General features: G+C 56.6%; 1 protein-coding gene across 4 annotated transcripts; it reads left to right on the forward strand.

The window, feature by feature from the left end:
• The first annotated feature begins 26,426 nt into the window (after nt 1-26,426).
• Nucleotides 26,427-58,215, forward strand: MGAT3 (beta-1,4-mannosyl-glycoprotein 4-beta-N-acetylglucosaminyltransferase). 4 transcript variants are annotated; one of them, XM_042993308.1, is made up of 2 exons: nt 26,427-26,446; nt 56,566-58,215. In XM_042993308.1, exons 1-2 carry the CDS (start codon nt 26,433-26,435, stop codon nt 58,166-58,168), a joined length of 1,617 nt encoding a protein of 538 aa, XP_042849242.1. In that variant the 5' UTR covers nt 26,427-26,432; the 3' UTR covers nt 58,169-58,215. The 4 variants fall into 4 exon arrangements, with proteins under 4 accessions (XP_042849242.1, XP_042849241.1, XP_042849243.1 ...); XM_042993307.1 differs by lacking the exon at nt 26,427-26,446 and adding an exon at nt 27,401-27,497; XM_042993309.1 differs by lacking the exon at nt 26,427-26,446 and adding an exon at nt 28,607-28,725.
• The last annotated feature ends 3,519 nt before the right edge of the window (nt 58,216-61,734 follow it).

Genomic DNA, 61,734 nt, shown 5'->3' on the forward strand with positions numbered 1-61,734 from the left:
GCCACCGCCTGTGTCCACCTGTCCCTTGAAGACATCTGGTCCCCTCACAGGACAGACTGAGGCTTGTTTGGGGCTCTGGCCTGGATCAGACCAGAAGAGCTAGGCCTTCGCGAGCTGCCGTTCATCCCGGGACCCGAGGCAGGTGAGCAGGCAGTGGGGACACCCGGCAACACCAGGAGCTCCGTGGACTGTCTCGGGCCATCCTCACTGGGATTTGTTCTCCTGTTTCCAGCCTTCATCTGGTCCCTCGAGTTCTCACCGACTGGCCCTGCAGCTGGACCGCAGAGCCGACTCCACGATGCACCTGTTGGCAGGGGATCCCACCGCTGCTGACGCTGGTAGTGAGACCCGTCGGGGGCCACTCGGGCTGCCGGAACGTCCTAGGGAAACGCACCTGATCGGGCTCTTTACACGGCTGGCTCCTTCCTGTCATTCAGACCTCAGCTCAAATGCTGCCTCCTGACAGAGGCCTGCCCTGGTCCCACGCCAGCCACATCCTGCCACATCTCCCTGTTTAATCCGCTTCACAGAAACTCTTGACGTTCTGGCTTGTTTACCTGTGTTGTCTCTCTCACCCACGAAGATGTCCACGCTGTGAGAGGGGGAGCTTTGTCTACCTTATTCCGTTGGGTCCGAGCCCCAAGGTCAGTGCCAGCCACATAGGAGCCCCTCACATGTATGTTAAATGAGTTTGGGATGACCTGCGTGACCTTGGACAAGTTGCTTGCTCATGCTGAGCCTCTGTTTCCTCGTCTGTAATATGAGGATCCAACCGACTTCTTCATAAGATCGCCTGACATGCTGAGTCGCCAAAGCTATGAGAAGTGAGAATGGCCCTTCCCGGCAAATGTGGAAATGGACTGCGCTGTGTTACAAGAGCGTTAGCCGAGATTGCTGCCCCTTTCCCCCCCACTCCCCGCCCCCCACGATAAAGTCGTATAATGAGGGCTCTACCTGGGCTTCCCAGGTAGCAGGGGGGCCTCCAGCCTCCCCTAGGAACCCAGACGTTGGGGACTGGGTGTGTGACTCTTGCCTCTTCTCAGCCAAAGCCCAGAGGGAGGCCATCAGCTGGGCTCCTGAACATTTCTTCCAACAAGGGCATCTTTCATGGTTTTGCCTTCTGGGCCCCCTATTTTGAAACCAAACAAGAACACAGATCACTGCCAAACCAGACAGGCTCGGCATGAGCACGCGCTTTGTTCCCACACAGAGGTGATGTCAGCCCAGAGCAAAGACAGGCACTTGACATTTCCATGAGCCTGGGCGGCCTCCTCCAGGACAGACACAGTGTCTGGCAGCCGGCTTTGAAGAATAGTGACACGAGTTCACAGACTCCATTCCTGCCTTTGAGACCCTCAGGGAGGTCAGAGGACAGACACCAGGCCGTGTGGGTCAGTTGTGCAGTCTGGCACCTTGCCTTTGTTCCTCCCAGGTCACATAGTGGGCCAGGGCACGGACAGGGTGGGCCTCAGAGCCCCAGACTGTTTCCACACCTTCCGTGATCAAGCTCCCATGCTTGTCACCTCAGCAAAGCCATCCTGTGGTCCAGACAGGGCTGAGCTCAAGAACCTTCCATAGCTCCCGCCTTCTGCCTCCTGGCACCTGCCGGGAGTGTGTGGAGCGTAGGCTTCGTTCCTTCCTCTCTCTCCCCCAGCCCTGAGACCCCCCTCGGCCCCCTCCACCCTAGACTCTCCCTCAGTCACCTCACAGGCAGTGTCTAAGAAGTGTCAGATGAACGTGGAAGCATAGATGAATTGCCTAGGGAAGAGCTTCTGGAATTTTTCTACAGGAAACACCGTTACCTTATAGAAAACTGCTCCCACCCCAGTACCCCCCAAGCTTGGGGGTTTCTAACAAATTAGATGTCTCGATTTATTTTGAATAGGTGAATTCTGCAGTCAAATTCATAATATCAAAAATTTTTTTTTACTACAAAAGCAACTTTTTTTTTTTTTCTTTTCAAAAACAGCATTTAAAATTATTTATTGGAGCGCCTGGGTGGCTCCGTCGGTTGAGCATCCGACTTCAGCTCAGGTCATGAGCTCGCTGTTTGTGAGTTCGAGCTCTGCATCGGGCTCTGTGCTGACAGCTCAGAGCCTGGAGCCTGTTTCAGATTCTGTGTCTCCCTCTCTCTCTGCCCCTCCCCCGCTTGCGCTCTGTCTCTCTCAACAATACATAAATAAACATTAAAAAAAAAAATTGGAAAGGGATCTTCTTGATCTCCCATTTAAAAAAGTAATACTAATAAAAATAAATAAAAAGACAAGAAGCAGCAGCCGTTAGCATGTGACTCAGCAATCCCAGGAAATGAAAACAATACAAGCACGCAGAAAGGATACACAAACGTCCGCTGCAGCGTTACTCAAGTAGCTACGGCAGAAACGACCCAGTCATCCGTCAGCAGCTGATGGCACCCACGTGGTGGCATACCCACACGACAGGGTGGTGGTCAACCATAAAAAGGACTGAGGTTCTGACCCCTGCTCCGACATGGATGAGCCCGGAGGACAGTGAGAGAAGGCGATCCTAAAAGGTCACCTACTGTATTATTCCTTTTAAATGAGGTGTCTAGAGTAGGCAAATCCAGAGACAGGAAGCAGGTTAGTGGTTGTCAGGGGCTGAGGGAGGAGAGAATGGTGAGTGATGATTTAACGGGCGTGTTTTTCTAGGGGATGAGAAAGTCGAAATCTGGACAGAGGTGGGGGTGGTCCAACACCGTGACTGTGCTAAGTGCCACTTGCAACTGTATACTTTAAAATGGCTTGGGGCGCCTGGATGGCTCAGGCAGTTAAGCAACTGACTTCGGCTCAGGTCATGATCTCACGGTTCGTGGGTTCGAGCCCCACGTCGGGCTCTGTGCTGACAGCTCAGAGCCTGGAGCTTGCTTCAGATTCTGGGTCTCCCTCCCTCTCTGCTCCTTTCTCTCTCTCTCTCTCTCTCTCCCAAAAATAAACATTAAAAAAATGAAATAAAATAAAATAAAATAAAATAAAATAAAATGGTTAATTGTATATTATGTGAACTTCACCTCAATTAAAAATAAGTAAGAGGACCAGCCAAGTCTTCTGAGCTCTAGGCGGCTCCTCTAGGCTGGGAAAGCACCTGGATTAATCTGGTAGGTTAAGCATCCAGCAGGAAGACAATGCAAGTCAGACATGCCATGTTGGATTCTCCAGGGGCTCACATTTTAAAAAGTAAAACGAGGGGCGCCTGGGTGGCTCAGTCGGTTGAGCATCCGACTTCAGCTCAGGTCACGATCTCACAGTTCGTGAGTTCGAGCCCTGCGTCGGGCTCTGGGCTGACGGCTCAGAGCCTGGAGCCTGCTTCCGATTCTGTGTCTCCCTCTCTCTCTGCCCCTCCCCCATTCATGCTCTGTCTCTCTCTGTCTCAAAAATAAATAAACATTAAAAAAAATTTTTTTTAAATAAACAAAAATAAAAAAAAGTGAAACGAAACAAATGTTGTTTTAATGCTATAGTTTCTTGAACCCAGGACAGCCCAAACATTATCATTTTGACGTGTATTCAACATAAATGTTACTAATAAGATCTCTCCTCCGTATTAAGTCTTTGAAATACAGGTGTATTTTGTGGCGCCTGGGTGACTCAGTCGGTTAAGCGTCCGACTCCTGATCTTGGCTCAGGTCGTGATCTCGGTTCGTGAGTTTGAGCCCCACATTGGACTCCACACTGTCAGTGCGGAGTCTGCTTGGATTCGCTCTCTCCTCCCCTGCTCACATGCTCTTTTTCTCTCACAAAATAAATTTAAAAAAGAAAGAAAAAGAGAGAAAGAAAGAAGAAAGAAATACAGGTGTATTTCAGCACACAGAACATCTAAATGCAGTCAGCCACGTTGCAGAAAGAAAGAAAAAGAAAGAAAGAAAGAAAGAAAGAAAGAAAGAAAGAAAGAAAGAAAGAAAAAGAAAGAAAAGGAAAGAAAGAAGAAAGAAATACAGGTGTATTTCAGCACACAGAACATCTAAGTGCAGTCAGCCACGTTCCAGAACTCCATAGCCACTCGTGGCTCAAGCTCAGCCCCACTGGATGGTGCAGCTGTTGGGTGTGTCACTGGAGTCTCAGGACATAATCTTGCAAAGTATGAGCGGTTCAAATTTAGTGGGTGTTGAATCTATGAATTAAAAAATAAATCGGCTCTAATCTTATTTAGGATGCATCTGAACAATCGCCTTAGAAATAAGCCCCAAGTTAAACATACAATTACAGCAATTCCGTACCTGGGTACACACCCAACACAAGCGAGAACGAGAACTGGAACAGATACTCGTGCACGAAGCAGCGTTATTCACAATAGCAAAAAGGTGAAAACAGCCTCTGAGGCCCGTGGATGAATGAATGGATGGATGGAAAAGCAAAATGTGGTGTGTACGTACAATAGGGTACTATTCAGCCTTAAAAAGGAAGGGAATTCTGGGCGCCTGACTGTCTCAGTCAGGGGAGCGTGCGACTCTTGATCTTGGAGTCAGAGTCGTGGGTTTGAGCCCCATGTTGGGGGTAGAGTTTACTTGGGGGATAAAAAAAAAAAAAAGCAAGGAAATTCTGACTCCTGCTACAACGCGCACGAACCTTGAGGACATTATAGCAAGTGATATAAGCCCATCACCAAAGGACAAATGCAGTAGGGTTCACTCATAGGCAGCACCTGGAGCCGGAGTAGCCAAGTTCATAGCGACGGAAAGTCGAATGAGGGCTCTCTCTCTGCCCCTCCCCCACCCATGCTCTGTCTCTCTCGGTCTCGAAAATAAATAAAAACATTAAAAAACAAAAAGAAACACTGTAATAAAAGTGATGGAGGACCACTCCAGGATCCACGAGAAATACTTTCTTTAAAAGAGCATTCATGCATTGCCTGGGTTTGAAGTCAGGCTGCGATTTGCTTTCTAGGTTTGTGTCCCTTGAGCCACGGTCATCTCTGCACCCCCATGGCGCCAGCACCCAGGGCCAGTCTCAGAACAGTTTCCTGAGTGAGTGAGTGGTGCAGGCGTAGAGGAAGAAGGAATTCGTGGGCAGGAGGAGGTGAGGAGCAGGAGAATCAGGGAAGGCTTCCAGGAGGAGGGGGTCGAGGGTATGGAGTTTGAAGAGTGGAAGATGGGGTGCGGATGGGCGTACCTCAGGGCTAAGCACCAAACCCTCGCCCAGAGGATGTTGAGGGGGATGAGACAAGGCGCCAGCTCTGCCCAGCGGTGATGTCACGCCTGGGACCCAGCCTGACCCCAGCTGCCGGGGGTGGTCTGTCAAGGGGCCAGCCTTCCCCATCAAACACCCCACTGAGCAGTCTGCCCCGTCACCCTCCTCCTCCCCGACACCCACCCACCCACCCACCCGGGGCCGTATCAGTTCCTCCTCCAGCCCCACCTCCCCTGGCCGGGCCACCATCACCTCTCCCGGCATCACCACACCTCTGACTGGCCTCAGGCTGCCCTCCCCCACAGCCACTTATTCACTTAGTAAATAGCATTGCGTGCCTGATTAGGATCCCACAGATGAGGAACAAAGCTTTGGCCCTGCCCAGTGGGGAGAAAGACAATAAACAAGGAAATGGTGAGTGTATCATATGATGGCAAGCAGCAAGGGCCAGGAGGAAAACAAAAGAAATCGCCAGGAGGGGTCCTTATGACACCTCTGGGCCCTCAGGTAAGTCCAGGATCCAGGCCCTCTGGGGAAGGCTGCCTGGCTGGTCAGGCCTGCTGTGAGCTTCGTACCCTGGCCACCCCGCAGCCCCAGTGAAAGGAAAGCCATGTTCAGTGTGGCCTCAGGAAAAGGGAGCGCCCCAGGTCGGGCAGCTTGCCCAAGGCCCGGCAGCTTGCCCAAGGCCACAAAGCTTGGGGATGTGCTCCTGAGGCACGTGCCCAGGCCTCTGTCCCTACTTGGCCATTATACGACAAGGTGTGGCTGTGAGATCTCAGGCAGGACATGGTCCAGTTCTGAGCTTCCGCTTCTCTTCCTGTAGGACGGGCTCCAAGTGATGGGAGAGAACACTGCAGAGATCGGCGAGGCCCAGAATCCCTCTGGGCGGCTGGAACGGGGCAGCCCAGGGCGGGAGAAGTCAATGTCATCCTGGCCCCATTTAGAAGCAGCCCTTATGCTGGTTCCAGAGCGGGAGACCCAGAATCTCATAGTTGTTTACAAACACAAAGGTAAGAGGCCTGGCCTGTGCCCTGCTCTGGCCAGGAGACCAGGTGACAGACCCCTTTGGGGTCTGCTATGTTGACGAAGTTTTGGGGTGATGGCGGGGTGGTCCGGAGCCGCCGGCCAAGAAAGAATTCTTGAAGACGCCTTTGGTGCACAAAGGTCATTTTATTAAAGCACGAGGACAGGACCCGTGGGCTGGAAGAGCGGCCCTGGGGTCGTGATGGGAACTCATTACACACCCTCGGGTTGGGAGGGGCTCAGAGATAGAGTGTCTCTAAGGTATTTTGGAAGCAAGGTTTGCAGGACCTTGACGGGTTAGCTGTTAACTTTTTAATAAAACCTCAGTCGTGAGAGCCTTCAGATGCATATCAGGGGCCATAGGCTTGGAGTAGGATTGCCAGCATAGGTCCTGGGGCAGTTGACTTAAAGGAAGTAGATTTACAGGATCCTGGAGGTTGGGACAATGTTAAGTCAAGGTTCTCTTTTGCCCCCTAGCAAAGTGTCATCACGGAGGCAGCTGAGCCCCTAGAGGGTGGTCACTCTGCCGGTTTCAAGGATTTGGCAATGGGCTGGAGGCAGTAAGGGAATTTCATTTTATTTGCCTCAGTTTCCCACATCACCGTGGCAAGCACTTTAACCCCTTTCCTTTGTTCTTGAGTGTCCGAGGAATTTCACACACATCCCACCTGGGGAAGGGGGGGGTGGTGCTGTCAGCTGCACTTTGCCCTCAGCTTGCCCCATGCTCCCTCATCATATCCCCCCTGAACAGTTTTGACCCTTAAATCTTTAAGGTGGCTGAAGGTGGAGGGCCTCAGAGACGTCCCTACCTATAAGTCAATATTGGTCAGTCGGGGAACATACCGAGGAGTGACAAAAACATAGAGGCAGCTGAATCCAACATGGGCAACGTGTATGCACCTCCTTGAGTAGAAAGGATCATCTGTCGGCTTGAAGTCATTGCAGAGATGGGGTCTTGGGACCAGGCAGAGAGACACGGGAGAAAACAGCAAAACAGAATTAGAATAACTAGAAAGATTAGCCCAAAGGAAAGTCCTTCGGTAGCTGACATAAGTCCTCCAATCTAGATGTTTAACCAATCATTCAAGGAGAAAGAGGGATTGTTTAATGCGCCAATTTGAGTATTTATGTCAATTAGAAATCCAGAAATATTTTTGCGGTAGTCTGGAATGTATATACAGCGTTTGGGGAGGGGGGTTTGTTTGTTTTGTTTTTAAATTTTTTAAGTTTATTTATTCATTTTGAGAGGGACAGGGACAGCATGAGTAGGGGAGGGGCAGAGAGAGAGAGAGAGAATCCCAAGCGGGTTCTGCACCGTCAGCACAGAGCTGGATGTAGTACTGGAACTCACGAAACCCTGAGGTCATGGTCATGACCTGAGCCGAAACCGAGAGTCGGATACTTAACTGACTGAGCCACCCCGGCGCCCCAGCATTTTGTTTTTAGGAGAATATAAGTTCCGCCTCGTGCAGCAGCTAAAATGTATAATGCCATTCTATTTTGTAGAACTGTTTCCCGCATTCGAGTTACTTCTCGTATTTGATAACATAATGCTATTTTGAGAGTCGTTTGAGGCCTTAACCATGTGACAAGTGGTGTTTAGCCATCCTATAGAGTCTGTTTTGTTCAGCAATCAGGTAATGAATAAGAGGTACTTTTACAGAAACAAGAAACATATGGGTTAATGGTTACAGCAAACTACAAACCCCGTGTCTCCCAGGGCTGCCAGTGAGATTTTTAGATGTCAGGCTTGAAGCATCCTCGGATGAGAGTGGGAACAGGCAGCAGGAATCAGATTGGTCTTTCTGGCCTGTAACTCAAAGGTCTGCTGTGACCCTGTGGGATGGCCCATCGTAAGAAGGAATTATCAGTAGAAATTGGGAAAGGAGAATGAAAAAGAAAGGTACAACCATCCTAAGAGAAGTTTGAGGGCTTGCACAGATTCCCGGGAAAAAGAAGGCACGTAAGGTTGCTAATTGATTTCCTGGAAAGGGGCTGCAGGTTTTATTTTAGATACAAGAGCCCACGAAGAATGCCCCTCTCACTTTACTGCCTAATTCGGCCCAGTAGGGCCCCTTTTATTTTGGAGTTAAGTCCCCTGTTGTCTTAGACTTTCCATCTTTTGAATAAACCAGATCTCCTGGGTTTATATGGGGTGGGTTTCTAGTAACTGTCAGATCAGGTTTAGGGAGGGTACGGTTTGCATGGTTAGAGATTTATGAGTTAACCAGGCCTCAAGTGAGTAATAAAGACGATAGTCTTTACCTATCGAAAGGTCTACAGTGAGAAAAGTCTTTGGTTACAAGTATTGGGGGAATCCGTCCCATTTTCTGGTTGTTTAAATAATCATATGCCCATGGGGTCATATTATTATCCCCACAGAACAACAAGCACAGAAGATGGTCTATACGTGACCTATTGTGACAATTTTTCTGAAGTTTACCTCAAGCTGTCTAGTTTAGGCAAACAACAAACATTTCAAGATGATCAGAACTAGAATTTAACATCCATAACGGTGCGTTGGTGAAACGTAGTTTTTCTCTCTAAAAACCCCCCCTTCCCAGAGATAGCCGAGTCGACACCCATGCATTTGTAGAACAAGTCCAGTCTTAACAAACCTGGCCTAAGTATTTACATAAATTCAGCAAGAATAACGATTGCTCATGAGGATCTTTTAAAGTTTGCTTTGCTGGAACCCTTTATAAGGAATCTCCAGACTGAACTTTTGTAGCCTCTCCAGGCCAGAAGCCAAGCCAAGCACTTGCCATCAGACAAGGCCTGCAGTACCCGTGGAATTGGACGAATTCCTCTTCACGAGGTCTCCAAGATACCCTGAGGTTCCTGCACCTGCCAGGAAGTGACCTTCTTTGCTCACCTGGGAAGGGTGCTGGGAACTCTGTAAGCAAGGTATCCGGCCAACATTTCCAAGGGACTTTATGGCTCCGTGTTTCATGAAGCCAACTTTAGTTCCTTAAAGCTGTCTGGTCGTATCTGAGTCTATATGCATGTTAATCTCAAATAGAACATTCCAGTCAAAGCCTTGGTAAAATAACCAGTATTTCCAACGGTGACCTGTGACAAGATGAACAGATTATTATTGAACTTATGCAAACAATTGTAATTGCCGTGAAGGAAAGGATATTCACTGGAGAGCTTTTGCATTTCAGAGGGTTTGGAGAGAGAGAAACGATAAATGCTTCAGTTTACAACTGAGTATTTGATGACATTTCTGTATATCACAGATATCGTAAGAGAAAGTTTCCTTAATCTGGAAGAGGAAACAGAACCAGCCATATTTCCAACAAGAGTCACAAGACTATAATCTTCCTCAGTTCATTCAGTCCCATGTTCCGAATTCTTGTTCGGTGTGAATGCAGCTTTTTAGTTCTGGAAATTCTTACCCATTTTGGTATTAATCTTAAAGATGTCAAATACCTGTATTTGTCCCAAAAGTTCTTTTTATAAATCTCCTTGAAGGAGAAACGTTTTGTGAGAGAATAAGAACAATTATAAATGACCAAATCTCAGAAACGGACATTGTTAAAGATCTGATGAGAGTTCATTATGATGCAATTGACAAAAGAAATTCAATTATTTGTGACACATAACACTTCAAGTAATCAGAATATGAAGTGATGACCTTATACCGAAACATTAAAACTTTAGGAATTGCATATATATTTGGGCAGTTACAACATTTACTTGTGCAATACAACCTAAGGTTTACCATTGTATGACAGTGGCTTCCAAGTAACTTGGCATCCCAAATAAAAGGGCCTAATTGGTCAAAAGACTTAATTTACCGTTTAAATCCTGGGAAGTTTGTTAAAACTTAAAAAACCCATAAAGCACGTCCAAAATAGGATTACGGATCATTACAAATCTTAAAACTTTGTTTATTCAACCAAAGTGGATCCTGAAGGCGAATGGGTAGCATTATATCGTTGTTCGCAAAACCTAGCTCCTTTAACATTGAGAAGTTTTAACTAAGTAATCAAAGACCTGATAAAGAAGAAACCTAAAGCTTTGGTATCTCCGGCTGACCAAAGAGGAAAAAAAAGCCTTTATTTACATTTTATTATCAAGAGCAGATCAACAGTCCAAGAAAACTTTGTCTTCTGAACAGAGAGAAAAGCAGAATTTCAACCTTATACCAGTGTACTTTTAAAATTCCATTCATCTCAACCTTAGTCTATCCTGAGCACAATTCCTTTCCAAAGATTTCCCTTCACGAACCTTCTACAACTTTCCTTTGCCTTCAAACTTTGTCCCAAAGCCATTTCTCTCCCACAACCAGTCTCGTTTAGGACAGAACTACTTTCTTTTACCCTCAACAAAAAATGTATTTCCATTCCTTATATCTTTCTTACATATCTCCCACTTTCCTACATACAGGGTTGCTTTCCTTATTTCCATCAGTCTTAAGTACGCTTAGCAGAATTTTAACTCTTAGGAAACCTTAGTCTGCAATTGAGGACTCAGTAACCAATTGAGAGGTGTTTACGCCAGAATTTTTTAGATGGTAAATTCATGAGCCAATTAAGCACAAAGCATGTTTTCCAATAGACCCAAATAGCCTTAGTTTCTCTGCAATAAGCACAAACCTACGTTCAGTAATCAAAGCTTTAGCACTCCATCCTATCTGGAAAAGACCTAGATGTCCAATGAATTTAATCTGACTTGTCATGCAACCAAAACTTTAAAGTTTCAAGGTTACCAAAGCCTTTGAAAGCTATCTTAACAATTACCCATGAAAACTTTGAGACAGACAAAATTAACTATCATTTTAAGTCATCTTTTTGCTAACAAATTGCAACAGAGATAGCATGAGCTTATCTGACCTTTAGTCAACCTTGGTAGAATGAAAGTTTCATAGTTAATGCTGATAACCTTAAAGACCAGTTCCAACTGAAATTAGTTTAAATTTTTTTTTTAATGTTTATTTATTTTTGAGACAGAGAGAGACAGAGCGTGAATAGGGGAGGGGCAGAGAGAGAGGGAGACACAGAATCCGAAACAGGCTCCAGGCTGAGCTGTCAGCACAGAGCCCGACGCAGGGCTCGAACTCATGGACCGCGAGATCATGACCTAAGCCAAAGTCGGACGCTTAACCGACTGAGCCACCCAGGTGCCCCAAACTGAAGTTAGTTTAAACACTGAATATGTTTCCCCTGCGTCCACTTAAAAGTCAATCAATTTATCCCCATTGTCAGTTTTCACCTGGGACACCAGTGGGGGTATCTGAAGTGGGTGGTCCAAGGGGGTGCTCTTTGCTCCTTGACCTCGAGGGTGGGAGGGGGAGCCAATGGTGCCTGAGGCATTGAGGATGGTATAGATCGGAACCAGTTATGTAGACCACACCCAAGTTGGTGCAGAAACTGGAGGGGGACAGGAGGGCAGAAAAGGCAAGGTGCCAGCAGAAGCAGAGAAGGAAAACCCCGATTCAAAACCTGAGCTCCGACAGAGGAGCAGACGCCATGTTTATTCCACCAAAGTGGAAATATGGAGTCCACATCAGGCCAGAAAAGACCAGGAATTTCCCCAAAACAAATGGAGCTTCAGCAGCTGCTTGGGAATACTCCTTAAAGTCCCCATCCCAAGGTGGACTAACCACAGTTGGCTCCAATTATAGCCGGTAACCCGGGAACTGAATGAGGGAGAAGCCCTCACATCTATTAGGCAGAGGAACAGAGAGAGAGAGTCAGCGTCCCCTTTGTCAGGGATGGTTGGTGTTTCCTCCAGTGACCTGGGTTCTATTAAGAGGAGGCCTGTTTAGACAATTACCATCCAATATATCAGGAGGGAGTTTACTGGCCTGGTTACTGACCAAACACGTTCTGCAAGAGGCCATTGGAGCCAGGTAGCCATGAAGGCCTGGCCCTAGGGTACCTCCATACATTTTCCGTTTACTAAGGCCACTCAGGGTTACAGGAAATCAATCCTTTCTACATATCGCAAGCCAGATTGTTTCCAGTGGGTTAAAAAGGCATCTCTCGGGGACCGGAGAGAAGCTCCCATGCTCCTAGAGAGAAAAGGAGAGAGAGAGAGAAAGTCCATTACCCCCAAGAATCCCCTCCGACGTGGGTGGTGTCCTATGAGCAGGATATGTCAGAGGCTCCTGGTGTCAAAGCGACCCAGGTGTCCCTAGAAAGAAATTGCTATGACCACCAACCAGCCGACTAAGGGCTCCTGAATGAGGGATGTTAGTGTCCCCCGACTTCCCCATTGCATTCTGGACTACAGATGGGTGCCTGGCGTATGGACCAAAATACCTTGAAAGCCGTGCCCTAAAAGGCTGTGCCTTGAAGAACATTCCCTGATGGTCATGCCCTGATTACCTAGTCTTCGAAGAGCATGCCGCAGAGGCCATGCCTTAGTTTCTTGAATAACCTGTCATTTTTAACCCATGGAAAACACTAGAAAAGTTTTACAAGGGGGAATTACCCAATTTTAAGTAGTAGTGAGCAGAGGACATTGACAGAAAATGGTAAAGACAGAAATCCATCATAATCTAAGTGACATTCCAACACATATGGATATGTGGGATATTCCTCGGACTCTCCCGGCTACCCAAGAACAGAGGAAAAGGGTTTAAGTGCTTGCCATGGTGTTATGGGAAAGTCAGGCAAATGAAAAATTAAATTCCCTTACTGCCAAGTCCTTGAAACCAAGAGTGACCTCCGTCTAGGAGCTCAGCTGCCTCCATGATGACGCTTTAATTTTTTTTTTTATAACGTTTATTTATTTTTGAGACAGAGACAGAGCATGAACAGGGGAGGGGCAGAGAGAGAGGGAGACACAGAATCTGAAACAGGCTCCAGGCTCTGAGCTGTCAGCACAGAGCCTGACGCGGGGCTCGAACTCACGGACCGTGAGATCATGACCTGAGCCGAAGTCGGACGCTTAACCGGCCAAGCCACCCAGGCGCCCCCATGATGACGCTTTATAGACAACTTCCCTAGGAAATGATCCCCGGTTGGGTCTTAATTCAATCGGATGCTGGTTTCCACCAGCTCTCAGTGGAGGTCTCCCTGCCAGAAGCGGCTAGACCAGAGATGAGGGGATCACGTTAGATCAGTGAGGAGGAAACCTCACGCGGGAGTCTTAAGATTGGCAGACGTCCTGGTGGCTTAGGTGGCTGTCCCGTGCCCAAGACAGACCACTTTGAAGACGGACAGGAATAAAGAGAGGGCATCAGGTTTCTGGGTCTTATTACCATCCCGGCCAGGGTACTAACTTGCAGCCAAAAGGCAGGATTTCTCCTCCCAGAAGAGTTGCCACGGGCTAGAGGATTGCAGCCTGAGCAATCGACATGAAAGTGACCCAATAGGACCACCCTCCTCAAAAGGCCCCTGAAATGAGAGGAAAGGAAGAAAAGAGAAGGTATACTCACCAAATGTGCACCGAAGCTCAGAGTCCAGATGGAAAGACTCTAGTCCCACAAACTGGGCGGCATATGATGAAGGTTTGGAGTGATGGCGGGGTGGTCTGGAGCCGCCGGCCAAGAAAGAATTCTTGAAGACGCCTTTGGTGCACAAAGGTCATTTTATTAAAGCACGAGGACAGGACCCGTGGGCTGGAAGAGCGGCCCTGGGGTCGTGATGGGAACTCATTACACACCCTCGGGTTGGGAGGGGCTCAGGGATAGAGTGTCTCTAAGGTATTTTGGAAGCAAGGTTTCCAGGACCTTGACGGGTTAGCTGTTAACTTTTTAATAAAACCTCAGTCGTGAGAGCCTTCAGATGCATATCAGGGGCCATAGGCTTGAAGTAGGATTGCCAGCATAGGTCCTGGGGCAGTTGACATAAAGGAAGTAGATTTACAGGATCCTGGAGGCTGGGACAATGTTAAGCCAAGGTTCTCTTTTGCCCCCTAGCAAAGTGTCATCACGGAGGCAGCTGAGCCCCTAGAGGGAGGTCACTGCCGGTTTAAGGGCTTGGCAATGGGCTGTGGGAAAGTAAGGGAATTTCATTTTTCACTTGCCTCAGTTTCCCACATCACCAGGGCAAGCAGTTTAACCCCTTTCTTTTGTTCTTGGGTAGCCAGGAGTGTCTGAGGAATATCACACAGATCCCACCCTGGGGGTGGGGTGGGGGGGGGTGTCGCTGGTGTTAGCTCTACTTTGCCCTCAGCTTTCCTCACACTCCTCATCAATGTGACCTTCCGGCTGGAGGCGGAGGTGACAGACGAGGCTGGCTTCGTGGCTCGTGGCTCGCAGACACTCCCTGCTCTGAGTTGGGTGCCAGAGGAAACGGCAGGAAAGCAGGAGACCTGAAGTTCAGGGCTGGCTCCATATTTGCCAGCTCTGGGTGTTCTAAACCTCTCTGTGCCTCAGTTTCCACACTACAGTAGAGGTGGTCCCTCCGAAGGGGGTAGAAAGAGCAGATCACGGTGGGTAAACCGTCCTCTACTGGGCACGAGTATTTTCCAGTTGGTGATAGTCTTGGAGGCCGAGGAGCCGTGGCCACTGGAAACAGGGGGTGGGTGGTGGGGGTCACCTCACATGCCTCGTTAAGCTCCAGAGGAGACATTTGCTGTGAGTTGCTGAGAATGTGGTCCGGAAGCAGCTTTGGGGGGCGGGGTGCAGCTGGACGGGATTCTGGGCTCAGCTCCATCCCCCTCACTGTGTGGCATGAACCCGTCACTCCCATCCCCCTCACTGTGTGGCATGAACCCGTCACTCCCGTCTCTGGGTCTCTGCTTCCTCTTTGGGGTCTGGTTGCAAAGATAGCTTGGGGACCGGGCCCCCCGGGGGCTAGCCTGAGGACCCAGTTGCTTTGAACCACCCACCGCCCTGGGGTGAGTGACATAATCTACTTAGGCAGCCCTGGCACCCACCCAGGCTCCTTCCTGTGCAGAGATGACCAACAAGATAAAGGCACGGCCAGCATTTGGGGACAAGGCTTCCAGGAGACGTCAAGCAGTGAGCAATGCGTGTGTCCAGGCCAACAGGAAGGAGGGAGGGGTGGGGGAGACGGAGGGCAAAGCCGAGGCCAGGTCAATGGGGACCCCCCACTGTGGACAGGCATCTGTGGACAGCAGTCTTAATGGCACCAGGGTGGTCTTCAGGGGGTCTGGGTAACCCCCGTCTCCATCAGCCCCAAGAGACTTGCTTGCTATGAGGGCAGCTTAAGATGCATTTCTTCCTGGGGCGCCTGGCTGGCTTAGTCAGGAGAGCATGTGGCTCTTGATCACGGGGTCATGAGTTCGAGCCCCATGCTGGGCATAGAGCTTACTTCAAAACCAAACAAAACATCCCTTCCTTAAGATCACCCCACCCTGCACAAGCCCTTCCTGTGTAGAAATTTGGCCCCACGGTCCCTTGGGAGTAGCTGCACACTGCCCCCCCCCCCCCACTTTCTGGCAGTTTCTCCAACAGGAGAGCCAAAAATGGGCCATGGGGGAAGGGGAGGTGCCCCGTGAGAAGGGGAGAGCTGGGGGCTGGATGCCACTCTGCTCTGGGCTGGTGGGCTCCCACTGCCCCTGGGTTCTATGGACTTCCTGAGCCTGTCCACACCTGACCCAGTGAGCCCAGTGGGGGACAGGTGGGCAGCGGGGGTCTGGTGGCACTGGCAGAGGTATGACAGTGGATGGCCTGTGTGACCCCTGCAGTTGGCCTCTTAGCCTTGGCTGGTGGCCACTCGCTCATCGGTGGCTGTCCCAGAGCAGGAAAGGACCGAGGTGGAGGGGGGTGGGGAGGAGGACATATGTGCAGCCACCAGGTCCAGGGTGAGTCACAAGCTCCGTGATCGTGGGGACGTCACTTTGTCTCTGGGCCTCAACTTTCTCTTCTGTCATTTGGGGCCACAAGCATCTGCCTCACCAAACGGCTGGAAGTTCAGCAGTGATATCGTTCACGTGTAGACACAGTGCTTGTGAAGTTCTTGCAGCAAGAGCCCTTGAAAGAATCCTGGTGTCTCCATTCCCTCGAAATTTGGGCCAGTTGGGGAGGGGTCTGCTTGATTCGGTCCTGGAGCGCTTTTCAACTCAAAAACCCCAAACTCCGGGAGTCTGATGACTTCCCTGAGATGGGGGAGAAAAATGACCCACTTTGCCGTCCCCCCCCCCCGCCCCCCCCCCCCCCCCCCCCCCCCCCCCCCCGCTCCATCCACCTCAGCAGGTGGCGTGGAAAGCAGTCGGACCAGCCACGGTTCCAGTCAGGAAGAGGCCATCATTCTGTGGGGCAGGGCTGCTGGCCCAGGGAGCCAGAGAGGCCGGGCCTCCATACCGGGCTCTCGCTTCTCAAGCACAACCTCCAGGCCGGTCGGCGCTCCCTTCGCCACATGTACTCGCTCTGCGCCCTCACCCCAAGCCAGGCGGTGCCTGTCGGTATCGCTGTTTGGGGGGTAACCAAGCCCCAGAGAGGTGATGTGACTTGCCCAGATCGGCAGTGGAAGTGAGACTTGAACTCGGTCTTGTAAGGGTTACATTGTAGTGTAGGGCTAACCTATAGGCTTGAGAAATAACAGCTTTGTTTTAACACTAGATTAAGAGATAACAGCCTTGTCCTATCAATCAAGGGAACAAAAGTTCAAGGAAAATCAACTGGATTAGTGTTTGATTGGACTGGGGCAAGGGCAAGTCAGAACTGTCCACCCCCATCTGGGAACTATTTCTCTGTTCTGTTCCCAGGTGATGATAAGACGATGTGGTCAGCTCTGAAAACTCGGCTGTTCGAGACAGCACTCTGGTCAAGAGTGTCGGTCCCGATCGGTTGGCCTTGCCTCTCATGGCAATAAACTTTGTTGTGACTGTCACAATGCCCGCAGCATTGTTTCAGGAGTCGGGTGGATGCAACAGTCTGTCATGTTGCTGTGATCCTAACACTTGAGAAACAAGACTTCATGACTGGAAGTGTATCCGTTATCTAATGCCGTGTAACAAACACACCCCAGGCATCGTGGCCCCGAGGGACCCCTCATCCCTACTGCATGCGTCGTCATATGGGGTGCCCGACCAGCCTCCCTCACGTGTCTGGGGCTGCAGTGGGGGTGGCTCAGCGACCAGGGACGGGCTGGGCCTCTCTCCTCCCTTCATGGTTTCTAGGACCCCTCCCTCCATGCAAGCCTTTCTCTAGGTCACCCTATTTCCTTACACAGCCTCTGGCTTCAAAGTTGGAGAAAATGGATGCTGTAAAGCCTCTTAAGGCCTAGGCCTGAAACCTCTCAGTCACTTCCAAGTATCCTAGTGATCAGAGTTGCGCACAGGCCACCCAGACCCTGGGGAGGCGAGATTGTGGACTGTGCGGCCGAGCCACAGCGACGGGAGGAGTTGTTGGCAGTCGTTCGGGCAGCCATTTTTCCACCCAAGGATCCTGCCCTCAGAGCGGGCCACTGCCTGCCGACAGACTCCTGTGTCACAAGAGCGGGAGAGTGTTGATGGTGACCCATGGGAATGCGGAGGAGGGAGGGCCCAGGACGTTCTGCAGTGGGACAGGAAGGCCTCTCTCCTCAGACTTCTGGGTCTTTCCCTCCCTGGGCCCAGCTGCCCTGCTCCCAGCCCCCAAGGGGTAAGGAGGCTGAGCCCTGGTGAGGAATGAGGCCCGGCCTGCTCATCCTGTTGGTGACAATCCTCTAAGGACCCTGCCTCTGCTTTCCAGGGAACAAATGCTGTGGCCCTTGCCCTCCACCTGCCCTGCCCTGCCCTGCCCTGCCCTGCCCTGGTCCTCCCACCCCAGCCTCACAAGTTCTGAAAAAATGTTGGTGGGGAGGAGACCATGCAAATCCTTCCCCACCCTCCGCCCTCCGAAGACCTCAGGAACTTCCCAGTGGCCACCCAGCCCAGGCTCTGGAGTTCAACCCTTGTCCTGCCACTCTTCAGCTGTGTGATCTTGGAAAGGTTTACTTACCTCTCTGTGCCTCAGTTTCCTCATCTGAAAAAAAGGAGAAAAGAGAAGGGCAACTGTGACCACTCTGTGCAGGCGCGTTCTAAGCACTTTGCAGCTAGCAGCTCCTATAATCCTGCCAACAACAAGGGCCAGGGTGTGTGTGTGTGTGTGTGTGTGTGTGCGTGTGCGCGTGTGTGCATGTGTCTGTTGTTCATTTCACTTTTACAGCTAAGGACATGAAGGCACAGAAAGGTCAAGTAACTTGCCTGAGGTCACACAGTTCATCATCACTCCAGAGCCCATGCTCTATCCAACCCCCGGCGCCTGCTCCCCACCTCCTAATTCCTTTTTTTTTTTTTTTAATCATTACGGTAAAATATGCCTACCAGAAACTTGACCGTGTACGGTGCAACTTTCACCGCCATCCCTCTCCCGGACCGTTCGTCTTCCCCAACTGGAACCACGCCCGTTCAACAATCATCTCCCATCTCCCGGCAATCACCACTCTTTGTGTCTCTATGAACTTGACTCTGCCAGAGACCTCGTGTAAGTGGGATGAATCATACCGCATTTGGTCCTTTCGTGACTGGCTTATTTCACTCTGTATAACGTCTTCAAGGTTCACCCATGTAGGAGCACATGTCAGTATTTCCTTTCTTTTTAAGGCTGAATGGTATTCCGAAGTATGTACGGACCGTTCATCCATCAGTGGACCCTTGGGCTGCTTCTGCCTTTTGGGTATTGTGGATACTGACGCTATGAACACGGGGGCATAAATATTTGTTCCAAAACCCTGCTTTCAGGGGCACCTGGGTGGCCCCGTCGGTTAAGTGACGGACTCTTGGTTTCGGCTCAGGTCGTGATGTCACAGTTCGTGGGATCGAAGCCCCGCATCGGGCTCAGCGCTGGCCGCAAGGAGCCTGCTTGGGATTCTCTCTCTCTCTCTCTCTCTCTCTCTCTCTCCCCCCCTCTCTCTCTCTGCCCTTCCCGGGCTCATGTGCGCTGTCTCTCAAAATAAATGAATAAACCTTAAAAAAAAAAAAAAAAGACCCAGCTTTCAATTTGGGGGTGTATTGTACCCAGAAGTGGGATTGCTGAACCATGTGGAAATTCCATGTTTAAAGTTTTGAGGAGCTGCCTTACTGTTTTCCACACTGGCTGCAATATTTTGCCTTCCCACCGGCAGTGCACAAGGGTTCTTGACTCTGGTGTGACCGCAAGCCCTGGGTGAATGCTGGCAGCCCGGGTGGGCGCCTGGAGGGCCCGGTAAAGAGCTGGCAGAGGTGGTCCAGTGGCTCCCGAGGGGCGTGCCGGGAATCCTGGCGGGCACCCAGACAGCCTGGCCTGCGGTGTTCCCTCCCATGGACACTGAGCCTTGGACTCAGTCCCTGGGCTCTGACCTTCCCCAACCCCACTCTGCCAGGACAGGCCACCCTGGGGCAGAAGGGATGAGGGGGCCAGGGTGGGGCACACGTCTGCACCTGCAGGCTTACAGCCATAGATAGCATGGTTAGACCCTTGGGCAGGAGGCTCCCTGCTCAGCCAGGCCTCACCTTGACCTGCTGCATGGCCTCCCCTATCCTCCACCTTCCCCAGCCTCAGTTACTTCCTCCTCTCCCCAGGTGACATGCCTTGTGGGGGACAAATTCTAGATACTGGCTTTGTGACCTGGGAGGTGCCAGTCTCCTTTGAGGAATTCCCAGGGCCGAGCCCCTCATTGTGCCAGTGACTCTTAATGAGTCAAGGGGTGTGGACTCTTCTAGAACTCTGGCTCCTGACTCCTTCCCCAGCTTTCTCCATAGCTCACCCATGCCACCAGCTTCCCCGCCAGAAGGCGTAGGGCCAGTAGGCCCCAGAAAGTCTGGATTCATTGAAGTTCCTGGTCCCGGGCTGAGGGTGGGTGCTCTGCTCTCCAGAGAAGGTACCAGAAGTAGGATGTCTCTTCTGCATAAGCTCCAGCCCTGGCAGGGCCTCTTTAGGTTGTGGGGGCCCCAACCTCTGCAGCTCCGGTCCTGGCTGGGGGCAGGGCCCAGACCTTCTGACGAGCATCAGCGCAGAGCCTAGGCACGTGGTCTGGGCCTCAGGACCTTGGGCCTCGTGCACTGCCATGGATCGAAGGCCATGGTGATGGGGTCTTATCCTAGCAGCTAGATTCTTTTGGCCCTGGGCAGGCCCCAGCCTCTCTCCGATCCCTGTTTCCTCACTGGTGCAATGGAGCAGGCTGGAACTCAATGGCCTTCCCAACCAGAAGATTCCAGAAGGAGAGAATTCACTGAGGGAAGATTCTGAGCATGGACCACCCAGGAGCAGTAGCAGTGGTGGCCCTCGCTGTGGCCTAAGCACTGGACATGCCTAAACTAACCTATTCTCGACAACAGCCCTCCTCAGTAGATATGGTTCTTATTCCCATGTTACAAAAGAGGAAACTGAGGCACAGAGAGACGAAAATGGCCTAAAGCTGCAACCGTAGCCGAACTCGAGCCCTGCCTTCTTCCTCCTTGTTCTAATCCGCAGTCCTACACCACAACGTGGCTGAGGTCTCTTTAAACCCGAATTTTGTGGGCACCTACACCCGAGCCTTCCACCTCGCAGAAAGGGCACAGAAGTGGCCAGAAACCCTACCACAAAAGCAGGTTGTGTAAACCGGAGGACGGGCCGGTCAGGGGACGTGAGAGGCCCTCTGTGTGTCTGTGCCAGTCAGACCCTGTCTGGGGGAGGGCGGGGGCAGAAGCGAGAGTGGCTGGCCCGGAAAGGTCTGGAAACCCTGTCACAGGAGGCGTCGCTAAAGAACCTGAGGGCAGAAGTGACTCTTGGCCAGCGACTCTCGACCGGGGACTCTCGGCTGAATTTTTGAAGGACTGGCTTTGCTCCGACCGGCCCCAGGCGGTGGCATCTGGGATTCCTCAGAGCCAAAGCTGTCCCACAATAAAGAGCTGCGGTGACGGGGAGAGTGAGTGTCTCGTGTCACTCCGCGGGGCCAGGGCGCCGGAGGAGGTGCCCTTGGGGCCCCGCCAGGTCACAGGTGTGAGGCTCAATCCGCCATATCTGGGCAGTTCTAGCGGCCTCAGAAGTTGAGGGCACCTACATTTCGTGGGTGAATTTCTCTCCTCTTCCAGCCCCACCCATCAGCCTGACTCCAGCCAGACGGCCTGGACCCTGACCAAGGGGCTATTACCATTCGTGGTCGTCAAAAGGACAAGACCTACCGGCCTCATGGATCGCCTCTGGGCCTGGGGCTTTCAGGCTCTGACAAGTGACTTCAGACCGGCTGTTCCCAGGGTCACTCACCATCTGGGCCTGGGAGATGTGGCCGCGGGGCCGCGGGCAGGGACTCGGCCCGGCGGCCGTGAGGACGGGACCCCACCGATGGGGCCCAGGAGCCAGAGCTGCCGTAGGACAGACAGGCCGTGAGTCAGCGTCGCTGTGCTGGGGCCTCACCTCTGTGGGGGCCCCACCTCGTGGGACCCAGCCCCCCGAGGCTCACGCCAGCGGGCCACCCTCCCGGGTTGGCCGTGCGCTTCAGTGGGTGTCACCTGCTCGGCTCCCACCTGCTGACTCAATCCATCCCTCAGCACCCGTGGTGTCCTTGGAGCTTGTGGGGGTCCTTAGGCTGAATCGCTCGCTCCAACCCCCGCCCCCCCCACCGCACACTTTCCAGCTACGACTAGTCCCTTCCCCATCCGTGCGCAGCCTGGATGCCCTTTCCCCTCTTTTGCTGGGTTTCTAAATCTGCCCCAACCTTCGAGGTCTGGCCGATGCCTCCTCTACTCTCCCAGTCCCCCAGGTGGACCATGTGGCCGCCTCTCTGCCGAATTTCTGTCTCATCCACTGGCCTGGGTTCTCCTGGGGGCAGGGGTGGGTCTGAGTCCCCTCTGCCTCTGCTGCAGCCTGGAGCCCAGAGCCCGGCATACAGTAGGCTCTCAATCAATGAGTGGATATAACCTCCCCACACCATATGCTCGCCTTCCGCTCTCTCTGTGGGGTTGGCCGCCGCGAGGGAGAAGACCTGGCGCCTGGTGGCCAAAGCCCTGGCTCTGGAGTCCGGGTCCCGGCTCTGCCTCTCGGCCATCGAGTGGGCTCTGTCAGTTTCCTCACATGGGGAGCCAGCACGTGAGGCCCGCAGGGGCTTCTGGAGTTAGGGGAGGGGGGGACGGGGTGGGGAGGCAGAGGGCTTGGAGACAGAGCAGGTTCCTGAGTTTCTAGGAGTGGTTGCCAGGGCCCAGCTAAGTGTGCGGCTCATGGTACCAAAGGTGATGGGCGTCTTGGGTTACACCCGTTTGCAATCACACAGCGGCCCTGGCCCGGATAAAAGGGCTGTTTCGGTCTCAAGGCCTCCCCTGCTGGAAGGCTGGTGCTTCTTTCTCTGGGTTCCCACCAGCCCTCACGTCTCTGATGCTTCTTTCCTATGCAATAGTATTTACTGAGCACCTACTACGTACCGGGGTGGGCTGTGCCAGGTGCTGGGCCAACAGCAGCGGGGGCAGGACAGAGGGAGCCCTGCCCTGGTAGGGGTTATGTTCAGTGGGGGAGGCCAGCAAAAGAAGAAGCGTAGGAATTTACCTAGTATGCTAGATGGAGAAAAGTGCTATGGGGATGGAAGGGGGTCAGGCGAAGGGACGGGGGAGCTGCACCTAACTGGGGTGCTTGGGGAGCACCCGCATTTGGGTGGAGACTGGAAAAGGAGGAGCCCCATGGGTCCCTGGGGGAAAAGAGGTCCAGATGGAGGCAACAGGCAGCACAGTAGGTTGATGAGCTCGGGGAGTGTGGAGGGAGGGGGCCAGGGAGGCTCCAGCCTAGACCAGGTGGGGACTCGTGACCCCCGAAGCACCCTGGCCTCACTTTGGGAGAGATGGGAGCCACAGCATGATTTGCGCAGCAGAGGGAGGTGGTCTGACTTGTGCTTTGCAGAGTCATGCTGACCGTTCCGCAGGGAGAGGAACAGGCATGGGGAAGCTATGGCAAGGACGCAGGCCAGGGCCCTGGAGGACCGATGGGCAATTCCGGAGCCCACAGGAGCCCCTTCGGAGGGAGGAGCACCAAGGAATTGTGGGGGAGAGCCCGGGAGTCCCTCACCCAGGTCCTGAACCCTTTGAGAATCCAGTAACCGTAGACCCTCTCCCAGAAAAACGGGCGTGTGTGAACACACACACCTTCCCACAAGCAAGCACACAATCACATCCACGCATGCGTATACTGACACTGATGTTTCTATGTGTGCACGTGCACTCCCACGTGCTCACAAACACACACGCCACACGCCTGGGAATTTTCGGAGATTCCTGGCCCCCTGTCTAGTCCATCCCCTCTACTTAACTGAGGCTTGCAGAGAGAAGGAGACTTATCCAAGGTCCCGGAGGCAGAGAGGGCTTGACCCGCAGGACCTGGCCCAGACAGGCCTGGAGCATCAGGAGACCCCGGCCTTACAGCCCTCCGTCTCCCAGCACTGAGCTAGGCGCCAGAGCAAACCCCATCTCATCCTTGGGCCAAAGGGGCCAGGCAGGGAGGCTGGGATCCTGAGCACTTCCTGTCTGGTATCCTGGCCTCCCTGCAGGGCTTTCCGTAAGCACTTTGGCAAGGGGGGAGAGGAGGTTAGCCCTGGAGTCTGAGATGGGTGGAATGTATACTTAGAGATGGGCTGGGAAGGTCCCTGCGGGCAAAGTCCGGGAGCAGCAAAGACCTTGAGGTGGGAACTCTCCAAATGAGGCTTGAGCGAGCCCTGTGGGAACCAGAAGTCGGAGTGGCCTCTGAGGGGAGGACACGCCTGGGTTGGGTCCTGAAGGATGAGTAGATTTGCCAGAAAGGCTTTCTGGGCAGGAAGACTGATACACGCTAAGGTGCAGGGCTGAGAAAGGTCAGAGAAACTTACAAGCATTTGGGAGAGCTGCCTGAGGGTGCTTTTGGGAAGGGGTCATTTATGGGGGGCGGGGGATGGAGTGCGGGCAGGTGAGGGTGGGACAGGAGGGCTCTGCACTTTGGACAGCAGGTGATAGAGAGGGAAGGGAACCGAGCATGCATTGAATACCTCTGCTGATGACCCGCATGTAATCGGGCGGCCACCCTCCAGCCCATTCTGCAGATGAAGAAGCCAAAGGCTTGGAGCCAGCTCACTCTGCCAGCCAGGAGCCTTGGCGAGGGCCGGTGCTTGGCCCTCGGCAGGGGTCAGGGACTCCTCACCTCGGGCACCCAGAGCCAGGAGTGAGATGACCCGGGGAGGGAAGAATGTGGCTCCCGTGGGCCAGGCAGCAGCTGCCGAAAGGGATAACAGACCTAGCGATTGTTCACAGAGCCAAATCGGCCCCAGGTGAAGGGACTGCGGAGCTGTAAGGTGACACCGCCTCGGACTGGCTAATCTTGTATCTGAGCTTCTTTAGCTCCAGGGGCCCACAGCTTCCCTGTCTACTCTGGGGGAGGGGGTGGGGAAGGAGGACCACCTAGCAAGCCCCCCCCTGCCCCCCCCGCCTCCCCTACGGCCCTTTCTGTGGCTTTACAGATAGACCAGAAGTGAGCCAGGAGGGAGAGGAGGGCGGAGTCCAGATTCCACTGACATCAGTGTGATGGTGGGTGGTGATTATTCCCATTTTACAGATAAGGAAAGTGAGGTTTAGGGCATTGAAATGACTGGGACACACAGCAGAGCTGGATTAATCATGCCAGTATTCTGCTTCTCCACTTGCTAAGCACCTCCTGTGTGCCAGTCCTCTCTCAATGCTGAGGAAACAGAGGGGTGTCTCCCCTCCTAGTCCGCTCTCTCAGCGATGGGCTCCTGGTACAGGGAGGGTGAAGAGGTGGGGCCTGGTTGGCTGGCCTTGCCTTTTGGCCAGTTGTGTGTGGCTGAGCCGGTCAGATGTCATTTCTGTTGGGCTGGGAGGGCAGGCTGGCCACCCACAATCCCCAGCACGGTGAGACTGCCGGAGTGCATTGGGCAGATGGGGGCTGACTTTGGTATGGCCCCGCCAAGGCCGACTCCCTTGCGGCCTCACAAGAAGCTTGGAATCTAGAAAGGTCAGGAGAACAAAGACAGAGCTGGGGGGAGGATGGAACCCAGGGAGCGGGCCCCCAGAGTTGACCTGGCCAGCTCCAGGCCGCGCAGGGCAATCCCACACTTGTTCCACACAAGTGTTCTGGGGGGGGGGGGGGCGGTCACCTACCCCTGCACGGGCTTGAGAGCACCCACGTGTGGATGGGGGTGCCCTCGTGAAGGATACAGGGTATAGCCCACTGAAGCAGGGCCTGGGGGACATAGCTTTCCTAAAGTAGTCATTTCGGACAGGTCCAAATGAACAGCGACTGTTTTTTTTAAGCACAGCTGATATGCACACAGATGACCTTAATTCATTCATTTTTCTTTTTTTTTTTTTTTCTGGCAAATGTTTATTGAGTGCCTCCCGTGGACCCAGCCTGACACTGGGTGCTCTGGAGACGGTGGCCCGGCGGTCATGGTACCAGCCTAAGACAGTCTGGCTGGCGGTCCCTGAGGAGGGCGCCTTGCGTACAGAGGCCCATCTAACCCTCTAAGCAGCTTTAGAAGGGAGGCTTCCTTATCCCCATTTCACCGATGAGGAAACTGAGAGCTAAACCGCTTGCACAAGAAGACCCAGACCCAAGCCAGACCTCTCTGGTCCCTGAACCCGGTTACACCTGACCGTGGGACCCTCCCCACAGATTTACTTCTCATGCCATACCACGGGCAGGGCCTGGAGGTTCAAGGACAGGAGGAAACATCTGGTTCACACCTGATTTTAAAAAACCAAAAGGGAGACAAGCTATACATGTAATGGATTCGTTTTTAGGTCACAACAAAATGACTTCACATCAAACGAACTGCATCAAAAAAAAAAAAAAAGTCATGAGGGAAAATGAGAGGCCGGGGCCGAGGCTGGAATCTTACTTTCCACCGGACATCTTTCAATAATTTTCAAATTTGCACCGTGTACAGCTATTACCTATTCACCCAAATCAATGACAAAATGTCAAGGGACAAAAAGGCATATTTGTGGCTCAGGCCTTGATCAGGATCTTTCCTGCTCATAGGGCTGGGGGGAGCCCCTGCTCATCACGGGGAGAAAGAACACATACTAGGCGAGAAATGAATGCTACCGACTGCTCGCTGTGCGTACCCTGGCCAACCTGGGTGTGATTCCAGGCTCCAGGGCCTCCCAGTCTCGTTACCCTGGGCGTCCTCGGTTGGCAGCTGTGAAAATTGAGGGCTACGGTGTTTTTTTTCCCAGCTTGGTGCTCATGGGCCAGCGTCGAGGTTTCTGAGACGCCCAGAGCAAGCCAGACCTGAAACCGTGCTTCTCTCGTGGGCCAGGAAGGATGCCCAGGTTGCTGCAGGAGGAAGAACAGATTCTCCCGGGGAAGTCAAGGGCAAGGAAAGCGTCTTTGAGATGGTCCTTTCCAGATGACAAGATTCCCCAGGCAGAGGCACGGGGAGAGGCATGGAGAGGTGGAGGTAAGCCTGTGTGAGCGGTAGTGAGGGCTCCGTTGGAGATGGAAAGAAAAGGGCAGAGAGCTGGCTGGAGGAGCAGGTAGGGAAGAAGATGCTGACATTTGGGGGCAGAATAGATGGCATTTGCAGGCAGTGACACGACACCTGAAACAAGTGAGTCATACGGACGGTACAAAGGGTAAGGGATGTACTTAGAGTGGTGTCGGCTAGGAGTGATTTTCACATTTTCAAATGATTAGGGGGGGAAAGAAAACCAAAAGAAGAATAATTCGGAACACAGGGAAATTACATGAAATTCACATTTTAGTGTCGTTAAAATAAAGTTTTATCGGGACACCACCATGCTCATTCCTTCAGCTACGGTCTATGGTTGATTTTCTATTACAGTGGCTGAGTTGAGTAGTTGAGATAGAAACTCTGCCGGCAGAAAAGCCTAAAATATTGACTAGCTGGTCCTTATAGAAAATAGTTTGCCTACTCTTGGTTTAGAGGGAGTCTCCAGGGAGAGGAGGGGTGGGGATGAAGCTGGTGAAGGGACAGAACCAGGTCACCAGGGCCTCCTTCTGCCCTGCCCAGGCACTGAGCTTAAGCTGAGGGCACGTGGGAACCATTGAGGGGTCAGGGGGAATGCGACCTGCTCAGATGAACGCTGGAGAGGAGTCATACCGACTGCTTGCCAAGGATGGATGGTGGGCAGGGGGCACGCGGAGCAGGAAGCCCAGCCAGAGGCAGCTCCAAAAGCCTAGCAAAGACCAGTGGGACCACCCTTGAGGACATTTGCCGGGACCTAGCTTTGAGGCGTCTCCCTGCCTTCCCCGTGCACCTTCGCCTACGGTTCACAGGCGTGTTGGCTGTATACCCAGGGTGCCCCGCACGGGGGCCGGAAGTGACTGCTTCAGGCCGGAGTCCCTGGGCGGAAGGAACTTCCAGAAGGGCGGGAAGCGCGTGGAGGCCGCCTGGGAGCCCGGAGCAAGATCAGGGGGAGCCAGAGTGTGAAGTGGTGGGCGCTTGGAGAACCAATGGTGTGCAGATGGCAGGAGAGGAGACCCAAGAGGTGGGCAGGCGACGGACCATGGGACTTTTAGTGCCCGCTGAGGGGAGCGAGGGAGGGGGAGGTTTGCTCCCTGGAGTTCCAGGGCGAGGAGTCACGGGGCCACGATGACTCTGGGCATATACAGCGATGGAGGGAGTCGGAAGGATACGGGCGGACAAAGCCCGTGGACCCCCGGCGGTATACTCTGGCCATCTGCACAGACACAGACCTGTGTGGACTCGGTAAAAGGCCTAGCGCCGTGCACGCACCACAACAGAAGACCAGGCCTCTGCACACGACCATAGATGGGTGTACACATAAGCACAGCTGCCCAGAGCCACGCACGCACACAGGCCCCAGAGGCCTCTCCGCGCGGTCACGGATGTGTGCACACAATCACGGCTCAGGTACACGCAGGAAGGGCCGCCGGATCCGGGCACACACCATAACACAGATGTACACGCCCATGCACTCCCGGGAGCTGTAGGTCACACAGTCCCATGCACACAGCAGAACACGGGCGCACACATCCACGCACACACCAGAACCGGACACGCGGACCCTTGCGCACGCCAGTCACAGACACACACACACACACACACACACACACACTCTCTCTCTGACCCGCCCCGCCCCCCATCGCACACACAGCCGCCCAGGACGCACCGGGCCGTGGGCCGGCGCACGCACGGTCACAGGCAGGGGCGCGCACACACACACACACATTCGATCGCACACGCGGGAGGCGCGGAGCGGCGGCGGCGGCGGCGGCCGGAGACTGCAGCCCGAGGCGCCCCCCGGCCCTGCGCGGCGCGGCGAGCGGAGGGGAGGGGGCTCCAGTGGGGGTGGGGCGGGGGCCGGAGCCGCCGAGCCCGGCGGGAGCGGGCACCTCTGCGCGCCGCGCTCGGGCCTCGCCTCCGCACCCCTCCCCCCCCCCCCGCGCGCCTCCCGGGGGGGCCCCTCCCACGCGCCCGTCCGCTCGCCGGCCCCCCGCCGCGGCCCCGGGGTGCAGCCAGGCGGCCGCGCCTGGCCCGCGGGACGGGGTGGAGGTGGGGGCGGGGGGCGGGGATCGGGGCCGGGCCGGGGCCGCGCCGCCCGCGATGCCGGGCGCCCGCCGCAGCCGCCGCCGGAGCCCGGGATGGGGCGAGAGGCTGCGGCGGACGCCAGCATCTCCCCGCCGGGGGCCCCGGGGGCCGCGGAGCCGCCGCCGCCGCTGCTGCCGCCGCTGCTGAGACCCGGCGGGCGATGGGTGAGTTGACCCTGGCGTCCCGGGGGGCCCGCGCCGCAGCCCCTCCATCCCCGCACTCCGGGCCCCCCGCCTCCATCTCCGCGCCGCCTCCTCCGCGCTCGCGGCGCCCCCCACCCCGTCACGGCTCCCACAGCCCCCTCCCTCCCTGAGCGTGACCCTAGGGGCGGGGGCGGGAGCGCCGGGCCCGGGGGTTGGGGGCGTCGAGACGGGGTGGGGGGGGGGGCGGGATGCCGGGGAGGCTACTCGGCCCCGACGCCCCCTCCCCTAACCCGGCTGCTCCGCGGAGCTTTCCCCGGCCCCGGAGGGCAAAGCCTCATCCCTTCGATCCCCTCCCTCGGCCTGGGCGGGGGGCGTCCCCGAGGCGCGGGGCTCGAGCGGCGCTTTGTGCGCTGTACCCCCACCCCCCCCCCAAGCCTCCGGCGCGGCGCGGGGCTGGGGGTGGGAGGCCTCAGCGCCCGCCTTCCCCACCCCCCCCCTCCCACCCCGACCCCGGGCTGCGGCGGCCGAGGCCCAGGCGCGGTCCCGGAGCAGGGCGGGTGCGGAGGCTGGGGGCTGGGACTGTGGCTGCTTGTGGGGACCAGGCGGAGGGGCGTGGGGAGAGCACCCCTAGTCCTTTCGGCGGGGTTGGGGCGGGGGGGGGGGGGTGGCGAGGCTCCCGCTCTTTTCACTGCACTGCCCGGGGCGGGGGAGGGAACCTGGCTGGGGGAGGGCGCTATAAATATCTGCAAATAGTGAGTTCTGGAAGCGGGGGTGGGGAGGGGAGCTTGGGCGTAAGTGGGAACGGTGGAGCCTGAGCTGGGGTGCCACGAGAAGCAGAGGTGGGTCTCAGCCAGCCCTGGTAGCTGGAGGTCAGGTGACTCTCCCGGCTCTGGACTCCCGAGAAGGCGTGTGGGCGGGAATACCACCCCAGAGAGACCCCTCCATGGCCCCCCAGCATTGGCCCTGCCCCCATCCCCCTAACACTCCTTGCCACTCCTGGGACACCAGTCCAGACCTGCCTTGATGGGGAGCTGTGGATACTGGCGGGTCAGCCCCCCGGGCAGGTCCTGAAGATCCAGGCCTCCGGGTGCTGAGGAGTTAGGCACAGGGTCTTTGGAAAGTTTGGAAGAGGTTCTGCCAGCCCAGGGAGGAGAGAGAACTTGCTGGAACAGTTCGCTTGCTCGGTACTGAAGGGAAGGGCACTCTAGGTAGAGGGAATGGCGCGAGCAGAGGCTCTGAGGTGTGAGCGCCTGGTCGGGGTGGAGAGTTGTGGAAGTGGAGGCTGGTCAGGCACGGGAGTGACCCACGTGAACGAAGCGAAGGAGGGCCAGGTGGAGGTGAGGTGTCAGGCCATCCCAGGGAGCTGGCACAAGCGAGCTCCCGAGGACAGCGAGGAGCGGATGGGGCCGGGAGTGCTGCCATCTGGCTCAGCAGCCCCTCCGGAGTCTGCCCAGGGCCTCTGCTGTGGTCAGGGCTGCTTGGCCCACATCTGCTGGTGGCTGGACCGCCCCAAGCCAAGTCCGCTTTCCGAGTCTCAGTGTTCGCCTCTGTCAAATGGGGAGACTCCTCTACAGGGTTGTGGGGAGGTCTGCGTGAGGTGATGAGCGCAGGGAGCCCAGCACCTGAGAAGGCCTCGGCAGATCCTTGGCCGCCGCCAGTATGTTTACCTGGAAAACGGGGCGGGGGGGGGGTGTTGATGTCAGCTGGTGGGCCAGGCTCACTTTACCCAGTGGCGATGAGGATCCTGTGAGGGCTGGATGTGACCCGGGGAAGCCAGGGGCTGGGGGAACTGCAAGTCCGCGTGCTTACGCTATTCTGGAAGAAGGGAGAAGCAGTGGGCAGTGGCTGGGGCGGGGTGGTCCTCCTTGTGCCCCTACGGACACCTTAGCCATGGCATTCAACGGACCCTGCTGTGTTCCCCAAGGCCAAAGCCTCTTTGTTCTCCATGCTGCACCATGCACCCCTTCCTCCTAGTCAGCTCTAGCCCAGCACATGGGGGACCAGGGCTCCCTTCTAGAAGGTTCTTCAGACACTGAGACCAACAAACACAATATTCTCCTGTGAGGGGCACCGTCATGGGCAGCCGGGTGGAGAGGACACAGACCTTACCCCCAGGAGAATGGAATCTAGTTGGGCAGCAAAACCAGTCGGGCACCCATGGTCTTGCGTAGCCCTGTGCTGGCTGCTTAGGGGTGTGGGGGGTGGGAGGGGAGGAGAGTTGCAATAATTGCAGCATGGGACAGTCAAGGGCAGAAGTTAAAAGCAAAGATTCCAGATCCAGTGTCCCACGTTCAAATCTCAACTCTGCCACTTCTTACTGTGTGACTGTGGACTGGTGGCTCTGCCTCTCTGTGCCTCTGTTTCCTTGCCTCTAAAATGGGAACGAGGCACACTAGTGCTATTTGAGCGGCTTGGTTCAGTTTCTAGTGGGCATTTACGCCCCCTCTTCCAGAATGGGTCTCCCAGGTCACCCCTGCCTCCTGTAAGACTACACAGCCTGCTCCAGTAGGCTATCGTCTTCCTTTTGTCCGTGAGTCCCTATAGGCGGGGGCCTGCCTTTCTGTGTCCGTTGCTCGGGCAGGGGGCAATGGTGTGCTGGCAACAGGCCCTCTGGGAGAAAAAGATACCTGATAAACAGCGTTGGCAGGTTTCCATGGTGTAAATCTTCCAGCAAGGCCCATTTGAGGCTACCAACACCGTCACCATCTCGCAGTGGGAGCTGGTCCATGCCAGCATCAGCACCCAGGCATTCAGTAGGTGCTTAATAAATGATGGTTGAATAAGGAGAGAAGGCTCCAGAGACTTGGGGGAGCTGCCAGGCCATACTGTAGCTGAGAGAGGGGAGGCATCAGACAGGCTGAGGCCAGGACAAGAGACCACTCTGAATAAGTAACCCGTGGTGAGATGGCGGGCAGAGGGGAAGGAGGACTGGTGTCCTCCCTTCCTGGGAACCTCTGCACCTCTGACCCTGCGTCACGTCTGCTCTGGATCCTCTTGACCTTGGCCTGGTTCGGGCTGTCTGCACAGAATGACCTAGCTGGATCCCAAGCATTAACCTGACAGAGCTCTGAGAAATGGTCCAGACGGGTCTCAAACGTCAGATTCTATTCCCTTGCATGTGCTGTTCCCTCTGCCTGAACGTCTGTTCCAGCCACCTCTTCCTATGTCCCCTGAAACTCTGTCACCCTTCAAAAGCCTCCTCCACCCCAAATCCCACAGACCCTTCTCCCCTTCTGCTCTTCCTCTGGCCTCACAGCCCCTCTCGTGTGCACCCTGCCTGCCCATAAAAATATTAGTAGCTAACATTGCATCTGTACAGCAACCCGTGATAGAGGTACCGTGATAATCCCTTTCGCAGACGGGGAAATGGAGGCTCCGTCTTGTTAACGACGACCCATCCTTTGCCTCTCGGCTTGAGCATCCGTTCGTTGTGCAGGGAGGCTCCCTGCTGTGGGCTGGGCAGAGCACCACTTCTCTTTCTTGAACGTGTTTGCTGTGGCGTGTTCCACTAGGCCGTGAGTTCCCTATCTTATAGGAGCTCGAATGAATGAATGAATGAATGAGTGAGTGAGTGAATGACTTTCAGCCCCAGGGAGCATCCCTGTTCTTTTACCCCTTCCTCCTCCCTTTCCATCCCTGTGGGAGGAGACTGACCCTCCAGAGGGCAGCCTCACACCATGGAGGGATGGTCACAGGGACCCTGCTTAGCCACACCTGCCAGAAGGGGAAGTGAGGCTGTGGGCGGGGCCGAAAGCAGGCATGGTAGATGGGTAGTGGACCACCCTCCTGTGGTCTAGAGTAGGGCTGACATGGGCCCACAGCCCTGCCTGTGACCCAGGAAGTTAACGGGGTCCCAAAATACTTTTTCTCGCACCGCCCCAAGTGGAAATTCCCCTGTTGGCCCACTTATTTTCGTTTTATCTAGAAAAATAAAGTTGGAAATAAGAATCATTCACACACCTAATTGCTCCGTGGCTTTATGAATTTAGAGCCTGTTTGGCTCTAGACTTTGGTTCCCACCGAAGTAGGAATCCCCTGGGAGGAGCAGGGTGAGGGCCAAGGCAGGAGGCCAGAGTCTGTGCTGACACTGGGGCCTCCTCCGGGTCTGCCCTCCCGTTGCCCTCTCCTGGCAGGCTGAGAACTTCCCAGAAGCAGCAGCCCCGATGGGGGTCTGAGCGAGGGAGGGTGGCCAGAGGCAGTCTCCAGGATTCTGGTTGACAGAGACCCATAATGGATGACTTCCCAGGCTGTTCTACCCCACCTCGACCTCTGAGTCATAATAATTTGCTGCTATTTATCGAGCACTTACTATGTGCCGGGCGCTGGGCCAAGCACTTTGTCTGCATTATCCCAGCGACGCCTGCTAACTTCCCTCGAAGTAGGTACTATTATTATCCCCATTTGGCAGTTTGAGGGTGCCTGGGGCTCAGGGCCAGGAAGTGGCAGGGCTGGGATTGTATCCAGCCTGTAGGACCCCCAGAGCCCGATGGGGCCCCTCGGATAGGCCCCTCAGTCACTCAGAAGGGAACGGTCTCTGAAGCCTGGACGCCCGAGACAGCCACGTCACTGGTGTCCTGGTCTCCAGGCCACCCTCCTTGTGGCCCTGATTGCCACTTCCTTCTTTCCCATAGTCCTGGGGCACTGTCTCTGGAAGCCTCGTGTAGCCTCACCTGGGCGGCTTGGGGAAAATACAGATTTCCCGGGCCCCGCCACACCCCGCTGAGTCAGAATCCCACTGCGGGAGAGGGGGCTGGAAACCCAATTTTTAAAATGTTGTCCTGGGGATAGAGAGGCCTGCGGACTCCCAGAACCACTGCCCGGCCCAGTGGAGTCCAGGCTGCTTTAAGAGACTCCCTCGGCCTTAACCCAGATCCCTATGACCCTGCCCCCGCTTGTGTTCCCAGCCTCTGCCCCCTGCTACCCTAACCCAGCTCTGCACACACACCACACTGACCCCCCACGCCCCATTTTGCCTTTATCCAGGCACCTGCTGCTGCTGTTTCCTTCTGGAAACAGGTCCCAGCTGGCCACAGACTCCACAGAGCTTGTGTAATACTCTGGACCAGTCGCTCGTGGCCCCACTCTTGCTAGCCCGGGCCTGGCACACGGCCTGGGCGAATCGTGGTGGGTGAGTGATGGTGGCCGGGGAAGGGGGAACAAGGGAGGGCTGCCGATGACAGGTGAGGCTTCCAGGCTGGGTGCACAGGCACTCTCTGGGGCTGGCACCTTGCCTAACATGGAAAAGGCATTTGATGACTGTTTCTTAACTGCTTGTTGAATGGTGATCTGTCGTGTGATGGGGTGAGGGCCACTTCCGGAAGCAGTGCAGATTGGCGGGTTTAGGTGAAAGATTGAGAAGGCGCCTTCCCGGCCATCTCTGAGGCCCGTGAATATTAATGGTCCGAACTCATTTATGGCTCGGATGGGAGTGAGGGGCTGGTGCTTTCTTGCTCGATTTCATTGCAGTATCTCAGGAGCCCTGGGAGGGGGGTGCTGATGTAATCCTTATTTCGTTCAATGGAAACTGAGCCCTAGACAGGTGACTTGGTGGGGTCACACAGCTGGGAGGGGGTCCTGCAAAACGGAGCCTTGCCCGTTGTGCGAAAAAAAATAAATGAGTCTGCACTCTACAGTTTATGAAGCGGTAACACATCATCTGAGTTGGTTCTAGCTGTGGCTTGGAGGTTTGGCTCTACGTTTTCACCTATGCCCACATCCCGGGGTCAGAAAACCTGCATCCAGGGGCCTTCTGTGTCTGTGAGGGGCAGTGGTGGGAAGAGATCCCGCCTCCGGGCTGGCGGGAGAGAGAAACAAAGAGGCAGTGTTGGGGGCTCTGGCACATAGTAGGTGTTTGGGAACCCCTGTGGTCAGTTCAGGCAGACCCAGCTCTGGTCCCACCTGGACCTTGGAACAGCCCAGATCAGTCTTCAGTCTTTGAGCCAAGGCCCACAGGGTGTGGGTGACGGGTCCAAGGTCATACCTGCCATAAGGACTAGAACAGAGGGTGTGAGGCTCCACCACGGCCGAGAGGTCCAGGGAATGGGACAGGGGGATTCTGTCTGTGCGGGATGACCTCTGTCACAGCCATGAAACCACAGAGCCTGGCCCCAAAGGGCCCCCAGGCAAACCGCCTCTCAGCGGTGTCCAGGACTGCTGCGGGACCTGGCGTGTTACTGCTGTCACAGATGTTCGGGGCCATACCTGAGTACGGGCAGTGGTCCTGCAGCCACCAGGGGGGGATGTAACAGACTCTGTGGGCTGCCTCCAGGTACTGGCATGTGGGGAGGGCGAAATGCACCAGCACCCCACCCAGACTAGAAATCCAGGTGCTGGCTTCCCCCCCACACCCCAGGGCCTTTGCAGATGCTATCCCTCTGTCTGCAGTGGCCTTCCCCTCCTCTCCTGGCAGGTGCTGGCTCATCCTTTGAGACCCCTCCAGGAAGCCCTGCCTGACTCCCACCCCAAGGGCCAGGCTGATCCGCCCTGCCAGGATTTCCATCTGGCTGCTCCACAGGATGCTGAGAACCTTGAGGGCCTGGTTATAATCCAGGGCCTGGTCGGAGATGCCAGTGGAGTGGACAGGGAAAGCAGCTGTAAGGTGCAGCCCAGTTCAGGTGACTGTCCCCGCAGCCCAGAGAGGAGACCAGGCTGGGGAGCCTTGGGGCCAGATAGCTAGCCAAACATGCCCATTTCACAGAGGGAACGTTGAGGCCCGAGGTGCTTGGGACTGACCTAGAGCACGCTGGAGAGTGGTTGGTCGTCCCTTTGTGGCTTGTAGGAGGAGAGTCCAGGGCTATGTGGCCGTACCCCTCCCCCACTCCGGTCCCCAGCTGGAGCATTTCTCTGCAGGATCCAGGTCAGGTCTGGCGGGGGATGGGAAGAAGCCCAGGAGAGCAAAGTCCCCAGGGCTCAGGTCTGCACTCTGTCTTCCCATGTGGAGGACAAAGCTCCTTAGAGAAAACGCTTGCTGTCTAAAAGCTGGCAGGAAATCCACATCGATAGCTCATTCTTGCAAAAAGGTACGCAGGAAAAAAAGCCTGTGAGAACTTAGGCCAAAATGTTAGCCCCGGGGATGGTGGGTGATATTACCCTTCTTTTGCTGGGATTTTCACATTTCCTAGGTTGTAGGTGAAACCTTTATAACCAGAAAAAGGAAGTTACCATGTAAAGGAGAGAAGTCCAAGAAAAGGTGCCCTGAGAACAGCCAGCTCCCCATTCATGAGACTCTGGGGTCACCATGTGTGAGTGGCTTCCAGAGGGACCCTGGCCCCAGGCACATCCTCCAGAACAGGTGTGCCTGTAGCAGACAGCTCAGCCTGTGTGTCTCTCTTTCTTGGAAATTGGGTCAGCGAGAGTCCAGACCTGGGGCTACCGGGATGCAGCACACCCAGAATTCCGTTCAAGCCTCTGATGTCCTTCCTGTCGTGTGGGTTAGGCCTCGGGGCCCTCGCCTTCCCACCTCCACCTGGAAAGCCACCCCACCCCACCCCACCCCAGGCTGCCCTCCGCCCCTCCCAGCCAGAGGTGACCCTAGGCTGTTTGCTTCACCTCCATCCGGGTGCCCAGTTGGGTGCGTAGCACCGTTGACTGCCTTCCTTACTGACTCCGGCCCCGAAGTGGCCTTCCAGGGGGTCCTCCTACAATGTAGTCAAGTTCGACCTCGTGGAAATGGTCTTTGGAATCACAGCTGAGCCTTGATCCTGGGTGAGGATGTGATCTCCGTCTTCCCCATGTACCTAGTACAGAGCACCCATTCATTCGGTCAGCTGTTGTTCAGCAAGTGCCAGGGCCCAGGCTAGGTGCCAGGGGCACAGATCTGCTGATTTTAGGGTGTGACGTGTCTGTGTTTTTGAGCACATGTTTTGTGCACATCACCTGCACGCACACACAGCGTGAGCGTCTCCGTCATATGTGAACTCTGGTCTTTGAGGCTGTGACAATGTGTAATCCTGCTGGGACCCCGGGCACACCTGGTTAATTCATTCTGCAAGTGTTTAACAGACACCCAGTAAGGAAGTACCAGGCTCTGACCCCAAAGAAAAATGACCCAAGGTCTCTGTCCTCGGGAAGTGCCGTCTCGGGGGCTGTCGCAGTGCGGACTGGTGGGGGCAGAGGCCGGCAGGGCTGGGGGTGGTCAGAAACGTGGTCCTGGAGACACGGGGAAGAGTGGGGAAGGGTGTTCCTGCCCAGCTGTGAGGATGATCTCCAGCGTCCCCTTCAGCCCAGCGACCCAGGGCTTGGGACGGCCCTCCCCGCCCATTTTAATGCCCTAAGGCAGCCCCGAGGGCCGACGGAACTGGAGCTCTGGGTGGTGACCTGTGGGCCCCGACTGCGGGGGGCTGGGAGAGAATACAGGGAATGAAAATGAAGCATGTGGGCTGGAGAACCTGCCTGGGCTGCAGACCTTTCTGAGAGGCGAACTTGGGGACCAGGCACGAGAACACGGCACCTGGAAATTACAACCCCGTGATCCAGACCAGAGAAGTGGGATCATGGAACTTAGAGGAGGAGGATGGAGAAGCAGACCTAGAATGTGGACCTTCCAGAACCTGAAACACTCAAGTCAGCCGGAAGCTGGAAGATCCAGTCTGTGCCCCCGGTGGTCAGTGGGGGAAACTGAGGTCCGGCAGGAACGGGGACGTCTTGAGCATTGGTGAGCTGCAGTGGCACGCACGTGGTCTCTGCTGAGCCAGGCCCTCCCCACAGCTCGCTGCTGCCTGACCTCGGGCGCGTCCTGTCCCCTCTCCAAACCTCAGTTTCCCCATCTGTGAAATGGCCACGTGACGGTCAGACAAGATGGAGCGCTTCACCTGGTGCTCAGGCTCTCCCGGGAAGCTAGTGGCATGGCTAAGGCCTGGACCCTGGCCACCTGACTCCTGAATGACTCTGGCCCCTTGGTGGTGATGGTCTGGTCACTGCTGTTGCTTTCTCTTCTTTCTCATCCTCAGAGAGACGTTTGGACACTTGCGGCCCTTTTCCGGAATGCTCTCGGGATCTAGCAGGGGGAAAAGACTGACTAATCAGAGGAGCAAGAACAGACCGGCGGCTCCATATGAAGGAGCAGGGGCCCGCTGCCTAAAGCCCTGCATGGTGCCCTGTGCCATTTGGTGAGGGCTTCTTGAGTGTCCCCCAGTGGAGACGGTCGGGTCCTGAGCCGAGGGTGCTGCGGCCCCTTGAAGGCAGGGGTGGGCAGAGGTGGATTGGGAAGGAAAAAGAAAAGGGCTCATTGTTCCAGCTCCACAGAGGCTTCCCAGGTGCACCTGCTCTAGGCCACCTCTCCTGAAGGAGGTGGACGACCTTGCTCGGGCTCCCAGAGAGCTGGAGCTGTAGGTTCTGGGCCAGGAGCAGCCTCGTCACTTCCCCAGATCCCTGTGAGGCGGCGTTACCAGCCCCCGCTTTTCTGCCTCCGAGAGAGTAGGATTCCAGAGTTGGGGGCGGGGGGCAGAGCCAGGGTTCCAGCCCATCCTTTGAGCCAGCAGCAGCCGGGCATGGTGCCAGGCACTGAGCACCCAGGGGTGAACCGAGATCACTTCCTGTTTCCCCTTCTTCCTTGCCGCGTCTCCTCCGGACCATCAGCCATCCTGCTCAGAGCGCTTTGAAGGCCGGAGTCCTTCCCCGTGTCTCCCCGTGTCTCCGCTCTCCACCGCTCCCCTCCCATTGCAGGGGACCCGTCGAGTTCATGTACATAAGCCACCTCGTTGGGGTGTGCCTTGCCCAGGCAGGACTAGACTTTTCCAAACCCCAGACCAGTTCTGAGAGCCCAGCAGCACTGACTGAAGGTGCGGGTGTGTGGATTTGGGGGCGGAGGGGGGGGGGCTGTCGTTTATTCATTCAACAGGCCAAGGTCAGCACCTCCTTTGCATCAGGCTCTGTGCTGGGGCCCCAGGAGAGTTGGGCAGCACCACCCAGGGTCCAGTGAGGAGCCCTGGGGGGCAGGCCAGGGGTGAGGCAGCTCAGTCCTTCCTCAGCCTGGGGGAAGTGCAGTTCAGCTGAGCCTACCTGGGCAGGGAGTGAAAGATTACACAGAAACTTGGAGCCTCCTAGAGGATTTGGACTTTATCCCGGGGGCAGGTGTTCCAAGCATCGGATGTGGCTTTTGCTTGACTCGTGGGGCGCAAGCCAGGAGCCCCTTCCCTGGCAAGGCTGCTGCTGTTGTCCAGGTGAGCGTGGATGGTGGCACAGGTAGCGTGGGACAGTGGCACAGGGGGCCGGGCGGGACGACAAGTACCGGGGCGTGGAAGAGACGGGCCTGGCGATGGGAAGCGCGAGGTCAGCGAGAAGCCAGATTCAGGATGACTGCCGGGCTCCTGGCCTGGGAGACTGGGTGGATGGTCACATCTCGGGTTATCAGCTCAGGTTTCCGGAACCACTATTTGAGCGAGTTCTTTGTGCCTGGTTTTGCGGCGGAGGGTCCCAGGCAGGATGGGAGCCGACTCTGGGCCCAGGCCTCTGCCCTCCAGCCTGGCCCAGACGCCGCCGCCGGGTCTGCTCCTCTCTCTCACTTAACCCCGCGGGCACTTTAGCCTCTTGAGTGCCCGGCTGCACCTCGCAACTGTGCCCTGTCCACGTGGGGGAGCGCCACTCCACTCCTGCTGCCTGGGTCCACGGGGACCGCCCTCTGCCCGGGCACGCCGACCCCGTGCATTGATGTGTCTCATTCCCGCGCTGTGCAAGGGCATCTCCCTCACGCCTCAAGGCGCAGCTCTTGGAACAAAGCCTCTCTGCGCTACAGCTTGAATCTGTCCCCCTCCTGGCCCTGTGCTAGAGCAGGCTCCATGAGGACAGCCGAGGGCTGGGGCACGCCCTCCCCTCCCCTCCCCCACCTCAGGCCTGTGGGCTAGAGACAGCTCCGTGCTGAAGTGGCCCTTTGTACATTGTCCCCCTGGGGGAGGGGGGAGCCTGGTGGGAGGGGCTGGCACTGCCCGACACCCTGTGCTGATCTCAGCGGCACTGAGGATCCAGGTGGGGGGGGCGGGGGGGGGGTTCTCTGGGCCTGGGATCAGGGGAGAACACCCTGCCGGGTATGGGCTCGCACTGGCCGGGCCTGCCGCCCCACACTAGACGGTACTTGTCACTCAGAGTCTGTCATCACTTCCCAGGCAAGGTCCGTCGTCGCGCACCAGTTGTTTATGGAGCGTCTGCTCCGGGCCAGGCTTTGTCCTAGGGGGTGGGGAGCAGCCGTGACTGGTGACCGAGGCTTACAGGCTTACGATGACCCTGCTCTCCTGTTGACATTCTGAGCCCCGGGGTGTGGGTGGGGGAGACAGGCCACGAACACGTAAACAAGGAGACGGCTAGCTTCCGCTGTGACTGCCGGGGAGCAGATGACCTGGGCAGGGGACAGCCACTCTAGCTGGAGGGCCAGGAGGGCCCCTCTGAGCAGGCAGCCACATTCCAGGCCGAGGAGCAGCCAGTGGGAGGACCCTGAGACGGAAAGGTGGGGACTGTGACTGGAGCCGAGTGGACGAGGGAGGCGAGGGCAGCAAAGATTCGGGGACCAGATTGGCGGGGCCTGTGGGCCCAGAGAGGAGTTTGGATTTCATTCTGAGCGAGACCGGTGTGCAGGTGGGGTCGGGGGGAGGGTCTTGTGGGAGGAGGTTGAGTGGGGTGCGGGGAGGGGGGACGTGGCCTGGTGGGGACTTTGCAGTGACAGAATTTGTGGGGCCCAGTGCCAAATGAAAATGTGGGGCCCCGAGGGGCGCCTGGGTGGCTCAGTGAGTTAAGCCTGCGACTCTTGATTTCTGCTCAGGTCGGGAGTCCAAGGTTATGGGATTGAGCCTTGCGTCTGGCTCCGCATCGAGCCCGAAGCTTGCTTAAGATTCTCTTCTCTCTCTCCCTCTGCCCCCTCCCCCACTCTTGCATGCTCTCTCTCTCTCTCTCTCTCTCAAATAAAATAAAATAGGGGCACTGGGTGGCTCACTTGGTTGACCACTTCGGCTCAGGTCACGATCTCCAAGTTCATGAGTTCGAGCCCCGCGTCGGGCTCTGTGCTGACAGCTCAGAGCCTGGAGCCTGCTTCGGATTCCGCGTTTCCCTCTCTCTCTCTGCCCCTCCCCTGCTCACGCTCGGTCTCTCTCTCTCTCTCAAAAATAAACATTAAAAAAAATAAAAGAAAATAATGAAATGAAAATGTAGGGCCCCTTGTTCAAAAATAATTTCAAGACGGAGAAAAAAGGGGGCAGGAGGGAGGCCAGTGAGGAGGAGGAGTGGGGCTGGGTTCCGGGTGCATTTTGGAAGGACACTCCAGCGGGCCTTGCCCATGACACCAGGCACATGGTGAGGCCATGGTTGGGTGGCACAGGGTGAACCTTTCAGCTCAGGAGGAGCTCAGAGGACTGGTCGGTGCTGAGGCTCTTTGGATGTGACCCTGTTAAGTCATTCGTCATCGGGTGAGGGGCTGGGATGGTCCCACAGTGCAGATGGGGACTCGGAGGCCTAGGGATATTAAGCCAGCTGCCCAAGATCACATGGGGCGGGGGCACAGGCAGGATTTGAGTCCAGATTCCAGGGAGTTGCTGCCCATTGTGGTGCCCTGAGAGGTGGGGCTGGGGACTCTTGAACAGCATCTCCGGGCCCTGGAAGGAGTTTCCTTTCTCGGGGAGGCCGGCAGCTCAGCCCCAGCCTCGCGGGCCTCGCTTTTCTCATGGTGATCGCCAATCCACAGACGTGGCAGGGGAGGAGGCGGGCAGAGCCGCTCACCGCCCCGCTTCCTTGGCCTCACCCTGGCTGGACCCTGCGCTTCTCTTTTTCTCATTCCTTCCCCCTCCTGGCACCCAGGACCCACCCCTGCCCCACCCAGCCGGCCCGCACCTCGGAGATGACAGGGCGGTCCTCCCACACTGGCGCCCTCTCAGCTGACGTTCACTGTCAGGCACCGAGAGCGGGACTCAGGCCCTCTCAGCCCGCACGGCCGGCCGACGGGACGTTTCTCTGCAGGCTGATGGCGGGCTTCTGAGTTTGCTGGGCTTGAGGGCAGCTCCCCAGGGGAGGCAAGGGCTAAGCTGGGTGTGAAGGAGGAGGAGTCCCCCAGAGCTCTTCTCGGCCAGGCTCTGATTTCTGTCTTCACCCTCTTCAGAAGGAGCCCGGAGAGGGTCATCCCCACCGCCAGGAATGAACGCCTTGCAACGCTGGACTTGGGCCCGGGGCCAGGCTGGACAGTTGGTCTCCTCTGGGCCCCCAGTGTCTCATCCGGGCCACGGGCTGTTCAGTACTGAGCCCACTCGCAGGTGAACGGTGCAGGGCTTCTGGGGGACAGTCAGGATTCAGGCTCCGCTTCTGGCCCCCCGACGCCCACACTGGGTTTGAGACACCGGGTTCCCCCGGTAGAGAGCACTTCCAGCCTTTTCCACCTGTACCCCACTCCTCCACTGCCCATCAGTGCCCTACCAAAAATGCCCAGCAGTGCCTTGGGAGTACGGGAACCGTTCAGGGTGACCTGCCACCCAGAGGGAGCAGGCGAGGCTCCAAGAGGAGACAGGCACGTGGTTTACCAGGCCCCTCACCCTGTAAGTAAGGTGGAAACTGAGAGCGCGCCCACGTCCCGGCACCCATGTGCCCCGGCACCCGGCACTTTAGAGCAGCTCCAGCGGGGTGGGGCTGCCCTCACTGCCACTGGGCCACCTGTTTCTACCTGGTACAGATGAGGGGACTGGAGCCCTGAGCGAGGTGACCCAGCTGGGGAGAGGTGGGGCCGGGAAACCTGCCCAGGTGAAGGCCAGAGCTGAGGCCGGGCCAAGTTTGGCTGTCCCCGGGACGTGGCCACCTAACTGCCGCTTGTGCTCAGCCTGGGGGCAGGAGACAGCCTCCAGCGAGGAAACCGCTGTCATCGAGCCACAGTGGCCCGGCACGGGTTGTGGCAGCTGGAGCGGGACACTGTGCCTCACCTGTGGTGTGCCACCTCGGGGACCCGAGGCAGGTACCGGGTCAGGGGAGGGCAAGATGGGCCCCGGCAGGGAGAGGCCAGGCGGGTACCGAGGCAGGGTGGCGTGGTGGGGAGCAGGAGGCCCTAGGGTTGGGTCAGACACACTGCTGCCACTCACAGGGCCAGCCAGGCTGGTCACTCAGACCCTCTGAACCTGTTTCCTGTCTGTAACAGCCAAGGGGCTGATATAGGGATGGAATTCGAGAAGGGAGCTGAAGCAGTTAGCATTCTGCCAGAGGGCAGCGCGGGGACGGGCCTCAGGCATGCCCTCTCTTTCCCCCTGTGTGGTGACAGGCCGCTGAGGGGTCGGGCAAACAGCAAGCAGACAGAAACCCCCGGAGTATGGGTGCGGCTGGTATGGGACCCTCCCAAGATGATTGAGAATTCCAGAAGTTCCAGGCCAGCAGGACCAGGGAAAACATAGTGAGTCTTAGGAGGACAGTACTCATGGGCGGTGGGTCTGCAGTACAGGCATGAGCCGGGTTCCCTGAGGGACTTCAGGCCCCCTAGAACCTTCTGAAGTCCACGCCTCACCAGGGAGGTCTCCTGACTGTTTAGAGCACCAGAAGGGTACTGGAGATCCCTACACCGGACCCTGCCCAGGGTGATCTGTTTCTGCTGTCACCAGGTGGGGAGAGGGAAGGGGCCCTGGGGCTCCTGCGGCCTTTCAGGAAGCCCTGGGCTTTGTGAACCCCTGGGCTTTGTGGTTTGATGTCACTGTTCTGCAGCCAGAGCGCTGCCCTGGGGGGGCCCCAGGTGGAGGGGAGACTCAGACAGAAAGGATTTTGGCGATGCGGCTCTCCTGGGCCCAGCGCTCTCGTAACAGATCCAGTCACCTGCTGGAAGCTGGGGACTCACAAATGGCAGGCCTGCGGGCTCCCGCGGGGGGCTAAGGTGGAGGTGAGAGGGCTCCTTGCTCTGGGCAAGGCTGAAGGCAGCGGCCTAGACCTTGCCTCCTGAGTGAGGACCCCCAGAGGTGGTGAGTGGGCGTGAGTCCTGCTGGTCCTGGTTGTGAGTCTCAGGCAGGTCCCTCAACCCCTGTGCCTGTCTCCTCACCACCCGGTGTCTGTGAGGACCAATGGAGGAAGGCACCTAGGCCACTCAGAACGTGCCAGCTGCCGTGAAGGTGATGATGATGGAGGCGCCATCTTCTGGAAGGAATGTTCCGGGCCAACTGCTCCCCAGACCTGTCCAGCCCTGCCCAGTTAGAGGGTTTAGCTGCATCCAGATTACTGACTCAAGAGGGGTGAGCAGGGGTGCCCAGGCTTCTGTCCAAGCAGTCCCCGAAGCGCGGGGGGTCCTTGTCACCCCCTTGGGCTCCACATGCTCTTCAAGGACTCAAACCCCCCCCCCCTTTGCTGTCACTGCACTGGGAGTTTCCAACCCACAGGCCTTTGTCAGCCTTCTGCCTGACATGCTGTTCCCACTCTGTGAGGTGGCTCCTTCTTGGGTCTCAGCTGAAACGTCCTGTCTTTGGGAGGTCCCCCCTGACACCTGGCATCTGTCGTTCGTTTTCGTCATTCGTCCTCTGTCCCGCCACCGGACTGAGCTCTAGGGGCGGGACTTCATCTGTGTGTCCTGGGCCCCGCTGCAACCCCAGCTCCAAAAGCCAGGACCGATCTGCTCTCTCCACCGACCCTAGGGAAGGACAGAAGCGCCGTGACTGACTGTGGTCCTCCCAGCCCCTGGGCGCCTTCCCTCCACCCCGGCCCAGCCCCCACCAGGGTAGCTATGCCCCTTGATTCTTCACCGGGCAAGCCCGTGACTGGATGTGGCCCTGCTGACGGGGACACAGCCCGATCCCTGTTCTACCTTAGTGCTCACCCCTCTGGCTTGTCCCAAACATCCACTGAATGTCTGGGCTGGGCCCCGTGCTGGGCGCCGGGAACACAGGGTCAGCCTGACTTGGAGCACGCACAGTGTGGGAATGGAATGAACAGGGCAGGGGACAAGACCGATCACTGCTGAGGTTTGCTGTGACGGGGCAGAAGCAGGGGTTGGCGGAGACATGGCCCCTGGCTCAGTGGCTGGCGGTCATACTTGGGTGGCCGCCACCTGCTCCTCCTACCCCGGCCTGACAGTGCCTGCACTCCTGCTGGGACCCGTCCACCTTCCCTCCCTGGACCGCTAAGGGGGCTCGGGCAAGACCACTCCCCACTCCTGGGATGGCTGTTCCTCCAGGCCCAATTGGTGACTTTCCTTTCCAGGCTGTGTATGTGAGGCCATCAGAGCCCCCACCCCTCCCCCGGGGCAGGGTGGGTGGGGCTTCTGAAATGCATGCCCACCACCACCATGGGTGGGCATTCATCAGTGCTCTGCCCTTTGAGGTTCACACGGTTCCTTCTCTGCCTGGTTGGGGTTTTCAGACCGGTTTTTGGTGTAGAAAAGTTTTCCGCAAACAAAATCTTACGAGGAACGCCAATGTATGAAATTGAGAAGTTGAGACAGCATCTTTTTGATGGTTTTTTTTTGGGGGGGGGTCGTCCCTGGCTTTGTTACCTCTCTCCTCCCCCCCCCCCCACCTCATTCTCTGGTCCCAGGAGGACCCCGTGAGGTTCCATGGAACCTGATTTGGGAATACCTGTTCTCAGTGCCCACATCGCCCTTTACGTGTGATGTTTGTGTATGTCTGTGTCTATTCCCATCTTCTCCTCCCCAAAGCCACCCACCAAGAGTCTGCTTCCCAGAGACAGATGCCTCAGTCTCCCTCCTGTGACGTTCATCACATGCCCCTCACCAGATGTTTCACAAGCACCTACCTGGTGGTCTCTCTTCCAGGCAGGGCTGCAGGCACTTGTATTTAAAATCCTGGGGCGCCTGGGTGGTGCAGTCATTTAAGCATCCCACTCTTGATTTTGGCCCAGGTCATGATCAGTTCGTGTGTTCGAGCCCCACGTCAGGCTCTGCATGGACAGCATGGAGCCTGCTCGGGATTCTCGCTCTCTGCCCCTCCCCCACTCACGTATGCAGGCTCTCTCTGTCTCTCTGTCTCTGTCTCTCTCTCAAAATAAATAAGCTTTAAAAAATAAAGTGAAATCTTCACCACAGCCTTGTGATCTGAACACCACAGCTCCGTCGCAGTGCCTCCAGCCGCCTCGGCAGAATGAGGCCCAGCCCCCTCCCTCCCACCCCTCCACCCCCAGGCACTGGGGCTCTCTTCCTCCCTTTCCTCCTTCCCAGACTTTCCCCAGGTCCTACCTCCAGCCCACCTCTTGCCCGTGAGGCCGTGACCCTCCTGCTGCTCACTCCCTCTGTCACTTTGTCACGGCAGCTTGCTACCCCTCCCCACCCTGGTCCTGTGTCCCAGGCCGGAGGCCACAGGCTGCGTCCTCGCCTCCTGCACCGCAGCTGTCCCGATGAGCATCCTCTCCTCCGATCACGCTGCCCCCTCCCGTGGCCAGCCCCCCATTCCCACAGGGCTGGTGCTGTCATCCCATCTCCCTGCCCTGTTCTCCCCAGTCTGGTCCAAACCTGTGGGCTCCAATGCAGTAGCTGTTAGCACACGCGCCTATTAAACTAAAATTCAAATTAAGTTACGTTGTAAATTAGCTCCTCAGACTCCCAGTCAATTTCAAGTGCTCGGCAGCCACATGGGGCTAATGGCGGGTGTGTTGGACAGCGCAGAGTGTGCTCTTGGATGGCTCTGGAAGCTGACATAGGCCACCCTCAGGCACAGGCTTAGGGAGTCGCCCCACTCAGAGCCTTCAGTGGCCTGGGGATGAGGCCAACATCTCCACCCCCACCCCCCCCACTGTAAGTGGAAGGCTGTGTGGCTCTCAGGCCCTACAGAGCAGTGGATGTGTACAGGTGGGCAGAGGAATGTTCTGCAGGTGGCTTTTCCCTCTGAGCTCCAGTTTCTTCCTGGGTAAAGCGGGGATAATAATAAGTCCTACCCCCATGATGGCTGGGAGGGTCAAGTATGTGTAAAACCCCCAGCTGACAGCTGGCACATCATTTAAGCACGTGATAAGTGGTGACCGCCATGTTAACATGAATGAGGGAAGGTAGGGGCAGATCTCAAGAGGCAGGGGTCACAACAGCCACGAGCCTCAGTGCTGGAGGCTGGGAACCACTGCAGGCTTCTGAGCAAAGCCACCCCATTGGCTGATGCCTGAGGATGACTGATCTGTTTAGCCTCAGTGCTATCCAATAGAACATTCCGGGATGGTGGAAATGTTCTATATCTTCACTACCCATGGGCCTCTGGGGAGCAGACACTGATATCCTCGGTGGGCCAACGACCAGTGGGGAAAGAGGAGGCCCCAGGTCGCTGAGGGCAGGTCCCAGCCTTGGGAACTAACTTTCTCAGGCACATGCTAACCACACCGTGGGAAAGTTCTCCAGCAGCTGGCAGGGGGCTGGGACCAGGCGGAGTTCTGGAGGGGAGGGGTTTGGAGGAAGGAGAGAGGCCCAGGGCACGCTGGCTCATTGTGGAGTATGGGGAGGGGGAGGGTTCATCACGGAAAGAGCTCCTGGGCATGGGCATTGGCTGAGCCTTCAGCCGGGCCCCTGCCCTGGAGCTGTACCAGCAGAAAGAGTAGGGCCCGGATCTTTGTGCCCAGGGGAGTGGCCTGGGTGCCCCATCTGGCTGGTCAAGAACTGGCTCCCATTGTAGCTGTGCATCTCCTTCGGGCCTTGGTTTCCTTATCTGTGGATAGGAGCAGCAGCTCTCCCACCTGCCCCATGGTGAACAAGGTTTGCCAGGACTTTCTAGTTGCTGGGCAGATGGGGTCCTTGGCCAGGGCTGGCCCTTTAAGCTGACTTCTCTCTGGAGAGACCGGGGAGTAGAAGTCCTGGGGACTGGGCGTCATGATACACCAGACCCTCCCTCAGCCAAGCCACTTGTGTTTAGCCTGGGGCAGAATCCCCAAATCTGCAGCCCCACTGGGTCCCAGGTCTGCCTGTCAGTAGGTGCAGGAGGCTTGGGGAATCTTGGTTTCCATCTGCTTCATTCCCACCAGCCTTGTGTACCTGAGCGAGTAGCTTAACCTCCTGAAGCATCCATTTCCGCATTTATAAAGTGGAGACTCACGTACCTTCCTCCAGGGTTGGCCCCAGGAATTGGGCCCCAGTTTCTCCAGCCATTGCGGTGGCAGTGCCCGGCACACTACAAGTTCTTGGTAAATGCTCACCAGTGGCCTGGATGATGTGCTGGCTGTAGGGTGACCCTCGCGTGTTGGCTTGACCTTATGGAGCTTTGCCTGATGGACTCGAGCCGAAGAATGGATAAAATGAGGGGTAAAGAAATAGATACAGCGTCAGCCATTCTCACATCTTGCCAGGACTCCGGAAGTTGTCGTACTCCGTAGCTGCCTCCTCTGCCCGTCTCCCTATGTGGGATCATGGAACCTCATATTGGAAGGACCCTTATTTAGTCCCGGAGTCTTCTGATCCCTGCGGCGCTGACTTGCTCTGCTTAACCCCAAGGAAGGACCCGGAAGCAGTAGCAGCAGCTCCAGGGAAGCTGATTTAGGTCAACAGAAGGAAGATTTCTAGCAGCCCAACGTGCTTGGAATGGGTGGTGCTAAGAATTGGACAAGCAGAGGCCAGATGGGCACTTGGCATGGGCCTCGGGTGAGGGTGTGGCCAATATTCTTACACCAGGACCCTTCCGACCCTGGGAGAGGAGTCTGGACCTCTGTGGGCTCCACATTCCCTGGGTTCTGAAAGCCAGATGAGTCACTGAGAATGCCTTGTAGGGTGCTGGGTGCCAGTCAGTAGTAAGCAGCCTTCCAATTGGCCCAGTCCTTTAACAAAGCTGGCCAGGAGCAAGGCCTGGCATGTTCAGTTGTATCATCTACATTTGGGTGTCTGGCAGGAAAGCCAAACTGAAGAAAAGAGACAGGCATTTTTAGAGCATCTACCAGTTGCTAAGCTCCTTGCAGGATGCTTGGACACCATGGCTCATCCAGATCTCCCACAGGACTGCATGGGAGAGGATAGCTTCCTTCTTCATCTAAGACTGAGGCTCGGAGAAGCTAAGTAACTTGCTTAAGCACACAGGAAATTACAGCTTTGGGGTTCAAATGAAATCTTTCTGACTTCCAGTAACAATGGAGGCCACTGCTCACTGAGCACTAACTGTATGCTTCGGCACAGTTACTAGTCCTTTGCATGGATTAACTCCTTTGATTCTCAAAACAACCTTATGAGGTAGGAAGTATTACACCTCCGTTTTACAGAGAAGGGGAGCTGAGGCAGGGAGAGGTAAGATAACTTGTCAAAATCATAGGCAGTGTTCAGATCTGACATCACAACCGCCGTGCCTACTCTGTGTCTTAGGCACTTTGATGCAAAGATACACCTCCTGCCTCCCCCATGGAGATGGGCGGAGCCCTTGGGTCACATGGGGTAGGACTAGAATGTAGGGTAGAGGTGAGCACAGGGAGGCGGACTTCAGCGCAAAATCAAGATGCCCTTTCAAGCAGATGGACTAATTCCTGGAGAGGCTGTGAGGTTGCATTCAAAGGTGCTCCCAGGCCGGGGGTTTTAGATGCGCCAGTTCTTGCCCAAGAGTGGAGACAAGGTGGGCTGTGCAACCTCCAAGGTTTCCCCAGTGGACATTTCCCAGAGCGTCCTGAACACCTACTAGGTGTCAGATCTCTCTGCTGCTGGACATAGAGTGCAGCTGGTTCCTTCTTCCAGTTGTAGGAGTTGAGTGCCCCATGGTTGTTCCAGAACTGAGGACACCAGGGATCAGGTGTCATGAGGCAGGCAGGGAAGGGGGTCAGAGGGTGGTGGGCAAGGGAAGTGGCCATTAGGACGTGAGCCACTGAACCACAGAGGAGGCTGGCAGGGGCCAGTGAGAGGCTGGCAGAGGGCATTCCCAGGGCTGAGCTAGGACCCTGGTCAGCGCAGGCAAGCTCAGGACCATGGAGAGCTCCATGGGAACCTCTCATCACCCGATGACAGTTGTCAGGGTGTGTCTGCACCCAGGAGGCTGCTGCCAGCCTGATAAGGCCCACAGATGTAGCTTGTGGTCTCCAGGGAGCACCTGTCTTCTCTCTGGCCAAGAGCCCCCACTGGACTCAGCCTGAGCCCTGACCCTGAGGTCGTTGCTGGCTTGTGGGGTTTGAGTTCATCTGATTCCCTCCCTCACCCAATCAACCTTCTAAGCAGAGCCCAAAGAAAGAGGGCACAAGGAGGAGAAGGAAGACGTGGGAAGAGGGAGGGAAAGAAGAAAACCTGCCCAGGGGTACCTTCTGGGGCATGGCTACAGCCACAAGTCAGCACAAGAAGAGGAGGCCCAGGTTGGGCTGATCCTGTCACCGTCCTGGGTCAGGATCAGCCTTAGCCTCCCCTGTCCCTGATTATCTGGCTACCAGGAAGCATCCAGCCCATCCCCTGCCAACTTCATGCAGGAGACCCAGGCTCCTGGGGCTGGGTACAACTCATGGAGTATGTGTGTATGGGGTTGGGGGTGGGGGGCGGCCTGGGGAAGCTCCTAGAGAGCCCGACAGTTCTTTCTTCCTCCTTTCCCCAGCATCCCGGGAAGTGGGGAGCTGCTTCTCAGCCCCTCCACTGTCAGGCTCAGGTTCAGCCTAGGCTTCACTTACTGAGCCCCTGCTCTGCTCCGTTCCCCTCTGGGACAGGACAGCACCCACCAGGGCCCAGGCTTTGCCAGAGGCTCACCTCCAAGCCTTTGCTCCAGCCATGCCCTTACCCGAAGGTTCTCTCTGCTCTCTGCCAGGCTGGGGCATAGCAATGGGAGTAAGAAGAGTTAAAGTTTATTTAGCACTCACTATGTGCCAAGTGCTTTACATGGGGTATTACTGAACCCTCACTTTATAGATGAAAAAGGAGGAAAGTTGTGAACTTGCCCAAGGCTGCACAGATAGGAGATGGCAGAGCCAAGATTTGGACCAGGCAGTCTGGTTCCAGAGTCTGTGTGCACGGAAGTGATGGTGAACGCACTGAGGAGACCTCAATGCAGGGTGCTTTTTGTTTGAGCTTTTCGTACAGCTCCCTGCCCCAGGGAGCTGGTAGTCCCGCTGGGGAGACAGATGTCAGGGGAGGTGAGCCCAGCGTGGTGAGCGTTGCGAACAGGACAGGGCTATGGATTGGTCTCCCCGATTTGGTGTCTCATTTGAAGGGGGCAGGACAGAAATGGGTTCAGTACAGCTGTAATTAGTCAAATTAAGATGAGGTCATGTTAGAGTGGGGTGGGCCCCTAATCCAATATGACTAGTGTCCTGATAGGAGAAATTTGTGCACATAGACGTGCACACAGGGAGGGTACCATGGGACGGTGAAGGCAGAGATGGGGTGCTGCTTCTACAAGCTGAGGATGCCAGAGATGGCCAGCAAAACCACCAGACGTTAGAGGAGAGGCATGAAGCAGATTCTCCCTCTTCAGAAGGAATCAAGTCTGCGGACACTTTGGTCTCAGACTTCTGGCCTCCAGAACTGAAAATAAATTTCTGTTGCTGAAGCCGCAAACAAACAGAAAAGTGGGCAGGACAGGAATGCTTATATCCATTTCGTAGATCAGGGAGTTGAGGCTCGGGTTCACAGTGGCTTTATGAGCCCAGAGGCTGATGCAGGGAGTCGGGAAGAGGGTTGGGAGAGCTCGGGATGGTTCCTCCAGGTTGTGACCTGGGACAGGAGGCACTTGGTCTCAAGGGAGGCCAGCCCTGACACACAGCAAGCACCTGAGAAGTATGGGGTGAATTTCACTGAGATGAGTAAGGGCCTAAGTTGTGGCCTCTGAGTTGCCTAAGATCATTCTCTGTAGGAGGAGGGACTCAGACAGGGGTTTTGTCCTCAGGGAGCTGCGTGCCCAGGGCCTTGGAGGGCCATGGGCGAGCCCATTAGAGACCCCAAGTCCTTCCTCAGTTAAACTTGTTTCTCCAGACAGGTCCTGACCACCACACCCCTCTTGGAGTCCTGAGTTCTTAGAGGGACTCAAACATGCCAGGAGGCAGGAGTAGAGGTTGGAGAGCGGTGAGCTGGACAGTGCCCCCCAGCCCAGCTCCTACTCCCAGATCCAACGTATTGCTCACCTCCACTCCCATCCAAACTGTGAAGCTTCTAGACCAAGCATACTATGGAAAGGACATGAGATTTGGGTCCAGAGAACCAAGGTCAACAGCCAGACTCTGCCATTAGCCAGCTGTGTGACTGGCCACGCCCCTCACTCAGCCTCCATGTTTGCATCTGCTGGGCAGGATGCCGAGGTGAGGGTTAGAGCGAGGACCCTGCAGAGACAGCCCGTCTCAAAGCCCAGCTCTGCCGTTTACCATCTCCATGAAGGCTGTTGAGGGGTGGCCCCCACCCCAGTCGAAGACTACCCCATCCTTCTAGGTCCTGACCCCTTGCTCGCACTTCACATCCAGGTCTTTGGCAAATCCAGCAGAATCAGAGCACTTTCTGCAGCCCTCTCCCCCACCCTGGTGAAAGCCACTCTTGTCTTGCCTGGACAGTGCTGGGGCCTCTTCATTGTTCTCCCCGCTCCATTCTTCAGGCAACAGTGTGTTCTCAAAAGAGCAGCCCAAGTGAGCCTCCTCAGACCCAAGTCGGGTCATGTTCCTCCTCTGATCAGAATCCTTCCGTGAAAGCGACATTTCCTGCTGTGGCCCCAGGCTGTGTGTGATCTGGGCGCATCCCTCCCTCCTGAGCGCCGGCTGTTCCTTCTGCCCAGAACCTTCATCCCCTGCTCTCTTGTCGTCTTCAAGTCTTTCTCCTCCTTAAGTCTCCTCTTCTCAGTGAGGCCTGCACTGGCCCCCGTTTGTCAGTGAAGCCATGTGACCTCCCAATCCTTTACCCTGCTTTTTCTCCGGGGCACTTCTCTTGCTAAAGTTATTACCTGACTCGTTGATTTCTAGTTTATTGCAGTCCCTTGCCTTACTCACCCCCATGTGTGCTGCATGGAGGTGGGGGTCCTCGTCTGCCTTGTCCCCTGTGTTCCCAGGGCCTTGCACAGTGCCTGGGACATAGCCAGCTCTTGATAAGCAGTCGCTGAGTGAATGGAAGATATGGGTTGGGTGAGCAGCCTGTGGGGTAGCGTGTGGGTCAGATGCGACGGTGCCTGTTCCATCCACTGTGTTGTCCTCCCTGGTCACCAGTAGACTCTTCATGAGTGTCACCCTACTTGGGTTGAGTGTGGCAGATGGAGGGGGCTCAGGACAGGTTTACCATAGCTGATCCCACGGAGCCTGACCCTCCCTAATTGTGTGACAGTGGGCAAATTATACCATCTCTCTGTCCCCAGTCTCTTCATCTGTAAAATGGGGATGGCAATAGCATAGCACCTGCTTCCTGTTGAGAGGATCCAGTGAGGTCAAGTGTGTAATGTGCTCGGGACAATCGCTGGCTTGTAAGCGTCAGTGACCATCAGCTTTATTGTTACCGCTGGGTGTTTCTCGAAGAGGCGTTCGGACAGAGGTAGAAATGCTGTCAGCTGGGGCCTAGTTTGGTTCCATGGATTTCGCTCACAGCTGGGCCACCTGGAGGGATCTAGCCTTGGCCGTAAGGAGGGAGAGAGGTGCTGGCATGAGAGCGGAAGTGGGTTCGGGTCCTGACGTCGCCACCTGCTTAACGTCCTTTGGGAAAAGTCTCGTCACCTTTCCGAGCCTGTTTCCCCATCTGTGAAATGGGTGGTTACAGTAGCCTCCCAGGGTGGATGAGACAGGAGACCACGGGTGCCGATGCTTTATTTATTCAGTTTCCTATTTATATGCCACTCAGTCAAAAAAAAAAAATGTATTTGGAGCACTTTTCAAAATACATGAAGATAAGATAAGAAGGGATCAGGACAAGAAGAGTAAGAGTGAAGCCAGAAGCGAAGGCGCCCCAGGAAGTCTGGTCTGTGAGGCACTGGCTTGCTCCAGGCCGACCACCTGAGTCTCCTCAGCCGCCGGAGCAACACGGGAGCCCCACTCGGCTCCTTCATTCCCAGCAGCAAGCCAGGCCCGGGCCTCATCAGGGGGCCGCCCGCTGAAAGCCCCCGTGAAAGGGGGATCCCAGGCACAGGTGAGTCTGTCTTCCGCAGGGCACATCTGGCCAGGCGTAACGAGATCCTGAAAGCCAGCCTGGCCCGGGAACCGAGGGGCAGCTGGGTCAGTGTGACCTCGGCTACAGGAATTAGTCTGAGTGGCAGCCTGACCCTGCCCTCCACGGCTCATGGGCCAGCTCAGTCCAGCGGGGGCCAGGATCGGGGTGTGCTCCACGGAGGCAGGTTCCAAGGCGGGGGGTGGAAATCGCCTGCCAGAAGGATCAGGGCTGCCTGAGTAGGTCCTCAAAGCCCTCTGGCGGGTCACCGTGGAGGCTTCCGCTGTGCTGACATCAGTCTTCAGTGTTGCCTTCTGCCTGGTGTCCGCCACAGCAAGAACTCCTATCTACCCGCCTGTATCGGGCCTCACCCCTCTGCCCCTGCACCCACCCTGCTGACCTGGTCTATCAGGTCTCACTTTGCCAGCGTAGGGCTGGAATCCCTGATAGAGAGAGGAGCCCAGACGACCTGCTTCAGAAGGTTGCCAAGGGGCAGCCCCTCCCTCCTGTCTTCCCAAAAGCCAGTGGAGACCGGCCCCTCCCACCCTGGCCCTAGGGCAAGCTGACATTTAGCAGAGGTCAGGCCCCCACCCCCGATTGTCCTGCCTGTCTGCAGTCAGCTGTGCAGGTCACCCTTGGGCAGGCTCCAGGAGCGCCCAGGCATTCAAACTAGAGGAGGTGGGTCCCCTTGGACCCGACAGCACAAGTACCCTGGCCAGTGGGATTGGCGACCCCACTGTTCTCACTAGCTTGCTCAGGACTCCTCACCAAGGTGAGGCCGGGAAGGGGGTGTAGCACAGGAGTCAAGCCACCCGGGTTCCTGCCCCTGCTTTGTAACCTCAGGCAGGTCCCTGAAGCCCCCTAGGTCCTGGTTTCCTCCTCTAGAAAATTAAAGGATTGAAGGAGGTGATTCTTAAAATGTTTTCTAGGTCAAACATGTCATGATTCTGTGCGTTATGACCACGCAGCTTAGAGAAAATTAACGTTGGAATCTTCCAGCATTGAAAGCATGGAAGTTTATTGAGCACCTGCTGCCCACCAGGAACACTGTACCCATTTCACAGGTGTAGAAACTGACGTTTAGGATGGTGAGCTGTTCTTGAGGTCACAGAAGTTTGAAGACAAGTGTGCCTCTTTCTCCCCTGCTGCCTTCAGAGTTAGGAAGTGGAGGGCAGAGTATGGCAGGAAGGCGCCCAAATGACCCGGAGAAGGGAAGAGAAGCCACAGAAAGGAACATTTTAAGGGAAAGAATGTTCTAGGTGGAAGGGCAGTGTCTCACTCATAGGGATCTACGGAAGGGGAAATGAAAACACCAGATGCCAAAGCCCGGGTTTCTGTCCTAGCCCCTCCAGCGACCCTGTAGGTCATCCAGCCAAGTCGTTGGTCCTACTCGGCCAAATGGGTGTAGCCTCCAGCCTGCCTGCCCGCCTCCCTGGGCCCCGGGACAAAGTGAGCTGGACGCTTACAGTCAGAAGTGCCGTCTCGCTACACGGGCTCATTCACGAGATAAGTAGCACATCTGAACAAAGTGTGGACTTTAGTTAATAGTAATGTGGCCATTTCCATTTTTTAGTTATGACAAATGTACCATGGTGCTATATAAGACATTAGCCCTAGGGGAGACCGAGTGAAGAGTGTCTGGAACATTTACTTAAACTGTCAAAGACAATATACAAGGCTGTCCATTCCCCAGCCATCAACTAATTGATAAAATTGGGGCACCCGGGTGGCCCAGTCCGTTGACCGTCCCACTCTTGATTGAGGCCCAGGTCGCGATCCCAGGGTCATGGGATCGAGCCCCGACTGAAGGAGGAGCCTGCTTAAGATTCTCTTTCTCTCTTTCTCCCCCCGCTGCCCCTCTGCCCCTCTTCCCTGCTGGTGCTCTCTCTCTCTCCTAAATAAATAAATAAAAGCAAACGAATCGATAAATCACACTGCATAAATGAATAGAGAATGGTTGTAGTCATGACTCACTCATGAATAGACAGTGATTCATTCAAAATAACCGTGGAATATTATGTGGGATTTAAAAGGAAATGGCAGATTTATTAACTACTGATACGAAAGTCTGTTTCATCCGTCATTGATTGGGGAAAACAACTCGAGTGCGCTTAGTGTCCAGTATGATACTATTTACGAAAAATAGGAAAGCAAGAACAGAAATGTTGCATGTAAAACCCAGCAACACACGTCAGACAGGTCAAGCTGTGTGGGGAGACCGGTCTGGAGAGGGGGGAGTGAAACGGGCACCTGTACTTACCCTTCTTAAGTGTGTCAGAGTTCAATGTGTTTCCTTGAGGCCTGTGAATATTTTTCAGTGAAAAGGAACTGATGTGTCAACATATCCACACCAACGGGGAAAAAAAGAACAGCACCCTGGGCGGTTCCGGGGCAGGGCGGGGTGGGGGGCAAGTCGGCGGTCGCACTCCCTCCCTTGGGGCCTGGGAGCCCCCCCCCCCCGGGGGCAAGTTCAGCCCTGCCGGGTGTTGTTGCTGCTGGAGCAAAGCCTAGCGGTGCAGCTGGTCGGGTCAGGGTGGGCAGGCCGGGTAGAAGATCAGACTGCAGGGGAGGAGGGGGGGTGTTTGACCTGGCAGTGTCTGGGGGGGCGGGGCTGAGCCAACAGGGAGGAGGTCCCGCGCCAGGAGGGGAATTTCCTTGACCGGGTGGGGCTGGGGGGCTTCCAGGGGTACTTGGTAGGGGAATTTCCTTGACGGGGTGGGGCTGGGGGGCTTCCAGGGGTACTTGGTACAGCAAGTGGGATTCCCAGGCTAGACTTCTGGGGGACAGGAAGTGACCTCATGCAAGGGCGCCAGGCACTGGCCAGGACGTTCACAGACACGGTGGCGGCAGAGGCTTCCTCAGGCTCCCTTCCTTAGGAGAGGGGCCTCGGGCTCTGGTCACCCGGGTCTGCAGACCCCCTGACCCGGCTGCTGTCTCCCTCTTTACTGCAGAATGAAGATGAGACGCTACAAGCTCTTTCTCATGTTCTGTATGGCCGGCCTGTGCCTCATCTCCTTCCTGCACTTCTTTAAGACCCTGTCCTATGTCACCTTCCCCCGGGAACTGGCCTCCCTCAGCCCGAACCTCGTGTCCAGCTTCTTCTGGAACAATGCCCCCGTCACGCCCCAGGCCAGCCCGGAGCCGGGTAGCCCCGACCTGCTGCGAACGCCGCTCTATTCCCACTCGCCCCTGCTCCAGCCCCTGTCGCCGAGCAAGGCCACCGAGGAGCTCCACCGGGTGGACTTCGTGCTGCCCGAGGACACCACCGAGTATTTCGTCCGCACCAAGGCCGGCGGCGTCTGCTTCAAACCGGGCACCAAGATGCTGGAGAAGCCCCCGTCGGGGCGGCCCGACGAGAAGGCCGAGGGCGCCGACGGCTCCTCGGCCCGGGGCCCCGCGCGGCACCTGCTGAGCACTCGCGAGCGCCCGGGGGCCCGCGGCGCGCGGCGCAAGTGGGTGGAGTGCGTGTGCCTCCCGGGCTGGCACGGGCCCAGCTGCGGCGTGCCCACCGTGGTGCAGTACTCCAACCTGCCCACCAAGGAGCGCCTGGTGCCCCGGGAGGTGCCGCGGCGGGTCATCAACGCCATCAACGTCAACCACGAGTTCGACCTGCTGGACGTGCGCTTCCACGAGCTGGGCGACGTGGTGGACGCGTTCGTGGTGTGCGAGTCCAACTTCACGGCGTACGGGGAGCCGCGGCCGCTCAAGTTCCGCGAGATGCTGACCAACGGCACCTTCGAGTACATCCGGCACAAGGTGCTCTACGTCTTCCTGGACCACTTCCCGCTGGGCGGGCGGCAGGACGGCTGGATCGCCGACGACTACCTGCGCACCTTCCTGACGCAGGACGGCGTGTCGCGGCTGCGCAACCTGCGGCCCGACGACGTCTTCATCATCGACGACGCCGACGAGATCCCCGCGCGCGACGGCGTGCTCTTCCTCAAGCTGTACGACGGCTGGACGGAGCCCTTCGCCTTCCACATGCGCAAGTCGCTCTACGGCTTCTTCTGGAAGCAGCCGGGCACCCTGGAGGTGGTGTCGGGCTGCACCGTGGACATGCTGCAGACGGTGTACGGGCTGGACGGCATCCGCCTGCGCCGCCGCCAGTACTACACCATGCCCAACTTCCGCCAGTACGAGAACCGCACCGGCCACATCCTGGTGCAGTGGTCGCTGGGCAGCCCCCTGCACTTCGCCGGCTGGCACTGCTCCTGGTGCTTCACGCCCGAGGGCATCTACTTCAAGCTCGTGTCCGCCCAGAACGGCGACTTCCCCCGCTGGGGCGACTACGAGGACAAGCGGGACCTCAATTACATCCGGAGCCTGATCCGCACGGGCGGCTGGTTCGACGGCACGCGGCAGGAGTACCCGCCGGCCGACCCCAGCGAACACATGTACGCCCCTAAGTACCTGCTCAGCAACTACGCCCAGTTCCGCTACCTGCTGGATAACCCCTACCGGGAGCCCAAGAGCACCGCGGAAGGTGGGCGGCGGAACAGGGGGCCCGAGGGAAGGCCGCCCGCCAGGGGCAGATCGGATGTGGTCGAAGGCTAAGGCTGCGAGATCTGCAAAGAGCCGGCGGGCGGGGTGGGGGGGGGGGTGGCGGCAGCCCCTCCTGCTGTTTCCCTGCCTCCCTCTGCCGGCTGCCTGGTTCCCGAGAGGACCGAGCCCTTGGGAACCCAGGGCCAGGCCGGTGAGCTCACAAAGCATCCTTCCTCGTCAGGAGAGGGGAGTCCAGCCCTTCCGTCCACCCAGAGTGCTGTGGCCAGGAGGTGCCAACGGAGAGTGCATGACGGTTACTGGGTAGCCGGGGAGGGCGGGCAGGGTCGGGGAAGGGGACCCGCAGGAGAAGCTCCCCAGGCCAGCCACGCGGGAGCTGCGGCCCCGGCCGGGGAGAAACCTGCCGTTGGGCCTCCTGGGGCTTTGGACCTGCAGCGGGAAGGTGGGCAGGCCGGGAGGTCCCGGGGCTCCGTAAATGGGTGCATTCGGGTGCAGGAGGAAGAGGGGACAGCAAGGTGGGAGGGATGTAAAGGAGCATCCAGCTGGGAGGAAGCGCAGTGTCCTCGGAAGGGCTGAGCCGGAGGGAGCAGAGAGCTCTGCCCGCAGGACACCCCTGCGCTGGATAGCACCCGTGGGGTAGGGCCTGGAGTCTGCCGAAGCCCGGGGAGTCTTGCTTTTGGTTGCAAACCTGGCCTTGACATTCCGTCTTTCTTTTTATACTGTCGTCTTGTGGGCTGCCCGCTCAGCCCTCGCAAGGCCAAGACTCCAGTTCTCGGGGTGGGATGGGAGCCGGAGGCTGGACGGTCAAGCCGGCCTGGGAGGGGGCCTAGGGGAGGCAGAGGTTCCCCATCACCCCTTCCCACTGGGACCCACAGCCCCAGCCCTCCACCGTCTCTGATAGAGTCACCCTTGTGCCCCTGCTCGGGGCTGGCTAGAGCCAGGAAGGGCCCACAGGCTGCCTGGGACCAGGAAGGACTCTGAGGTCAGTTATGTCATCTCATTCCCCTCAGTTTATCTCATGGGGGCAGGGGATGTATTGGTTAGATTCTAAGCTGCTGCCATTAAGAGGCCCCCAAACACAATGGTTTAAGCAAGACAAGCTTGTTTCTAGCTTAACTGTCCAGAGGGAGATGGTCCAGATCCAGTAGGGCAGCTCTGCTTTTTCCCACATACACACCTTCCAGTTCTGGACAGAGCGGTGGCTTCAGCTCCCACCATCACATGTGCATCCCAGCCTGGGAGAAGCAGAGAAGGGCAAGAGAAGCACATGTCCTTTCCCGTTAAGGGCATGAGCCAGCATGGCATGGTCGCTTCCGATCGCATCTCACTGGCCGGGTCTTAGTCACGTGGTCACAAGCAGCTGCAAGGGAAGCTGGGAAAGGGAGTCTTCAGCCACATGCCCAGCCTCAGCTTTGAGAGTCTTCTTAGTAAAGGAAGGAGGAGAGCACGGAGACCAGGAGCATCTTTGGCACAGAGGGAGGGGCACGGGGAGAGAGCGTCAGAATGACTAACACAGTCCTAGGATCCTCCTCTCAAGTTCAGAGCTCTTACACGCACCTGCTCCTGCCCCCATTCACTGCCAGTCCAGAGCTGGGGGGGGGGGGGCAGTGAGAGCCTGCAGTTGAAGGAGGGGTGAGACACCGCCCTCCTGAGGCCCCCACAGATGTTCACCCAGCCATGCCAGGATGCAGAGCCTGCCTGTGGAGCGGGACATGTTTGTGTGTGCGTGTGTGTATTTATGGGCATGTGTGCATGTTTGGTGTGTACTTGTGTGTGTCTGTATTGGGGTGTCCCTGTAAATAGATGCTTCTGTATGGATGTGGGGGCAGGGCCCAGGCCTCCCCTTCCCCGGGACCTGGAGCCTGTGGCCACAGCCCCTCACAGCTCCCCCAAAGTGACGGAGGCGCAAAGCCCTCGGGGAGCCTAGCAAGCAAGGGTAAAGGGGGATGCGGGGTCTGTCTGTCTGTCTGTCTTTCAGTCCAAGGAATGAGAATCCTCCGGGCCCGAGGGCTGAACAACTGAGAGCTCACTACCTCCCCAGCCTGTTTTGGTCCCCACCATATCCTTCCATCCCATCCCACCCAGCCTCCAGCCAGGACTGTCTCTGGGGGTCTTGTTGGGGTTTCCTGATGGGCCAGAAGGGGAGGGGGTCTCCTCTGCCTCAGCTCTGTCCAGAGAACTGTCTGGCGTGGGTGTGGTCTGGGGAGCTGGCCGCAGAGCAGCGTCCGGCCGGCAGGCAGGCAGGCATGAATCAGGTGGCAGGGCCCTATGGCCTCCAGTCTCCCACCCCAAGCAAGTCTTTAGGGTGCCCTGAGGGAACCCCTCCCTTGGAGTTACAGCAGTCCCGCTAGTCCCTCTTGGATCTGAGAAGTGGCAAAAGAAATCAGGATATCCCTGTGGCTCTGGGCCAACCCAGACCGGGGCCTGCCTTCCCAGCCACCTCTCTCACCCCCTGGACAGGCAGTCTCTGGGGGCAGGCAGTCTCTGGGGGCTCCTGAATCGTGCCTGAGTCCCAGCCCAGGGCCTCCCTCCTGAGGGCTTCCTCACCTCGTGCCCCTGGCACCCTCGGCTGCTATGGGCATGCCCCCTCCCCAGGCTGGCAGGGGTCCCTGGCCTCCAGTTCACCAGCTCCGGGGCAGGGGAAGGAAGAGGGGAGGAGCTCAGGTCTGCTAGGACCCACCTTCCCTCTCAGACCCAGAACCCTGTTCGTGGTCACTGCTGAGTGGAGACCTGGCCATTGGGTGGAGACAGCAGCCATCAGAAGAGTGGGGGTGGGGGCGGGGGGCAAGGCGTGGGGTTGGAGAGTTTCACATATACTCACATTCATACACTGGGAATTCTGGGGGGTGGGGGGTGGGGGGGCGGGCAGGGGAGCCCCGGGCCACTCCCCCAGTATGAAAGGAAACCAAACTGTGAATGTGTGAGGGCGGGCACACTGCTGGCCCTGTCGCCATAACCAGGTGTCTTTCCCTGGGAACCACTGGCCCTATGACCTCTAGACTCAGGAGGCTCAGCCGGCCCACAGGTCATGTCCATTCCCAGGGGCAGGTGTGGGAGAGCTTTGGGGGCAAAGGTGACGGTTGGGGAGGGGATACAGGACTTCCCCAAGCAGAAGGCAGGGCCCTGGGAAATGTATAATTTAAGGACACCAATGATAATAGTATTATTTTTTTTGTAAGGGAAAATCAATATGTACATTCTGAAATCATTTTCTCTGTAAATGGTTGGATTTCATTTCACCCTTAAAGGGATGCTTAAAGGAAAAGATAATATTAATAATAAAAACAGCTACAAAGTCTGAAAGGTGCGCGTGCGGGGCCAGTTTGGGGGTGCTCTGGGTCAGGGAGGGGTGCGAGGGGGTGGCTCAGGTCTTCCTAAAAACCTCCTCGCCGCCAGCGCCAGGCCCGCGGGGTGTGAGCCTCCCCACCGACGGACGGATGGACGCTGGGCAGGAGGGGGGCATGCGGAGCCCCACACTGGGGAATGCACGCACACGTGCACGCACCCACGCACAACCAAGGGCACATCCTCCCCTTCCCCAACCCCACCTGGTGGAACCAGCTGGAAGGAGGGGTGCAGAAAGACGAGGTAGGTCCAGGACTGGCCACGGCCCCTCCCTC

The sequence above is a fragment of the Panthera tigris genome, chromosome B4, assembly GCF_018350195.1.
Source record: "Panthera tigris isolate Pti1 chromosome B4, P.tigris_Pti1_mat1.1, whole genome shotgun sequence".
Classification (NCBI taxonomy): domain Eukaryota; kingdom Metazoa; phylum Chordata; class Mammalia; order Carnivora; family Felidae; genus Panthera; species Panthera tigris.

What these genes read in the sequence shown, in the direction of transcription:
- MGAT3 (XM_042993307.1), top strand. Translation starts at nt 27,463, where the DNA reads ATGGTGTGCAGATGGCAGGAGAGGAGACCCAAGAG. An exon ending in CAGGAGAGGAGACCCAAGAG is followed by an intron (nt 27,498 to 56,565) that starts GTGGGCAGGCGA and finishes TCTTTACTGCAG; the next exon opens with AATGAAGATGAGACGCTACA.